The sequence below is a fragment of the Dermacentor variabilis genome, chromosome 9 (genome assembly GCF_050947875.1).
Source record: "Dermacentor variabilis isolate Ectoservices chromosome 9, ASM5094787v1, whole genome shotgun sequence".
Classification (NCBI taxonomy): domain Eukaryota; kingdom Metazoa; phylum Arthropoda; class Arachnida; order Ixodida; family Ixodidae; genus Dermacentor; species Dermacentor variabilis.
Window position 1 is genome coordinate 136389794 of NC_134576.1, and position 72089 is coordinate 136461882.

Here is a 72089-nt window from a genome sequence, read left to right on the forward strand (position 1 = left end):
CTGTCGGAGCAGCGCAAGGATCCCTGGCTCAGTGCTCTCATCAGCATCCTTTCTGATCCATCCACCTCTTCACCATCTCGCGCTCTTCGCCGCCAGGCTACCCACTTCTGCATTCGCGACGGCCTTCTTTATCGTCGTAATTACCTCTCTGACGGTCGCAAGTGGCTTCTCGTGATACCCCGCCATCTCCGTGACCTTATCTGCGACGCTTTCCACACAGACCCTCAGTGCGCACATGCCGGCCTCTTCAAGACCTATGCTCGGCTACGCATCCGATTTTATTGGCGCGGCATGTATAACTACGTCAGAAAGTTCATTCGCTCCTGTGCTCAGTGCCAACGCCGAAAATTACCTCCCGGACAAGTCTACCCATCACAACCCCTTCCCTGCCCTCGTCGGCCCTTTGATCGTGTTGGTATAGACATCTACGGACCGCTACCCTCCACTCCAGCAGGCAACCGCTGGATTATTGTTGCAGTGGATCACTTGACCCGCTATGCTGAAACAGCTGCTCTGCCGACTGCCACCGCCCGCGACGTTGCATCGTTTCTGTTACGACATTTCGTTCTTCGCCACGGTGCCCCTCGCGAACTTCTGAGCGATAGAGGCCGCTCCTTTCTTTCCGAGGCTTTGAAGGCACTACTCGACGAATGCCGAATCGTTCACCGCACCAGTACAGCGTACCATCCGCAAACTAATGGCATGACCGAGCGCTTCAACCGTACTCTTGGCGATATGCTCTCCATGTACGTCGCCTCTGATCATTCAAATTGGGACCAAGTTCTCCCTTTCGTGACGTATGCGTACAATACTGCGACCCAAGCAACTACTGGTTTTTCACCTTACTTTCTCCTATACGGACGAGAACCTTCTACTACTCTCGATACCATTCTGTCATATACACCTGACGCCTCCGAAAGTACTCCGCTATCTGAAGCTGCTCGCCATGCCGAGGAATGCCGCCAGCTTGCCCGCTCTTTTTCCACCGAGGACCAGTGGCAGCAGCAATCCCGTCAACCTGCCGGCCGTTCTGCACCAAATTTTTTGCCTGGCTCTCTCGTATGGCTTCGGGTACCCGCTACTACACCCGGCCTCTCCTCAAAACTTGTCGCAAAGTACCCAGGACCCTACCGCGTTCTTGAGCAAACGTCCTCCGTCAATTACATCGTAGAGCCCCTCACGCCATCGACGGACCTACGCCATCGTGGCCGCGAACTTGTCCACGTCTCTCGCATTAAGCCGTACTACGACCCAATAGTAGTCTCTTCGCCTTAAGCCGCCAGGATGGCGCCTTTTTCTGCGGAGGGCGATTGTAACGAAGAAGAGTAGCCGCCTGCGCCACAGCACCATCGCCACCGGCATGAGCTCGTGGTTGCTGTCTTTCGCCGGACGCTTGTGACAGCTACCCGTTCGCGCCCGTTGCTAATAAATCTCTTAGCACATATTACATAATTAGACACGCGTGCACCCGCCGTCTCTAGCTGTCACAGTACGAGCACCGATATGCCTAATAAGTGTACTGGCAGGCCATCAGATGTTTTTCGGACGGGCAGTAAAAGACGCATTCATTTTTTCGGACTGCCCGATTTGGTTTTTCGAATGTTTTCGTGGCCCCTAGAGAGCACGGAAAATCGGACGTTGACTGTACAACTGACCAACCGGATGCTTCAAATGGTCGGTCGGGCGAACGCACGGCGGAACGAGGACAAGAACAGAAATGACCGTCGCATTGAGAAATGGTCGGGAAATTAAGGAACTGTGCCGCCTCTTCTTTGAAGGAGCTTTAGTTCAAAAAGCAAAGTGGCGGCTGACGCAAACTAGGACCTTCCGAAGGGCGTGATTAGCCCCTGCAGCTGCGCTGTCCTTTTTTTTGTAATAATTTTGTCATAGTTTGTCATAATTTTTTTGTCATATTGCGCTTCACAATTTCAACAAGCTGGTGCGATAACTCTAGGTAGACCCAATCATAACCACAGCCTCATCAAGGCTAGAGCGAGAAAAACGCCTCTTTAAAAGCACTTTAATTGGTGTCTCACGAGACTTTCCTATCGTGTCTAATTCATTTGATCGCTGACAGGCTACTTTGGGTATGAAGGATAGGAAAAACGATGATTATGTTGACGATGATTTTCCTATTATGGCACATACCCACAGCAAGGGGGGGGGGGGGGGGGGAGGTGTTGCCAAGAAATAGGTGATAGATGTAAAATAAAAAAAAAGATTAAATGAATAAATTAAAGGCAACGAAACCGTTAAAGACAATAAACATAAATTAAGTTACGCAGGGTTGCTTGACGATGAACGAAATTAAACTCGGAATTTTCTTGATGAATCTCAAGAAATAATAATAATAATAATAATAATAATAATAATGTAAAGTAAGCGCAGTAATCTCTTTGTGTTGGAAATGAGGTTGCGCATTGCAAGACATCCGAGGGGGAAACCAAAAATAACTGGAATTTCCTGGTAAAAAGCATGGACACTATTATTTTTTTAATACAATGTTAATAACCCTCAAAGCAGTCTCCATTAGTACTAATGCACTTGTCCAGACGTTCATTCCATTGTTGGAAGCACCTTGCGAATTCGGCCTCTTTTATACCTGCTAGCGCAGTCGTGACATTGCGTTTGACCACGTCGACATAGACGAAACGAAGTCCCGTTGCATCCGACCGAACAGGAAGGAGTCCGCGCAGGAGCCAAATCTGACGAATAGGGCGCGTGGGTCAAAGTAGTCGTCTGCGTCGGGGCCGAAAACCGCCGAACATTGAGAGCCGTGTAGGTGGGCGGGAGCGTGTGCGCGGTGCAGGACACCACTTGCTGGAATTCTACAAGCGTTTTCGCGCCGCACTTGTGTGCCTGGCCGAAGCCCGGAGCGGAGGCCCCGATAGAAAGGATAATTGCGGAAATCAGTGGAAGCTTCCAAGCTGGTTAAACGGAGCCTCGAGAAGTCTTTTTCTTTGTAACGAGAATCGACGACAGAAGGAAAAGAAATCATCAATTGTCTCTGGTTCTCATTCCTAGCGGAATTCCTAGCTGTTGTTCTAGCTTTGCTTAAGCTACAAGCTTCCAGGAGAAATGCGGTAATAATCATAGACTCTTTATGGGTGCACCTCACTTACTGCTCCCGGCGAGTCGCATACATTAAAAACTTTGTACTCACTGGCTCCAAGTCATTTGCGGAGTTTACGATTAATATGGGTACCTGGGCACAAAGTCATATTTATGAATGAAGCGGCAGACAGCTTGCCCAAGGCTTCTATCAGTGGCCCTGTGCTTACCCTTCTTCCAACGACTGGTTTTATCACGTCTGTCAGGTTTAGAAGATACATACTTTGAACATTAAAATCAAATCTTGCGTCATCCTCGGAACTACACCACTTACCATTCCCTTGAAGCAGGAAATTTTGCAAAACCAGACAGACGGAAGTGACATTAACGAGACTGCGTTGTCGAGTCCCACCCCTAAATGTATATATGCACCGATTTGGTCTGGCAATTTCCCCTTTGTGCCATTTTTGCAACTCATTAGAAACGATTGAACACTTCTTATTGGAATGCCGGCGTATCTCCTCCCTGAGAAAAATGACATTGGAAATTACAGGGCGACAGCTCGGCCCGCCATTGAACACTCCAGTACTGCTGTCCTTCGGAGCGTCTCTGCTTGGGCATTCACACAGGAATGTATGCATGCATCGCCTTAAAGAAATTCATCATTGAACCAAACCGATTTCATTGTTGATCGTATTATTCATTTCATTCCTCCTTTATTACCTCACTTATATTATATATACTTTCTTTCTTCTTCATTGAATGACTGTCTACTGAATCGTTTTCTTTCCTCGCTTTCATTTATTCATCAAAATTATACATTTATAAATTTATTACTTGAACACGTATGTAATGACTGCCCGACTCTTGGCCAATCCCCGTGAGTGGGTATGCGCCAAACACATCAATGTCGTCGTCGTCGTCGTCGTCGTCGTCGTCGTCGTCGTCGTCGTCATCATCATCATCATCATCATCATCATCATCATCATCATCATCAAATAACAGAGAGTGCTCTGCATCAGATCAGCCGAAGATAAAGATTTCATTGTGGAATGTGGCATCACAATATTGCAAATGCAGCTTCATGCTGCCAGAATGTACAACACTGAAAAAATTCCAGTGGAACGTACTACAGCTTCTCAAAGCCAGAATTCAATAATATTGCTTAAGACATGTTTACGTGCATTTCGCAAGGCACAATGATGGTCTAGATTGCTTAAGCGCATCGAACGACAAGGGCAAGCAAGTGGACACGTACGCGCAAGGCTTGCTTGTCCTCGTTGTTCGAGGCGCTTAAACAATCAAAAGTACATCTTGACAACAAGGCCGAACGTCTACGCTTGAACACGACGGGTGAGGCCAAATCTACACACCGCCATCGCGATGCGCGCTGTATCTGCGCGCGCACAGCTTCACGGCACGCCGAGAGGAGAAGAAAAAGAAGAAGCTACGCAACCATGGAGCGGTCCTGGTGCGAGTCCTACTCCGCGGCGCCGCGGCCCGCCGAGCCAGTCGCGGGCATCCTCAAACCTAGACCGGGCCTGTTCGACCCGCCGAGGGCGCAGCCGGCCAAGACGCTCAGGTTCCGGTCAGAGCCGGAGCACATCGAGGCGCCGCAGAGAGAACAGGGCTCCACCGGCAACAACGCCGAGCTCTCGGACAGCAGCGACGCGAGTGCCAACAGCTCGTCGTCGTCGTCGTCGTCAAACTCGGAAGAGACCGGCGGCGAAACGCTGAGCCGGGCACGACCGGCCGCGCAGTCGCGACCACGCGACCGCACGCTCTCGCTACCCTCGTGGTTCTCCGGGTACGTGAAACGCTACTTGGCCGCTTTCGCGACGCGCGCCGAACCGGTTGGCCGCGGCCGAGACGGGACCACGTCGTCGAGCGACCGGGACCGACGGGCGTCCGACAGCGATCCCGGCGACAGTCGTCCCAGCCGCCGGAGACGCCGCCGCGCTGCCTCCGAGAGGTTCAACCCGCCGTCGCAGGACGACATGCGCTGGCGCGTGGCGCTGTCCCGCTACGCGCTCCTCACGGTGCTCGGCGTCCTGACGCTCCTGTTTGTCGTCGCCGCCGCGCTGCATGTGACGCGGCGAGGCGACGCGCGCAGTCTTGTCGAGCAGCAACGTGCAGCTGTGACCGTGGAGGAAGGCGAGGACGACGGATGGCCCGGACGGCGCGCGCTGAAGACGAGTGCGGGAGACGACGACTTCCGGCCGGGCCGCGACCTAACTATGTCGGAGACGGGCTCCGAAACGTACCTCGCCACTACGGAAGGAGCCCCGACTACTGTTGAGCCGCCCACGTCCGGCGTGGCGGAGCAGATCACGGTGGACCTCGTCGGCGCCAGAAGGGCAAAGGGCAGCTCAGTCCCGGCGCCTGGGCAAAGGACGTAGAGAAGCTGCCACCTGCGCGTTGCGAACAGTTGCACAATGCGAGCAGCTTTCGCTATAAAGACGCGTTTTAATGCGCCCATTGAAAACGCTGCTTTCAACCGCGCTTTGTGGGCGGATGCATCTGCAAACCTGAAGCGCGGCCTCAACCATCGCACTCGAGAATTGTGTCATACGACTTCGACACGCACTTCTTCTCGACTAACAAAGAAGTCATAGTAAGCAGACTTTTCGCGGTCCAGCAGTATTTCGCAGGCGACGATTGTGATGGCAACGTTATTCCGTATAAACTTAAAATGCTTCTCCGTCTACGTAATTCTATACTGCCCACTTTCTCTGTTGTAAATGGTCAGCGCTTATCTTTAGAAAGGGTCCGGTTAATGGATGCCGTCGCCTCTCAGCACACATAGATTTCTGGAAAGTGGGCGAAGGAAAAGGCATTTTGTCCACGTATGTTTGCTTTCGAAGCCGTTACGCCCGCCCGTCACCTCGTCCTATTTAATATATTGCTGAAGTGCCCTGGACCTTACTGCCGCACACGCATCACCAGCGAAGCGGACTTCTCCACATAAAGCCTCCTACTGCGGGGAAGCCCACGTTTAAAAGCGTTAAAGCTCTCAAGATAAAGAGCGCGATGTCTGCTTTCCTCACACCCTCTCAACACGACGTTTCCTCTCAGCAGGGGCGGCTCCGGTAGCAATGCCCTGTCGATATTGCTCCTTTCTTACCATTTTTTTTGTTTTATCTTCCTCAGCGCGCTTATGATAACCATAACGTCTGACACAGTGTCCTAAAACATTACGAAGGAAAAAAAGTCTGACACTGCGATCGCTCAGCCACCGTGGGAATGGTGGATAGTAATACATGAATTAGTCTGGTCTTCGTGCTAGTGGCTTTCTTTACGCGCTTTATATTTCTAAATTTCCAAGCAATCATATTGGTAGCAAAAGCATGAATGCAATAACTAATTCTCTGCGTGCATGTGTAATCATGATTGGGAATTGCCGCATTTATAACGCAATCTTTTGTCGGAAATGGTCATATTAAGTCATGAAGCGGTTTCAAGGCAGAACGGCTAACTGGGGTCCGTAACCGGGCTGATTGGTGCGGCGACATTTTAAGGCAGGTAAGGCGGAAAAAAAAAAATTAACAGCGGAAAGAAGCTATCTGTATGTCCTCCTCCTTTCCGTTGTCCGTGTTTTGTTCAGGCTTTACATGCCTTGAGAATGACGAAGTTTAGGAAAAAACCGTGTACTACTGATCGTTCGCACCGACTGAACCGCCACACTTGCCGCTCTCGTAGACACTAGCGCCGCGGTTACCTCTGGTAATTTTTGTGGGGAGCTATGATCCCGACGGCGGCCTCCGCAATTGTAACGGCGCACCTTTTCTGCGATCTCGGAGGTCACGGCCCCCACAAAGGTGCCGCATGGCGACAAAGAAGCGGTTACCGGACACGCGGGTTCTCCATTTGCTTTCCTACAGCCGCTACATGAGAGGTAGAAGATGTACTCCACAACCCCAGCATAACCCTCGGACGTCCAGGAGCTCTTGCGTGACATAATAGTTGGCGTTCGGCAACTCGGTTGTGCGAGAGCACGAGTCCTTTGCATCGGCGGTGAAAATACAGTGTGGCTCAGTTCGCTGGCCACTTCACTGTTGTGAAAGTCCGACCGACACGAAACCGGGCGAAAGATCAAAATAATGTTTTGGCTTTAAAATGAGAACGATGTTTCGGCCGTCTTGTTCATTATGGTGAACAACGCTCCCGCGTGGAGGCCGAGACGCACCTAATGATGATGACGATGCTGGTTTATTGACATTACCTTTGGAACGGGCCGATGATGAAGTCACTCAGAAAAGTTTTAAAGCGAATAGCTTTCTTTAGACTTTTTTCTACGTCCTCGTTGAGTCACGCCTACACATTCTATCATTGTTGATTTAGTTAGTAAGCGAATGTTTAGACGTTTATGCGGCCGATAAAACTACTATCCTTACTTTTTCTTTTTATACGCCGAATATGGTACCTCAAAGTCTTAGTGCGGAAACGCATAGCAGCGTTTGCGACAGCAATTCAATTAGTTCGCGCCCTCGTGCTGCCACGGTATTGGCGGCGCATTGACGGCCTGCGCATGAGGGCTTCAAAGACGCGTAGTGCGTTTGACTGCGAAAATGCCGCCGCTAAGTGGAAGCGCCGTCGCGCTCTGCTCAGTTAGCTCTGCAGGGCAGTATTCTGCCTGCCACTACCTACATGAGCACAGGCGTTCCTGCCGAGCAGCTGTATGCATACCACACCACAGTGCACGCAGCATGTCCTGCGGTTCTTTTACGTGGACCCAATGCATGCTACACAGGCGTTTTTGCACTCCGCCACATATCGAAACGTGGCAACAACTGTGGCCGGGATTTCATCCTGTGCGCCAGCGCAACGCATAGCCACTACGCCACCACAGCGAGACCCTCTATGTGTTAGGGTGTCCATACACCCTCCCATTGCAAAGGGCAAAGCAGCATCTTATATATTATAAATGAACACTACCTCACGTCAGTGTTGCGAGACGCCTGGCAGCTGCCATGGCGCTGTTGCTACTGCGTAGCAGTACTTCCTTCGCATGCTGCGTTGCGCCAACATGTCAACCCTGCATATTCAGGAGCCCGAGCACAATGCTAGATCTTGCTATCGCTTTTACTGCTTTGCCCTTCGGATGAAACTGCCCATTCTTCTTTACACGCTCAAGAAGTTTCAATTGTGAATAGGACAGCAAACCAATTACAAAAAAACTATAGCAATTATAAGTCAAACAAAATTTTTTTTGTGTGTGGGTACGTGTGAGTGCACTGTCCACGATCAGAACTAAAAGTGAACTAGTGTTGAATAGTGTTTGGGTCTTGTGGGGTCAACAAACCAAACATGTACAAATGTCACAACATCGCCATTCTACCATTAAGCACACGGCTGCTTGATTGCAACTGGTTAAAACAGGCAATCTCGTGGTTGTTTTCAGAAACTGGCTGTGTGACAGATCATCACGACTTTGGCAAAATCGAAATCACATGTGGATTTGTGAACAGCGATGCTCCCATTACAACAGGCTATACAGAGGGGTGCACACAGCATGTTTGTTCATTGAACACCCAGAGCATGGCTATGCCACAACGCCCCAAACCAGCCAGATGCCTATGCCCAAACTGCATTGGGTAATTCTGTTTAACATAGCTAGCACATAATCCTCTCACCATATAGTGCCACAGCCAGACATTATTAAAGAGCTTTAGTTGTACAGCTTCCTCATCTACAGCAAACAAGAACTGAAGCTGTGTAAATTCTGCTATCGAAAGAACCTTCTATTCAGCCAATCACTATTACAAAGCTTTAGCTGAAATGTTGCCTTATCTACAAAAAATGAACTGCACCTGCATAAATTTTGCTCTGAAAGGAATCTTTATTATTCAGTGGAAACATTTAAGTTATGTCCTATCACTGCTTTGTAGGACATTCATCATTGCACCCGATATTGGGACATTTGACAGCTGAGGTCATCAAAATTTGTATTCCACAGTCCGAGTTCAGATAGTTCTTAAGGGGTGTCAAGATTTTAGGTTTTCTTGTTGAACATTACAATAGTCTAGCCTGCTTTCAGCTTCCACATGCAATAAGTTCAATCATGTGGTCGTGCTGGCAGCCAGATGAGGATTGGTCTTTTCACTTGACCTAAAAGTGCCCACCAAGGCTCAAAAAAGCACGGGCTGGCCTGATATGCCTGCCTGCCAGACAGACAATATGTAAAGCAAGCATACATTGTTCCTGCTCACAATGTGGACAATTATGTCATGATATCACTGGAAAACAGGAGCAGAGGAAAGCTTCCCCATGTAAGCACAGTCGACAAAGACAGGACATGCCAACAGAAACATCATTTATTGGAGCACTGCAAGGCACCACAAAAGGAGAAAATGTCAAAGAAAATGAGTGCACAGCCGCTGAACCCTGCTCCATCGGCAAGCACGTGGCCAAAAGAAGCCAGGTCAACTAGACTGCACGAAGTGATGCTTGCATGGCATGCTCCTGCTGTGCAAGGTTTGGCCACAGGGTTGATAACACACCTCTCCTCAACCTCAGCACTGGCGTCAACGTGGCTTTTCTTGGTCCCCAACACCCCCTAAAACCACAGCTCTTATATTTTTCGCTGCGCCAAGCATGGCCGCTGTGTGTCAGATCGTCCCATGAAACAATGTGCATGAGGGCCATCACACACAGCACACTGCAGAGTCCCTCAGAGTGCCACCAGTGCGGTGCAATGGCAGCAGCCTCCATTGGCAGCTTGTCAGGTAAAGTACCCCAATAGCTTGTGCCCATAATGTGCACGTGCTAGGGGACACCAAGTTCCAGGAACGTCAAGGGGAGCAGCAAGGGTGCTGGGGTCACTGGGCCGAGCCAAGCCGATCCCAAAGCCAGTGGAGTGCCACCTGAGCTTGATTCTGTGCGGCTGATACTAACTCCACCGCCTGACTTTGCAATTTTTCCAGCGACCAAGGTCCCCTGCACAGTTGGTCCGACAAAAAATTACTACAGGAATAAACACCAAGAAGGCACTTGAAGTCAAGCAATTATACAGGCATTTCTCGACATTATGGCGAGATCACACTGCACAGATTGTTCTGGCCTTAGCTGCACATTGATGAACCTGACCAAAACTACACCACAAGCGCACACGGAAACCTTACAGAAGCCATTGATACCCTCTTCAGCAAAATCTCAGGAATTGACCTTTTGCTAATTTTCCCAGAATATACACAGAACTAGCATAATATTTGAAGCAAATGAGCAAGACACAAATAGACCTCATATTCGAAGTAGGCACTATAACATTACATATACCTACAAGTTTTAATCACCAAAAACTAAAATAAAAAGTAAATATTTTTTTTAATATTTAGACTATGATCACACTCCTGCCATAAAACATTTTCTTATGGACTGTCCTTTTGCCTCAGCATAAACCAGTGATAAGCAGACCTCAGTATGGATTGTATGCAACAATCAGATTTGTGACAATTTCCTACAAGGCAAACATAGTACAGCTGAACTTAGCTTTACTGAAATGAGTTTTCTGCATTACACAGACATGTCTTTATGCACTGCAACTGGGTTTCTTTTTTTTTTTAGGTTACTTCATTCATTGCAACTCTATTCACATTGTCCCCTTTCACACTGCTTCAGTGCTATTCCACAACCACTTCTTTAAAGGGACACTAAAGGCAATTATTAAGCTGAGCTAGATTGAAAGGTTATGCTTATGCAATAAGGAAGTCAAGTCTTTGTTTGTAATGAAGAAGAAAAGCTTTTGTATGCGAGAAAATGGCGAAAATAGCAAATCGGATTGGTACTACGGTACTTCTTATGTGTAGCGTCAGGACCTCAGCACAGAGAGCAGACAGCATCTCTTTTTTCTGTTTACAACAGCCTGCAGCCCAGGGCTCTGGCAGTGGAGGCTCAAATGACTGTAACTGGTAACCTTAACCCAAGCAGTGCCACAGAGTGACTCAGGTCACCTGAACACCTACACCCGCCGAGCAGTATGCTTCCTATATAGAGCTAAATAAAGAGTCTACAAAAGACATAACAATGGCATAGAGGGCAGTCACAACGATGTCAAGTCCTCTGCTTTGGCGCAGGTGGTTCAAATTGAAAAGCAGCAGCGGGACCTTTGACGGGACCTTCGACGGCAATTTCCTGGGCAAAATATTGAGATGTTGCATGAAGAAAACAATGATAGACTTCTACATGAATACCGTACCCTGTCGATCTAACTCAACCTGATACTTTCCTTTAGTGTCCCTTTAACTATGCAGCCATTGGCAGTCCAGCACATTTAGTAGGTGTATTTCATGCCTTTGTAGTCCTCAGTGGACACCAACAGACGTGAAAACCTTTGGACGTGTATGTCACACTCAAGACACAACTCACGTGAGCAAATTGTCGGTGAGCCACATGGCTGAGATGCGGGCACCATGGACCACATGCTCTAGCAGCCAGCCCCCGGCACTGCCCACCACTCTCCATGTCTCGTGTGCTGCTCCCAGCACACTTGCCATGCACACTGGGACCCAGTCATTGCCCTGCGAGTGTGTTAGCACATTGCACATCACCATTTGCAGTTGCCTACACAACACGCAAATTACTTGACAGTTAAGTACGCAACAGACTGCGGCAACCACAGCACACAAACATGTTAAAGAGGCGCTAAATGAGAGCTTTATTAGTATCAGTAAATTACTCTCCTAAAACGCCAAGAAAGCCACTTTTACTGTGAGAAGAGGCTTGGTAAGCCAGAAAAGACGCAAATACGAAAGATGAGCAGCAACGATGCCTTGCAAGCTCTCGAATCAGCTCACCGTGATGTTATGGATTTTGACCATGTCTGCTAGGGTGTAGTTCATTTTTCAATGATCAAATATACACTGCAGTGTATTCTAAAAAAGCCAAAGACTGAACTTAGCAAGTTTTAACTTTTACTGAGCCTCAACGGTGCAAATAGAAAAATAAGAAAAGAAAATTTATATCTGTGACTTAACTGCCCTACCAGTGCAAAAGTTTGGGCAAGAAATTAAAGAAAACAGTAGTAACTTTCACCCTTACTTTATCTTCTAATAATCAGCCTGTTACTGCAAAGTTAACGAAAACAAAGTTTTGAATGAACAATTTATCAGTCAAAAGTGATTTAGTGTGTGTCTATAGCGCCCATTTAATCTATGCATACCCTTGCACCATAAAATGTCAAATTCATCACCGTCAGTCTATGCATGACAATAAGTGGCTGTGTTCAGTATTGCTTCCATGCAGCATAGCACCATACTAATGAAAAAGTAGTAAAGAATCACATTGGCAGGTAATTATAAAGCACTGTTAATTGCTATCACTAGTGTAAACAGTAACATTGAAAGCCCAGTCTGCATATGTGTACACAGGTGAGCTGGTAGCGAAAACAGAAAATTTCCCTGTTACAAAACAAGACCACATAGCAAAGAAGGAAAAGAGCATTAAATAAGGAAATAAGCATGAAAAAAGAACCCGAAGTGTGTTCAGGCATCCACTTTCAGTAGCATCTTTTCTACAGATTTTCCACATCTCTTCAGCAAATCATAGAGAAAAGGTTCTGTACAATGCTACACTATATTTGACTAGTGCAAAACAGGAGATGAAAGCATGTCTGTAACAAAGCATTCCTATAATGAAGCAGCAAATTTGCCTTTCGTGCACCCTATGAGAAAGTTAATCTCTTTTCTCCATACTATCTGATTTTCTAAGGGCGGCTACAGACTAAAAGCAACGTCTGCTAATTGTGTGTTCTCATACTGTTCCTTTTAAAACCACAGCTCTTTCAGGTACGTGCATGGCATGCATCACTGAATATATGCACAAAAAGAGCAAAGCGCATACAGTGAAGCCCCTGACTTGAGTGAGTGCACAAAGTTTATTGTTAGTGCAGGCTTTATGAGGCTGGGTATTCAGCAATCTATGACTCCTTTAAGGAAGCAGGACCCTCTTTCTAAAATCTGTGCGTTACAGAACCTTCCTTCCTGGGCAAACTTCCTGGTACAACCTAAAACATCTCTTCACTACCAGTGTCAAGTATCAGTCCTGCCTTGGGAATAGCTCGACTTCCCAAATTATGATTCCTGCTGTACTCAATATGCCTAGAGCCCAGCACAGTCAAATCTCATTACAATGAGTTCGTGCATGACCGCGCTGTCGGGGACGACAGAACACAAGGTGGGGTGATGAAATTAGGAAATTCACAGGCGCAAGTTGGAATCGGTTGGAGCATGACAAGGGTAATTGGAGATCGCAGGGAGAGGCCTTCGTGCTGCAGTGGACATAAAATAGGCTGACGATGATGGTGATATAAATATTCGTTACAAGCATGTACTTATTACGTGCTGATATTGACAAGAGATATTTTAGAGTTTTGTTATTGAAGCTATTTCATTTTATCAATTATTATTATATCAAAATTTGACTGTATAATGATTCGCTGTTTTTACCTGGTGCAAAGCTTTCCTATGATCATGAATGTAGAGACTTCTCATAGCACTGTGTCCGTCATCACCAGTGCATTCATCATTGCTCCACAGTGAAGTGCTCACGATGGTCAAAGAAAACCAAATGTAATGCAATTACAATTTAACATACACATAAAAGCTGTCCATGAGATGCACATGCTCAGCTATCCAGGGAAAACACGGGGAAGGCGGGAGATGGATATTCAAGACGATGAGCAAAACGAGAACAAGGTAAAAGCAGGAGCCAATGTTTCGACAAGCGGATTTGTCTTTTTCATGGAGACATATGCTTTCCTCAGCACAGTATATATAGGTAGGGCTCTTCTAAAGGGGAGAGGGGGTAAGGTGGGTGGACTCAGCTATCACAACACAAGCTTGTGTGGCCAGTCACTGCAACGCAAACACAAGAGCAACAACAGCAGCACTCACCCAGAGTAGCAGGCTATGCGTGTGGACAAGCAGTTGCGAGCGGAGGGGTTCACTAGCCGTCCAAACCGTCACGGTCAGCTCTGCAAGCTGCTCCCATGCAGCCTCCAGGGGGGGACCGAGCCGGCGGCTCGCCTCCGCATACCACACTGGCAGCTTCTCGGCAGCCCACCTGCAAAAAGACACACGGTCATTTTCCCTTTCACAGTATGAACAGGCACGAATTGCAAAAGACTGCTAACTAGGGCTGATTAGTACATGTCACTGCTAAATAGAGTAACAGCGCAGGGGACAGGGTAAGCGCAATTCTTCACTGAATTCCTGAAGAACTCTCAACAGGGACGTCGAATATGAGAACACTAATTATTCCCTATCTAGAATGCTTGGTAGAAGGCACCTATCCAGCCACTTGAAAAATAAGCCTAATGTAAAACATTGTGAGCAACAATTAAGCAAGTGCACCCGCTAACATGATGATAAACTGACACTGAGAGCAAACAGCCAGCCGTCCACCTTTCAGCGCACTTTACTAATAGTAAGGTTCGTTACTGCGCAACACAAGACAAGGACAACAGAATGCATAAAACAATGAGACGGTGCTTTTATACCTTCTTTTGTCCTTCTCTTGTGTTGCGCTGTAACGAACCTTACTATGATTCCCAACCAAATGGCACAACTTGCCGCCTTGATGCACATTATTAAAATGCTTTGCACCTATTATTCAAGTTTGCAGCACATATTCGATTTAGAAGTGTTCCAAGTTGCATGTGACACTAGTATTTAAAATATCATTTTCAATGGTGGTCTTGCTATTCATGCGCTATCTTGGCATGCACAATTGCACACACAGCACCTGAAAAAGGTAAACTTCACAACAAACATCCTCAGCTTTCTGTGTAGTCTGGCCTCACACCAGTGTCGCTCTGCAAGACGATGGCAATACACTCACATAGAGCCCTGGTGCAAGTAGATGGCCGCCTCTTTGGAGCCCTTTTGCCAAGCCAACAGCAGGCCAGTGTCTTTAAGCAGGGCGTGTGTGCCAGAACCTGAACAGAACACACACTCACATTTTGCTGCACTCTTTTACATGCAGCCACAGTATTCACAAGCTACGGTGTCCACTTTTTCAGGATCCTTCAGTTGTGTCAGTGCTCATTCAGTCACATTAAAAAAGATGCCGTTGAGACAGTTAAAAAAATGTTTGTTTCAGCTTTCATATGACATAAAGCTTCCACATAAAAACCAAAACACCTTACTAACTTCACTAAGAAACCTCAATTCCTCCCGCCTATATCAGGTTAGTTCACAGTGAAAATTTTTGAAGTACAAAGCAAGGAACATGATTGGCAAATGTTTACAAATCCAGTATTAGCTGCCAATTACAGTCATTAATGTATATGATCTCAGCTTTGCAAAGCAATGAAATGGGTACTTCATTGAAAGGACCTTCGGAGCAATCTCATGGCATTGCACAAATAAAATTTGCATGTCTCTTTTCATTGCTTCTTTGTTGTGTGCATACCTGAGTGACTACATGACCTTCTTTTTTAAACATTTTTGCTGCATAGCTCTTTCCTTCTTCATGTATTCTTCTACGCTAATCTCTGCTCAGTTAACCAAGCCTCAGTACACATTTATTTCTACAGCAATGTCCCACAGTCAACAAAGCTTCCACGCACACTCAAGTTACGAGCAATAACTACCCCCTAAGTGTCTAGCTAGGCATTTATTCGAGATGAAAATGTTCAATTCCTGAAATCGTTACAGGAAAAAAAAAAAAGCATCTGCACCAGGTTTAAATCTTCTGCAGCCTTGCATATGAGGTCCTCTGTGAGACTACTTGTAATAAAAAGTTGGCCCTAATTGTTGTAACATGCCTCTGAAACAACAGCCATACTATCTTTCTTTTGCCCTACTACTGTCGCACTCAATATTCCATGCCACTGTTTAATGAAATATACGCATTTTGTTAAATGGACCGCCACTATATGCGATGGTTATAGGATACAATAATATGTTGTGTACGTGAAGTGAATTTTTTTACAGAAATAAACAAATGGAAAATAAATCAGAGATATTACCACAAAATGTACTGCAATTATCATCGGAGTTCAAAATGTGCTTCATGTATTGCACACTGCATTGTGATGCATTGCACCATCCAAAAACTGTTCGAATCATTTGGAGTAGCTGCACTACGGTGGCCACTCACAATTCTATCCTCTCCCTCTAAATTTTCAATAACTATACTCCTATTCCATTCGTTGCTGTTGTTTAACCTCACCACTTAAACTCACGAGTGTGCAAATGTTTTAATATTGTTTGTAAGCAGGTACTTCGCAATAGCTGTCCCAGCATTTCCATTGGCATTAAATTACAAGCAGACTTATACCCCTGTCACACGGCAAATCTAATGTCATTTACAATTAATGACATTCGCTGATTATGCCATTTGTTTGCTGTCACACAGTAAAACGTAATGACATTCATCAAAGATGACATTTACACACAAATGAATTTGCCAAACTCATTCGCATTCGTTTTGGAACCGAATGCTATCCTCAACACCACGAGTGCACTGGTGTTTCGCAAACAGTACATGCTTCTTTTTATATTTAACAAAAAATAACTATTACTTGATCAATTTTATTACCTAATTATTACTTTGACGACATTGAAGTCCATCATGCGCATAATTACAGAATATTACTCTCAATGAAGGGACTAGACAGCCATCTTAGCTTTCGCTGCAGCACTCGTGTTGGTTCACACCAGAGCATCGCCGCGGCCACTTCGATTGAGTTGACGTAAAAGCATGCGCGTATTTTCCTGAGGCACGCACCAAGAATGAGGATATTAAGAGCCTGCATGCACATCAGAACAGCGATGACATGCAACTGCCGTTCTCGTTGCATTTTATCAGATGTATTGGACACGCCCATCGCGCTTTTTGCCCTGTTGCTTGCTTTATGTTTGGCTTGACTCGACTTTGTTGACAATGTCGACAATTAGTAATTGAACACTACGTACAGTGTGAAAGGGACGATCACATATTCCACTGGAATTTAGCATATTGGAAAATAATTATTGGAGAGAGAATAAATTTTATTGTATGAAGGAACTCCGTGGGGTTAATCTCGGGTGGAATTATTGGATAAAAGTGGGTTTTAGGCTATTTTTGCGTCTTTTTTTTTTTACTATCATCATTGTGATCATTTTCAAATGACATTAGTTTTCACCATGTGACAGCGCACTGTGATAATGACAATAATTGCCACAAATATCATTTGTTGGAAATGATATTAGATCTGCCGTGTGACAGGGGTATTATTTGCAATCAAAATCATGTCAGATCTCTGGTCAAATAGTGGAGTGACAAGCATTCCAATTAACACAGCCCAGATTATAACTGCATATTTGCAACAAGAGCTATTTTATTTACTCACTATATTAAAGACTATGCAGCCACATCTACCACAGAAAACAATGTCATTGTTGCTCCAAGAGAATCAATCCTCTATACTAACAGCCAATGAAAAAACACTTACCCTCGAAGCGTCCACCGTGCTGTAGCCGGACATCCCAGAAGATGACGCCACCAACACCCAACGTAAGGGTGGCTAGTAGTAGCCGAACCCACGGGAAGCCCTGGCCACCCATCTTGCGCTCAAGTGCCTGCATACCAATCAGTGCAATTCTCAAGTAACATTGGAGCAACACTGGAGCAGCACTGGGACAACAGGGGAATACCATTTAAGCATAGCATGAAGTGCTTACTGGCAATGCCAACTAAGCTTCATCTACACTTTTGTGGAACCTTGCCAAAAATGATGTATTATATAGACCAAATAATTGGGGAAAAATTATGAGAGATCTCTACTGCTCATTGAACTTTCGATTGACCTTTCAACGTGCTCTCACACACAAGAAAAAGTTACTTATACACTAAAATACACTTATTTCCATACCAATGGATCCTTGAAACCAGTGGTGCAACACTTTGCCACCATGTACTTGAAGAATGGCATGTGTGCTAAATTCAGTCTTTCAGGTAAATCTGGACTCGCAGGCACTTTACTGGTGGCTGTATTTTGCATCTAGTATTTACGAAGAAGTGAGGACCTGGCTGTTACTGGCTCTCCACACGGGCACACAGATCAGCAGGAACGCAGCAGAATATTCAACACGTACCTCTCGACCCAGTACTACCACCAAACTGACAGAAATCTGAAAGCGAGCCTCTATATCCTGTTTGACAGTGACAACTGCTAATCACATTTCGCGGAAATTTGTCACATAAAGGAAAAAAAAACATAGTAGCTTTCTCGACACCTAATAATGACGTCACGAGCGAAAAAAGAAATCTGGTAAACAAAGTTATTCACACGGACATGAGGATAGAGGGAAGACTAAAACCCAACAGGTAATGCAAACATGCCTTGCAGAGCAGACAAAACCGACTTTTCCTGGTACAGGCACACAATGAATGTCTTTTTTTCACGCTCAAAACGGCAGAGAATGAGTCCACCAAACGTTAAAAAAAAAAGTAAAGCAAAAGGACATGGCGAAACAACGTCACAACGAAGGCTATGCGCGCACCGCTTGGCTTGCTGCCACATAACAACTGCACGGACATCACCGAGGTGCGACAGGAAAGAAACGCAGCAGAACATTTGCGTGCGCCACGGGAGTCGCATTTATATATATTATGCCCCTCACTGCTACCCTATGAAATACAAGTGCATTAAGGTGAAGCAGCACCGCGCTTTCATAGAGAACCGGCGCTATCACAGGGATCGCGTAGGCACTTAGTTCGATCGACGCAGGCAAGGGCACCGATATCGGTTGGGCGACGACGACTGCGAAAACCCGCGCCGCTGCGGCCACGAACACACCGCCAACACTGACCTTTTCTTATTTTTCTCGGGGCATGCGGCAGCTGCTTTCGGTAGTCATCGGTGCCCGGGGCTGCGACACAACTGCGGCGATCTCTGCCAACCCGGTTCTGTCGAACAATTAAACACACGCACACGCTTCGCGGAGCGCGACTTCGAACGCCTACCGCGATCAGACCCCACGGCGCCTGCTGGCCCGCTATCGACCACAGCGGTAGACCCGCAGCAGCAGCCGGCGCACGGCATCCGTCGACCCCGAAAACGCGCCGAGACGGTGCTGCCATCTGCGCGCGCTCGTTTGTTTACATTCGCAACGCCATACTCCACATCCCTTTCCGCATGGGTCCACCGGTAGTCAGTCAAGCACTGCTGGGTGCTAGTACCGTGCTACATCCAGCTTCAGAATTTACCGTATCGCCCGAACAATCTTCGCAAGCTAGCTGACTTTGACGCCACCTATCAGCGCAACATAAAACTTGTCTAACCGCAGCCACGAGGAGCATAGCCTCTGGGATTGGCATCAGACTTCTTAGTTCATTCAATCAAGGCAGGTGCCACCACAATCGGTAGACTCCGCACCCCAATATTCAAAGCGTGACCGGCGCGGAAAGCCTGTTTATGCTTTACAGGAGAGTAGATGGTTCTTTATTATACGACTAGGAGAGGAAACGAGACTTGGTGCTGCTGCGGGCTCTACGCAACCTCTCGGCCTTTCTCTACGACTGCCTCGCGCAAAAATTTCGGAGGTCACACTCAGAACTACGCGTCTCGTTCATAACTTCAGTTAAATTTGGATAAAGTTTGGATGAGTACCGTCTCGATGGGGCTGCCAACTGCCGCCGCGGAGGCGCTGGGTGTCAGCGGTATCGCAGCGTAAATGCAATGGAGGGTAAGAAAAGAGATAGCAAAACGTGAAGACCAGGAAAAGCCTCCGACAGACGGCTCGGGTCAGTGAACCTGCCCCGTCCTCGCTTCTTCGGTGCGATCCGCGTGGAGGAGAAAGCGTAAATATCAGGACGGCGAACCGATGTAGCTCGATCTACGCTTTCAGTCGCCCGTATGGTCAGCGGCGAGAAACGGTGGAAAAGAGATCAACCGTGACTAAAAGCGCGACGAAACGGTCCTGTACTTCTTCCTTATCCCCCCCCCCCTTTTTTTTTTAACGCGGGCAGCTCTTAATTGCCCGCTTCTGCGGCGAGCATCGGCATAACCGAGCGAACGAGTGCTGAGAAGAATGAAAGCGAACGCGGAACGCAGGGGTAGACGAAATAAAGGCAATAGTACTAAGTGATGTGAGGAGAAGGAAGGTGCAGCGGAACCATGAGGCGGAAAGCGGAGGGAGCCTGCGCATGCGCTCAGCTGCCGGCGGCCAAGGCATCCACAGCGGCGTGGGCTATCTCTGCGCTTCCCAGGGGTGTAGCGGTGGAGGAAAGTAGGTTGGGGAGGGCTACCTACGCTCGTCCGAGGTACGTGTGTGTGGCAGGGATCACTACTCCTGCAAAGGGCGATGGCGGGCAGCTACGAAGGCTCGATGTGAAGCTCCCTTGCGTGTTGACACTGGTGGCACTACTGCCTCGCGACGAATGGGGTTACTGTCCACTTTTGTGCAGTGAAGCCACTTCTCGTTTGTGCAGGGGCTACGTTCAAGGCCGTTCTCTTGTCAATCTTATTTATTGCTACTTTTTTGAGCGCAGCTCTTATACTCTCACAAGCTGGTTGCAGCACTGCCAAAGGTAGGAGGCATACACAAGCGATATTCTTGCCCAGCGGCACATAGTTCCGGGCGTAACTGGCTTATACTTATAAACAACAATGCATTTATTGCAACCATTACAAACCTGGGGCAAGAATACGGTCGAGGCAGGAAAGGTACAAAAATGCTTAATTTATCGTTTTAAATAAATACTCTTGGTCTTAAACAGCATAAAATTAATTTTTTGTGTGTGTTTTCACAAACTTATTTTCAAGAATGTGATAGGCTTTTGCCCCTTGTGACATGTTTTTTTTTCTTTTTCTCTTTTTTTTTTGCAAGGTGATCAACATTTGTTTTGTGCAAGTTGGTTAATCACATTGCAGCAAGAACATATGAAGCAAGGACAGAAAACACAGCGATCGGGCAGATTGAGAAGACGAGGTAGACCAGTGAGGAAGGCTTTAACGAGATGGAAGAGCAGTGACCCCTGTAAGCAGCAGGTGACCCTGCTGGACCCTACAGGAGTTATTGCTTTGAGTGAGATGAGTTAATGAATATGTGTAAAACGACTCTGCTGAAAGAAGACTTACAAAAACAAATGCTAATATAAAATAAAAGGACAGAAATATGAGTAAGCACAAACACACATGGAAGCAGGCACATATTCACACACAAAAACTAAGAAAATCTCAAATATAAACAAATGGGGGAAATAAGACTAATGCAAGACAACGCGCACACGCGTTTACAAACAGACATAGGTACAGGTATTAGGAGCAGGCTCACAAGCTGCTGTGCCTACCTTCTCGTATGTTTTGTTTTCCCTTTTTGCCGTTCTCTTAACATTGTCTTAGGAATTTTTCATAGCAACACATCACAAGAATCGAAAAGCAGCGCGGAGCCGCGTTGTGGGAAAGCATATAGAGCGTTGGCAGCACACCTTATGCGTGATTGTGTCACAGCACGCATTCTACAGCTTGCGCATGGTGGGCAGCAATCAATCGACGGTGCTATACAACGCTCAAACACTGCTGCTAGACGCTCGGCTACCTCGCTGCTGACAACAATCATTCATGCTAAATTGACCGCAACAAATCTTTGCGTTGGAGGCTGCTTTTGCAAATATTTTCTTTTGAGACACTTGTAGGTTTGTTTCATGTGTACATGCTTTTCTCATTTCTCCTGATAATGGTCTTGCTCCATGACTTCACCCCGTCTGACGAAACACACAGCGACACAGTACACGAGCACACCTGCCACTAACAGTAGGCACCAGACCTTGGCAAACTTTCCTCATCGTCAAGAAAGCAACATGGAACAAACATGCAGGATGTGTGTTTCCAGCGGTGTATCGCCGCGGGATCCTGTTTTCAGGCAAAGCGTAGTGCAGCATCAGCGATGCTAGCTGCAATGTTTCTTCACCGGATCACAGCTCAGAATAAACGCATGTGGCACAAATGGTGTAGTATTGTAAGCTCGCAGTAATATTTCCGGTATGACGGACCATCACAAACAGTTCGGGAATTCATTCTGACGAGGGGCTGACGCGACTTGGCTCAATTCGAAGTGCGGCCATCTTCTCCGTTGGCGGGATCACCGGTCATCCGGCTCATGACGTCAGTCCAGTGTGCGCGCCCATTGGTGGATGCTCGTGTGCATCCGCGTCAGAGGAGTAAACGTGACTTTTTTCTAAAATTGTACCCGACTATAGAGAGCTTTATTTTTGCTCGCTACATGATACAGTACAGCAATGCATGACATCTTTGGACTTTTGCGCATGCATGTCATATACCAAGAATTGCTGTGGCAGCTACTGCTGGTAACCGTAATAGCCACCTTAACCATAGCAACATGGCAGTGCCCATACAGCGCCGACCACCCACTTCAATCCAAATTCATGCTTGTTACTGGCTCTCCACCTTGTCAGCAAGAAACAAGTGGCAAAACCTCTTCAAAAGGACAGACTGGTGGGCTAGTTGGTATGGCATTATTTACACAGTAACGCAGAAGCGCATGGACGACGAAAGAAAAAGATGGGACACAGCGCTACATAATACGGCAAAACCCGTCATCGCTAAGTCTCATCTGAAGCTGAGGTCAGATCATTAGGTATGTATTGTCACAATTATTGAGATTGGCTGTTTGTTTTCACGCTGCTAGGGCTACAGACACTGCACCAAGCCATAAAACTGGTTTGATTTCTAGTTAGTAGATGGAACCGCAACGTTAGCATTAGTGATGCACTAACGATCCGGAATGCTTTAAAAGCCTAATTGTTCACTGCATTATTAATTTACTACCTCACTCTAGCATGGTATGTGATGACGGCAGCGAGCAAACGCCAAGTAGATGGCAAGCAGGCGCTGTGGCACAGGTGAACATTTGTGAGGGCGTTCACCTATACTACTCGCTAAGGAGGCTGCAAGGTAACTGCAGGGAAAGCGAAGCTCTGCTGTCACATGCATGCAAACGCCGCTTATGGTTAAGGCATCAAAATATTTTTTGCGTGAATCCACCAACCATGGAGCATGTAACAGGATGGCAAGCAGACGGTGAGCAGACGACACGGCGCAGATGTGCACATCTTGAGGAGCATTCAGCTTTCCTATTGGCTAAGAATTTGTGTGGCTCCCACAATTCTGCGACAAGCTTGCGAAATTTGAGTGTCGGTGTAGCCAAGCAGACGAGCCAGAGAAAGGTCAAAAAGAGAACACGGCGCAGGAGATGAAAGACGCAAGCTGCAAACGGTGGAGACCAATGAGAGCGGCCCCTTCAGTGACGTGAGCATGGGAGACTGGTTTCATGCGGACCCGCCTGACCGCTTGATGCATACTCGTATCTGGTCTCAGCTAGACTGCTCGTTTTGTACTATCATCTGCTTGCATCAGCTCTTGCTCATGCTTGTTTTGTCTCATTTGCGCTTGTTTCGACTGTCATAGTTTGCCTTGCGCCAGCCAATATATTGAGAAATGAAAACACATCTAGAGTTGTGCACAGAAAAGTAATGCATCTGTGCAAAAGCTTCCGCGTGTGTCAGACACAACAAAATGCTCTGCACTGATGGTGATGGTGCTGGAATTGACGAGGCCAAAAGGAGGAATGGCGTCGCGGTAGGGAGGCTTCTCTGCTGCAATATGGAGTACCACGTTACTGTACTTGGGAAATGCCAATGAAGCAACACATGGAAAACAGAATCCCAACTCTGGCTTCCTACGGGAGTCATATACAGTAACTCTAGTGACAAAGGGCCACTCTCGTCATTGGTGGAACGAAAGCATGAGAAAAAAACTGTAGTGCTGCGCAAGACGGGCTGTGCGGTAAGAATGGCTACAATATGGCACCAGAGAAGCGCACGTCGTCTGTATGGAAACAAAGCACTGCATGAGCGGAGGTGTGCCTGTGGCAGCTGCTGTGGATGACACCCACCCATCACCCACACACTGCCTCTCGTGATCTCTCGGTTAGTGAGGCAGATGCGGCACATTTTGCTCCGTTTGGAAAGTGCCACACGAGACAGATTGTGTGCGCCAGCTAACATATTGCAAAATGAAAACGCCCACAGAGCTGCGCTCAAATTTCAAATTAGGGGGTATTGTAATTGTCAGTGAATTTTCTTCTTTTTTTTTTGTTGTTGTTGCATCTGCTAAAATGGAGGCACACTTTCGGTCGCTCCACATTTATTGGGTTGCCAACTACAACAGCGACATCATGTTCCGTGACAAACTTAGTGCAAAAATTACACTACCTCTAGTGCGAGCACCAATAGAAATTTGATGCCATATCTAGCAGAAAATGAAATGGACACATGCAGGAGCAAGCTTTAAATTGCATGTTTGTGACGGCAAATGGAACTTTTGGAAGCAGAAAAAGGGTCGATTGGTAATGGCGCACCAGCTGGGTAACCACTCTCACCACAAGAATGCACTTGGCATGCTAGAAATAAAGCAAGAAAGAAAGACGGGCGGTGACACCGGCTTAATATTCCTGCACCAACTTGCTGCGACATCATGGACCTTGACGCCATCTTCTGAGGCCTAGTTAATTTTTTATCACTAAAGAAGGATTGCATCATATTCTAAAAGAGCAAAAGACTGAACTTGGAAACTTTTACTGAACCAGAATGGTAAAAAAAAAAGAAGAGAAATGCTTTGCAACCTGTGAAGTCACACTGACGTACCATCTATGTCAGTGTTTTGCTACATGGATTTTGCATGGTTTGTGTGGCTAGCATGACAAAATGGTGCATACCAGTCATTAAGACAACACAAAATTAAGCCAGGGAAAGCACAGGCCAAATTAAATGTACCTTTTATTGAAATGTAAAAATTGTAACGAGAACGGAAATGAAAGTGGATGAAAAGACAACCTGCCACAACTAGGGGCCAAACACATTTGTTCAGCTTGCCATGCATTTTGCTGTATTCCTTTAGTTCACTTCAAGTAAGTATTGTGCAAACAGATGCCAAACACACCTTAGCACCAAGATGAAGAGTCTGTGAATGAACCGAACCAGTGCCACGCACCCGCTAGCATGCGAGGCAAGGGAAATTCACTTTCTTGTTTACCTTCTTCAAGTTCACGTTTCATACTGGTGCAATAGTACCCAAAATGTTCCAGAAGCTCGTAGCTCTCCTGCTGATAATTACCTGGCACTGGGTGAGGGCGTCCCTGAGGCCAGCCTCCGATGTCGGTGTGGTAGAGCGCCAGGAGATCAGGGTGGCCTGCAGACGACGCTGTGTCAGGCGAGGCAAGCGGCGCCAGGCGTCCTTTGTCTCCAGGTGCTGCAGCAGCCGCATGGACTGAGGCGCTTGGCGCTCAAAGAGCTGCCGCCACACCGATAGGCACTCGGGGTCCCGGCAGAGGCACTCCTCCAGACTGGTCAAGAGCTGCACGGCACACCAAGCAACCAAGGTTGTCATTTGGGCTTGGAACGTCATCATGAAGCCGTTCAGTTTAGCACAACTAGTACATAGACACAGTGGAAGAGCAGGATGCACACTCTTCTGTGACTATGTACTATACACCCTGTTACCAACTCCACACGGAGTAGTGAAAGCTATAGGTAGCGTAATCTAACCTGAAAAGAGAACTAGAGAAAAATGCTCCTCCATTGTCCTCCTCTAACCACCTATCATTGGCTGAATGGAAGAGCCAGTGGGCACATTGGGTGTGCCCTCCTCCTTACAGCTGGCTCTCGTTACTGTGCAGCTAACATGAGACCTAGCTTTCACTGCACTGGACAAAGTTGGTGAGTATAACTGCACTATGCTGAATGCGTTCATGACCAGGCAGAGGTTACATGATGGGAGTGAGGTCAGTCTTGGTCATGGTAGGTGCAGAACAGTGGTTTCTAAGTTGGCAAGGGAGCACATTTTTAGGATCACCAAAGTCCTCCCTCTCTTTTAAGGAACCCACTGTCAGAATTTGCCACTTCCACCTAAAAAAAGTGTTCTATAGTTGAGCCAACTTATATGCATTGAACCTTGGTATTTGAACTTAGCATGTATCAGCCAGTGTCAATAAACCGTTTAAAATGCAATGCAGTTCAAGCACCCATATTGTGTTAATACAGTCTGAATACAAGTAACACACTTCCTTTATGATGGCAACAAGACCCTAGGATATATACACAAACGGCTCAACCGTTTGTCACAGTATAATTACTTAAAGGGACACTAAAGCGAAAGAATAAATCAGTTTAGACTAATGAAGCATTGTTTGAGAACCCTGCAGGCAGTCATTTAAAAAAAAAATAGTTTGGTTATTAGATGAGAAAATGAAGGTCCAAGTATCAGTATTTCAATTTCGCGCCGAAACCCCAGTGCCGCTACATCAGCGTGACGTCGGGAATTCCAAAGTATGTTTTCGCATTTGGGCCGCATTGGCTGAATAAAGGTTCCCGAAACTTGCCATGTTTAATATTTGGTTCCTTTAGAACACAATGTAGTCAATCTGCACCGCTATATATAATTACTAGACTCTAGAAGATGCCATCAAAATCCCAGACGTCACAGCCCCCAGGTGTGGGAACTTAAGTAGGCGTTGCCACCCCTATTTCGTTCTTGCGCTTTTTCTGGCTTACCAAACGTCTTATCGTTATAAGAGTGGTGTTTTTGGTTTTGTAGAACCGTAATTTACTGATGCAGAAGAAATCACTTTTCACTTTAGTGTCCCTTTAAAGCACATTACGTGCACTTTTCCATCATTACAACTTGTTCCTATTCTAAAATTGTTTATTTGCCTTTGTGTCAAGCTTTTACTGCAAAATGATATAGCAGATGGGAAAGTGTTGAAAGGCCTCAGTTAGACTGAAGAAAACAAACAAACAAGACAGATACATAGAACAAAAGGAAGATTACAATATGTCCACAAAATGCCAACTATCGGCAGTTATCACTTGGAGTATTGCACCACTGCTCAAGGCTCGGGATGTCTTAGATAACATGTTGGAGGTCAAACAAGACAGAGGGTGATAGACCTGTTTGCCAGCTGAGGGAGGTTATCCCCAAAGTGCTGCACAGAATCTGTCCTTGCCTTCTGTTCACAAAAGCTTTTACAAAACAGAAACAAAGCAGGATAACACTAATGCAAGAAAATAACAGTATTGCATCAATAGAGGCGCCATGCTATATTATTATGAACCTATGAGAGTGCACATGCCCTCATGCAGCACGTGCAAAGTAGCATGTGCGATGTATCGCAATCCTTGCCTTAAAGCAGTAAAGTAGCAGTAACATTTCTATATTATTAGATTACCCCTGTACAATACCAAAAAAGCCACTCTTACTCTAAAGAGAGGTTTGGTAAGTCAGAAAAGGTGCAAGAAAGCATGGGTGGTGATGCCTCACACCTCACACAGGTGTGAGTTCTCACACCTGCTCGCCTTGATGTCATGAATTTTCATGGTATTTGCTTAGGCCTAGTTAATTTTTATCACCAAAGGTGAACTGCTTTGTATTGTAAAAAAAGCCAAACACTTAACTTGGCAAGCTTCAAAAGCTTTTACTGAGCCACAATGACCAAAACATGATGAAATACTTTGAAATTTTTTTAATATCTAACTTTTACCTTTATTTTCCCTTCTAATAATCAAGCTATTGCCACAAAATTAATGAAGAGAGTTTTCAAATTAAAGAGTGCTTTATCACTCTAAACTCATTCAGTGGTTCTCTTCAGCAAAAAGAAAAACTGAAAGCTAGGTGAGTTGGTAATTATTCATGGTAGAACTGTAGTGCTCATACAGGACAACGGACACAGGAAGGTCAAGTGTTTGACCTGGGCTTTGTCGGATATTCATAGGCGTCTTGAACTAGGAGGCCAACATGCACATCAATGCAGTCTTTGTGAGAAACCTGTATCAATCGCAACACATTTGTCCACTTAAGCATGCCTACCTACTATAGGAGCAGAATGACAGTACAGAGCATTGCGTTATGCTGGTTTGGAGGCACCATGCAAGAAAAAGTCAAACCTCTTCATAACGAAATGGGATATAATGAAATAATGGATGTAAAGAAGTAAGTGAAATTCCCCTTGAAATAGAGATTCACAGTGCTGTGTATGCAATAATCAATATAACGAAGTAATGGATATAACAAGGTAATTCTGGCTCTTCCTTTAACTTTATTATAATGGAGTTTTACTGTATGTATGTTTCATTTTGCTGCCATATAATAATACTCTCGTTGTCACTAGGTGCACTAGAATTAGGCTAGTGGTCCTCAAACTCTCACCAGCTGCAGCTTCAAGCTGGTGGCACATTTTCGCTTTCAAAAATAGTGACTGATAGTTTGAGTGGTTTCTCACGTCTTTTGTTTCAATTTTCACATATTTGCCACTGTACAATACACACTGTACCGAACTGATGTACTATTTCCAGTGAAGAAGTTTAGTATATGCAGGCAGCTGCAACGACCATTCTGAGATCACTATGTGGTGCAATAATGAAAGATAAAGTCTAGAACAACAAGACCCAAGGAACAGCGTATGATACAGACGTTGCACCCAAGGTCCAAGAAGGAACACTAAGTTCGGTATTGTAACAGGAAGGGATAAGTGTTATGACAGCCAGAAGAAGGTGACAACTACAGTTGCCACAGGAAATAAGGTTTGTCTGTGAAGGGCAGTAAGTAGGACAACAGTGAGAAGCCCAGTAAACGTTGGATATACAGGTACGTACTTGCACATATATTCTAGCAACCTTAAAAGAAGGTTGTGTGATTTGTGCTCACACAAATTTTGCATCAAGGTTGCTTTATTCAGTCTGCAGCATTAAATAAAACGTTTTGCATCACTGCCTCCTTAGATTGTCTGGACTTGTCGAAAAATGCCAAACTAGTTTTACGTAACAGCGGCAGCTCACTTCTGCAATAGAGGGGTGTGCTTACAACCGTAGTTTTTATTTTTTTTTTCTGGATGAACCGGGCAAGCAACAATGTCAAGTTAAAATAACGAAGTATTGCAGGCCAAGAATTGCAATCTTTATGAAAAATTTGAGTGAAAGCCACGCATCAGCAAGTGTAAAATTCGATTTAAGGTTTTTAAAATGAAAAAGATAGGTCACAGTACTTCAAAACAGCAATTGTTAACAGTGCAGCAGTGTGCACTCACCTCAGCATTGAGCTGAGCCGTGCCACTACCGAGCCGGCGCAGGTACGAAGGGAAGTAGGCACTGCGGCTAGGTTCAGCCGCATAACACAGATCACGTATCCGCGGATACAACTGGTCGCGCAGGGCACGCTCTCTCTCCGGCGATAGCGGCAGGCGGCCCCCAACGCCATACACCGCATCCAGCAACGGGAAGAGAGATCGCACGCCAAGATTACAGGCACGGCCAGCGTTTTCATCACCATTCTTTGAAGCTGGGTGGCGAGAGAGCAGCTCCGACAAGATGTCAATGACATACGGCGCGTACGCCCGCGTCCCCACCACCGGCATCAGCAGTTCCAGCCACACTGCATGTTAGAAAGCTTCATAAGGAAACAAATAACTCCCAGGCTCCTTGCGAGTGCTAAACAAGAAAGGTTGAAGACAAAAACCTCCTATGTGAAATGTCACGCATCCAAACATAGCAACTTGCAACTTTCGAGGCTGCGAATCCAGTGCTGAATTCACATTGTCAGTTACACCATTCATGGCAACCTCTCGGACACCAATTAACGAGGAAACTGAGAGAAAGGGCCACACTATATTCAATAAATTTAAGCAATCAAAGAAGCTTAGGTTAGTTTCCAACTTTCCAACCAACTAGCTGAACTTTCTGTCATGTAAGATTAGTTTGTTTTGAATTGGTGCATGCTGCAAAGAATTTACTGAAGTGCAGATGCTACAAAAGGGCAAACAAGTGCCAAGTGTGCCCATTCAACTGTTTGCTATGTCCATGTTTTTAGCAAAGTCTCAGTAACTTGTTGATGTCATTGCAATGTTCAAGTTTTTAGGAAAGTCTTTGCTGATCATCTCCACACCAACCAAGGCTTGCTGTTGGGCAGACGTCATAGAAGAAAGCTACATAATGACTGACCGGCCAGTCCTGCACCAAGGCTGGACAGTCCTGCCTGGGAGGCAGCCCACAGCAGGGCCAGGCATGCCATGGGACGTCCCTGGTGTTGAGATCGCAGGTTCCGCAGCTGCAAGGACGAAAAACAGACAGTCAAGTAGAACACCAAGTTAGTTTTTTGGGTCTCATTACAGCTCAGTTTTGGCACAGAGGCCTTGGCAACACTTTTTTACCAGTACAGATTACCTAACACGTCAGTCATATCCACCAGCACATTTTTCCTATGAAGTTGATGATACATTCAAGTTTCGTTGAATACTAGTATTTAGGTGTTCCCTTTAAGAATCAGCCATACTGTATGTGCACCCAATAGCAAAGAAAACATTAATAGCTATATAGCCAAACCCCATTATAATGAAGTTGCATACTACACTAAAATGGCACATTTGTTATACCTATAGCTGCTGCATGCTAATATCAGCGAGAAACATCTTTATTTACTTTGTTTTATCCGAGTTCGCAACATCGAGGTACGTGTGAATGCAACTTGGCACAGCAAAGTGGCGGCAGCAATTTCACGAGCCGAACTGATACTGCAAGCACTAAGGCAGAGCCATTGCAGTAGGTGAACACTAACACAAAGGCACTAGTGCTGTCCGTGCTACAGATGCAGCTGCAGTCAGTGCACCTTTGCTCAGCACTAAAATTCCACATAATGCTGCTCGGTAAATTGCAGGTAGCACAACCAGCATGTGGAAGGCACAAATCAGCTCCCTCAGAAGGTATACAGGAAACCGAACACCACAGATTTCCTAGGGCTACCTTGTGGAAACAGCTGTAACTAAAGCAAGCTGGTAAGTGATGTGTCATGCTTGTCAGCAGTTAATGTCAACCCAGACAGATCGAAGCTGAAGAATTGCTATAACCACAGACTGGATAGAGCAAGGGCAAAACACAGCGAAAAGTTGGCATGTAAAACACCGCCAACTTAGTGCCGTACTATACAGGAACACAACACAAAATGAGCTCGCAGTGCCATCATGTGTGAATAGCTGCAGCTAGGAAGAAACTGGCAAGTCATCACTGCATGGAGGAAGGAACGAAATTAGGAGGGAGCGTGACATCACACATCCAGCCCTTGCAAGCGAACTTTCCATAAAGCCTTCACCTTTCTTCTCTCCTGTGCCACCAAAATTCGACCCACCACCATGGGACATTAAGAGTCTCAGCTGAGCTCAACAGACTCAAACCAGTATGTTTGGTTTCCAGTAGGCTTTAATAGTGCATATTTGTTCGAGTGCTTTGCCAACCACTCTGTGAGCATTTCATCCCAATATGCTAGTGTAACTTTGATTATTTTTTGTAACATATGCATTTATCTTTGTCGCAACGTGCAAGTGTAGCGGCCACATGTTAAAGTTGCACTTGCCGTATTTATGGAAGAGCATGTGCCGAGCCCCCAGTGGTGGAAGACACCAAAACATACTATAGAGAACATACTCTACAGCATGTACAACAGTTCAGTATGTACAATACATGTATACTGAAGATACTGTAAAGAACACATTAATACTTGACATGTAACATGCCAATGAGACAACAGCATTGATCGTCACCTTTGGTAAGGCATTTGTGACTATGTGTGGGTGTCTCGAAGCGAGCAGCTGCAGGCAGACCAGGAAGCCAACTACACTGCTGCTGCCGGTATTTTGGCCACCAGAGGGGGCCGCCAGTGCCTGCAGGGCACCATTTAGGCAGTGGTCCCAGAGGAGGGAGCGAGCATCGTCTGTGGTTCCAGCTACCACGTCCTCCAGTTGGCGTCGTACCTCTGCAGCCAGCTCATTAAGGGGGAACCCTGCACATGAATGCATGGCGTTTTATAAGAAACACACGCAGACTGGGATTCAGGAAAACCGTGAGGAACAAGCCCAATGCAGAATGACAAACAAAATGTCAAGTGCCCTAGAAAGCAAGAAATGAATGTTTCAGTGAAAACAAGGCATGACAGGGAGGTTACCAAAATGTGCATCCAATTGACATAAGTCCAAATTTTCAGTTGGACTGAAAATAATTCCCATTGTACCAGAGAGCATTCAAGGAAGGCTGATATAGCATTTCTGACTTTTAATAATCTTTAGTTAAAAAGAAAATAAAGCCCTTTAAGCCCTAGCACAAAATTGTGGCAAGTGTCAAAATGGCCTAAATAATTAATTATAATACTTGTTTCCATGAGCAAGTCTTGGTTTTGGTATCTAGAACAAGGATGCATCATAATAACATTATACACAGGCTCTGTCCATTCCTGTGATCACTAAGGATACCACACGCCAACGCAAGCAGAAGAAATGCATGCAGCACTACTGCTTATCTAGGAGCAATGTTATCATGACATCAGCAAATTTTGCTCTGTGTTTTGATGTCACAATAATGCCACTGACTCCAGGCACAGCCTTTCAAGAACAATGTCAGTATCAAACTGAAATACTATCTTGTAAGCATTTCCCAATCTTCAAAATTGTTAAAGATCATCCTTCGAAAATAAATATGCATATATCAGTACTCTTTCAAGATAGTGCTTCAACATGGTTACTGTTCACAGACGCGACAGCATTTTGTGACTTTCAGATCGCTTATGGAAAGGGGATACACAAAGCCCTAAATTTTAAACAAAATATTTACTTCTCAGAATGCAGGTATCAATACAATCTATATCAGGAAACCAGAAAAGGCTTCAGAATGTACAGCATGAACTAGCCCAATCCTTTATTTAGAATATTTATTGTTCTCAGAGGCATCAACATAAACCAATGATTGAAAATAGATGAATCTGTCTAGCAAAGTTCACCTGAAAGCAATGCATAGGTTTTAGCCCAGCATCTCATTCTGGACAATGCTCCCGTGCAAGACCAAGGTATCAAACAAGCTATATTTTGCTTGTGGCTTGCAGAGTAATTAGGTGCCACGTAATGTCTTTTCCCAGTCAGGCAAGTTGCCACCAACCTCCTGGCCTACAGGTTTCTTTACTTGCACTGCGAGCCCATAGCGTGTACTGTAATGGAACTACTTAAAAACCTCAAACAACAGGTCAAAGCACAAGCAGAGACAAAAGTAAACAGATTGAGTGCAGACAACTGCATCAACATGCAACTACCAGAAGTAATAAGAGCACAAAGAAAGACATGCAGGTCAAGCACCAGCATCGAATAAAAGGAATCCCAGATCTCACAACAAAGAGGTCCAGGATACGATATCTAGGCAATGCCATAACAAAGGGTCAATGCCCACATTATTAATGTCCATGTTGTTCACATGGCCATGTGTTCTAGGCATCATGCCTTTTGTTATAAACTAGAGAACTATGCAGGATTCAAAGCTGCATCCCTTTTCATGTAAACCCGAACAGCACCACAAGTAAGAAAAGACATACCAGCTGGTCGTCCTTCAAAGGGGGGCTGTGACTCAGCAGCAGGTGCCCCTTCTAGCTGGCTGTTCAGGTAGAACACCAGGTCCTTGGCCCACAAAAGAGGATTTGTTGGGAAGCGCAACCGGTCCTCTAACACCAGCTGAGAGACCTCAGAAGCCGACACCTGAGAATGTAGCAGTGCACAGGTTGTAGGATACGGCAAACTGACTGAATCCGTGCAATCAATCTAGTATGTCCCCATCTACAGGCTGCTTTAGCTTCAGTCTATAGAAACTGAAACTTTATAAATTCTGAGCTGTTAGAAAGACTTTAAATACTAACTAGTCCAAGTACTTTGTGCTTTTCATGCAAATCGATTGTTGTCGTTTTAAGTTCAAGATTCCCAAAACATTTATAAAACATCATAAAAAATAAAATTTTATGGCAGCAAGAATATGACAACAGTGCTCACTTTGTAACTTTCTCCTACTCATTTTGAGTTAAAACTTGTCCTGTGATCATGCAACACTAACAGACAATGTGGCAATTTCAATTTCCTACTTCATGCCTAAATCATGATGCAAGATGACGCAAACTAGCCAGTCACATCTGCTTGCAGTTTAACAGACAGTATACGAAAAAAAAATGTCACAATGCAACATTCAGAACCTCAAGCTGCTACATAGCCTCTTCTTAGCTAAGTAAGCTGCAAGATCGATGACAAATGCAGCAACATTTCACATGCATCCACACTATACTTCATTGAAGTAGAAGCTACAGGTATGCTCTGTTGCTCAAAACAGCCAGACACGTGACACCAAGGGAGATGAGGTTGAATCTTAAGTCTGCAAGTTTATGAAGGCGATCATGGGAGAGCCAACCGAAATTTATTTTAGCACTCCCCGGTTGATGCCTTTGGGCAATGCTTCAACAAGCTCAAGCTAGCTTCTCGTTCTCTTTGGCTGTCGTACTTCGTTCATTACACCTCTGAGGAGGACAAAATGAACTCAATTTGGTTGAAGCTACTGTGATCACTTCAAAAAATATTAGCAACTGTACATTCACATAATTGTGCTCTTGGTTGGAAAGCATGTGCTCCTATGCTAAAGTATGTGAAAGATTGTACATGGCTCGTAACCCATTACTGATGAAACCCTTGACAAGGTATAACATAGCTAGATTAGTCTTCAGAAAATTAGTCAGCAGGAGTTGCAATGTAGGCTTGCTAGTGTGGAATAGTACTTTATTTCTGTGGCACAAGCAGGAACATAAATGCAAGCAGACACAAAAAAGACAGAACTTGCCACGTGCGCGTATTTGCGTTTTCATGTGTCTGTGCTATTACTTGCACTACTAGAACACCTTATGAAGCCTTCACAAGCTCTGAGCACCTGTTTCAGCAGGACACTGAGGCTCGTGGCCCGCTGTGCACCGGCTTCCTTTGTCTTCTTCTTTGGTGGCTTCTTAGCCGGCTTGGGAGGAGGGGCAGCGGGCTTCTTCTGCTCCTCCTTCTCTTGAAGGGCTTCGTATTGGGTGGTGCTCTCCTTCAGCGGGGCTGCACGTGCACAACAGGGAGCAGGTGTTGAATTAGACAGTGCCTTACATCATCATGTCATGTTGGCCAAACACTGTCATTGACAGTCAGCTGATGCCAAAGGAAAGCACAGGGGAATAGCACGGCTTCCAAGTGCAGCAGACAAGTCACTTCCATTACTTCTTTAGTTACCACACTCCAAAAAAAAAAAGAAAAAAAGATATTTGCACCAACTGGGGCTTATCTTGTCCCCAAATAATGATTGTCATCTACCATGTGTGTTTTTCTTTTCTTTAACGCTGCGTATTAAACGCAAGCATCGAGTGTTAAACAAAGGAAATGCACACAAGACAAAATTTATTAAATTCTGGGGTTTTATGTGCTATAACCACAATCTGGTTACGAGGTATGCCATGGTGGGAGACTCTAAATTGATTTGGCCACTTGTGGTTCTTTAAGGCGCACCCAATGCAGACCGTATGAGTGTTTTTGCATTCCACCCTTATTGGAAAGCGGCCAAAAGAGCCGGGATTGAACCCGCAACCACAGCCACACAACACCATAGCCACTGTACTACTGCAACAGGTCGCACACAAGACAGATGGCGATTACTGTTTCAGGACAAGATAAGCCCCAAAGTTATAAAGAGAGTTTTTGGAGTGAGGAAAAGTTGGAGAGAATACGGCACAGAATTACTGTACCACCATGCCACAGTGTAGGAGGTGGGATCAACGTGAAGTCATCAGGTGCTGCTCTCTTTACCTCCTCCTCAAAGACGTACAGTGTCATCCATTAAAGGGAATGCCCGAGTGCAGAGCATGCATGAATTTTCCTTTCTGGCAAGTGTACAGATGCCAAGCTTTGCAGCAGATGACTTGCGGTTGGTGGTGCTGGCACTGATATGGCAGCACCACCATGCAGCCAAAGCCCTAGCAGATTGAGAGCAGCATATAAGAATGTTCCCTTCAACAGTGAGCTTCACTGTACATGTTTGGAACGATTAATAAACTTCCAACTTCCAAAAGAGGAAATGATTCCAAGACTGTCGAAAAAGACTTACCACAGCCCCTGATAAGGCACTGATGCTATAACACCTTGGCATTTTTCAATAGCACAGTGTATACAATACACCACAGAGTGTCTTATGTGTTTTGCAGAAATTTGAACGTCAAACATTAATTACTCATTTCTAATGAATGCCCCCTAATCAGCTGTTATAGGCCATGATGCTATGCTCTTGGAAGCCGAAAAGATTGGATTAACCAGAATTCCTCTTCAAATTGTGCAGCTTCAATATGGATTAAGACACAGAGGACCAAGAAAAAGCTTAACATTTGTTTAAGTTAACCAGTGTCTTTAACAGTCAAAATTACAAGTATCAAGTCAACTGCATCATCCGTGGGTATTAGACTGTGTTATGTGCTCACGAATATAAATATTAAACTGAGCTTTCACTGTGTTCGACAGCTCCACTCTTCACCAGTGCAGAAGAATTGGAATGCCTCCCATCAGACTTCATATAACAAATGCAATGTGATGAAAGTTGACAGCAGATGACAAGTCAGTGTGCCTCTATATATCCCTGACACCAAGATTGCCAGAACTGAATTCCTCGCGTTTCATGGTTTCTGTGACCATTGGTTCTTTTCACCTATCCACAAATATGTTCATCGCTTGCTTTAGCTCTTTTCAGCTCATGCCATACAAACTAACACTGAGCATCAGTTTTTTAAACTGAAGATTTCTTTTTATTTCCCCAGCCCCCTTCCCTTTGTGTGGGCAGCTGTATGGCCGAGTAAACTGGGTTAATGCCACACACATTCCAATTAAATGTAGCGGCTTGGAGGGCTGATCCTAATACCACTGCAAGCGTACGTTGTTGCAAGGCTCTTAATGTGGATTGTAACCTGAGCGGATCATAGCGGCAGTGCATTTTCACTGCACCCACATGCCTTATAGCATTACGCAATAGGGCTAACCAATAAGTGTCCCCTGCAGCACACCTCAGAGGGTCTACCAGAAAGCTATTGCCTGTATTTGACAATCATGCTCCAGTGGATTTTCCTCACATTTTTTGTCTCTCAAATAAAGATCTAATACAGACGTCAAAACAAACAAATTCTACCTCTGTAGTAGTACCTCACTGGTTACTAATAGAAATTTGCTCAATTGTTTCAGGCCTTGTGTGGAGATCCCATATGGCAGTCAGAACTGTCGAAGTATTATGTGAAGAAGCTGGAAGACGAAACAAGTTCACTGCTTCATCACCTACCAGGTGCCAACATAATAAGATTCGGTCACGGCAAACTGTACTGGAGTGGCTGGAGGGTTGGCTATGTTGGCATAGGCAACACAGCGCTCCGGCAACCACATGGGACAGCACCGTTATTGCTATTGTTTCATTTGTAGTATTATTTAGCAATATTTTGATTCTGCAGTGCCTGCGAACCTTCAACAAAGTCACTACACATAGAAAGGGATGAACAAAATTTAAGTGTCTCAGACAGGCCGGCCAACGTCTTTGTATACAAACATGTATTTGTAGAATGCGACCCTGGCCTCCTTTGCATGTTAATCTTGTCCGGTGAGTGGTGTGACAGCAAGCGGTGTCGCTTGCTGTGGTGGGAACTTAAAAGCGATAATGGTACATTTTAGTTTCATACTTTTAAGATTGCCACAGCGTCTGATTTGAGTAGCTCAGAGGCAGGATTTTTCAATTAATGCAAATGGTGTCTGCAAGTGCTTTATTTTGTTCTTTAGAGTAGTGCAGACATCCTGACACCAAGAAATTGAGCACTTGTGCATCAGAAAAGCCAGAATATAGGTCAAAGCAGAAATAGGGCAAGTTCACGCTACTACCACCAAGGGAGGAAACTGACAGGGATATGGTCCTTTCTGAAAAGTTCAAGCAACATACCACTGAACTCTATCCTTTTCAAATACTTGTCACGACACTTTTTGTGTGCTCACGGCCTTCAGAAGTACACTCGTACACAAATATAAACGATTAAACCAAAAGAAATAAAGTGAAGTGAAGGAATAGGGAGAGAAGGGGTAGGTGACATTTCATATTATTCTTCACACGTTGTTCTTTCTTTAATTGTATTAACCGTTCACTTTTTCGTGATATACTGTAATGACGAAACGTTTCGTTACGTGATCCCTTTGACGTACATCGTCGGGTCTGTAATGACGACACGCTTCGTTACGTGATCCCTTTGACGTACACAGTCGAGTTTGTCGCCCGAAATGTCATGACAATTAACTTGTAAACAACATTGACTGTCAAAGCACATGTCTGTCGTCCAGTCGAAAACCTGATTACTGCAATGGGGTCGCGCTATATACGAGATCTGTCATCGTTCACTACATGCAAGGCGCTGCAGAAAAATATCGCATCCACAATTATGAAGTTCATCAACGTGTTTACCGCGTTTCTGAAGTATGTTTCTCCCATAAATATATATATTCTTTTCGCAGAAGCATATGTCATTCGCAGCGGACACAGATCGCATCTGTCATCGCGCTGTTGAGTTGGTTTAGGAAATCTGCGACTACATCGATCATCGCGGCAAGCCATAGAAATCGTCGCAGCTCTGAGTGACCGACCCCACAGGAAGTCGCAGCATGCAGTGTTCTACTACGCTATGCATAAGCGACCTGCCGGTGCGCTGATTGAATTTGTGCGCAGCGCTCAGCAGGAGGTCACCGCGGCACCGGCCAGCGCGGCCGTCGCGTGGAAGTCGTCGACACACACGTGGGTGACGTGGACTCACCTAGAGGCTCAATTCGCGGCATGTTCTCGGCCAGCTTCTTCTTCTGGGCTTTGGACATCTTGCCGTCGCCGGCACCAACGCCGGTCGCCGCCGACTTGTTCTTGCTAGACTTGCCGCTTACGAGCTGCCACTGGCCCGCTGACGAGGACATTTTTCCGCGACGAGCTCTTTCAGGAACACACGGAGAATCAAAACCAGAAGAGCTACACCGCCGAACCGAAGACGAGCGGCGGTGGCCAGATAAACATGTTGCCAGCAGAAGCTGCAAAACCGGCAGTCGAGCTGAGTTCTCTTTGGTTTCTTTAGCCTCCGACAGCTGGCGCAAGGGTCGATGCACGCGTTGCACGCGTTCAAGCGAGCGCGCGTTGGTGAAAAGTGAACCGTTCGATTGCCCTCCTGTCATTGGTCATAAATGCGCTCGATGAAAACGGAATTCTGACCAATCACGCGAGAACAAGCGAACGGTTCACTTTCCGATCGGATATAAGATCGCGCTACATATTTCCCTCTTTCGCGGCTGCATGATAAGACGACCCCTGTTAATTGGACTCAAGCAAGATTTGGTCGAATTATCCGAAAGGTATAATTAACGGCAGCAAAATGAACGAATCCAAATATTTTTCATTACGTACTCGAGGCACTCTGCAATGTCTTTTTGGTTAGTGCTCTAGAAGCGCGGCTCGACCGGTGCGATGACGAGCGCCGACATATTTAAACGCTGCCTCAGCGTTGATCTGAAAGTAAAACTAAAGTTATGAAAATCTGAAAATAACAGTAAAGAAAAAGTAGTGTAAGATAACTTCACTCCTAAGAAAGCAGTAGCGCCATCTGCAAAATTTCTCGTTTTTCAAGCGTTATAGTGACCGCTTCGCGCATATGGAGACGCTGGTGGATGTTGAAGAAACCGAACGGCATGCTTTCGCCTTCGAACTAAACGAGTGTTTTTTCCATGGTTTCTCGCAAGGTCTTTCTAGTGCATTCGAATTATGCGAAAGTCGTATTAAAGAGAGTCGATGTAGAGGACGCCGTGAAGAAGGGGACGGGGAACTGCAGATGCTGGAATATTGTTTCTTTTGTGTGAAGATTGACGAACTCATAAGTTCGAGTACTTCGCTGGAGAGACGTACACACTTGGACTTGTTCCGTATAACATAACGGCGACGACTTCGGCGGAAATTCGCTGGAGTACCCACATAGTTGCTATCACAATAACAACAACAAAAGCAACAAAATTGCGTGACGCTGGTCGTTCTTGACTATTCGCGCGTTCAAGCTGTTAGCACACGCATATACACGCTTCTAATCTTCTGTAAAACGGTGTAGGGGTGGTTGTTAGCACATCCCGGAAGTCCCTGACGCCGGTCCCTTTTTGGGACTCTCGGGCCGCTTTGTTGGAGGCCCCCTTCGAGAGGTATTGTATACGTACGTAGCGCCTCTGGACTTTTCTTTCATTCTTTTTTCTCTAGTTTACCTATCAACACTGCCATGCCATCGTTTCACTTCATGGGCGTCCGCAAGGGGGGAGCAAGGAGTGGGTGCATTGCACCACTATTTTGGGATTTTCAAGTCATGCGGGGCCAAACAGCATCAGCTGGTTTTCAAGATCGAATCTTCGAGACATGAAAGTTCGGAACGAACACCGTACTTACGTTGCAGAACATGTTCTATGGTATAAATTACACCAGAAGTTTGATCTTCTGGAATTGTTCAAGATAACAAACAAAGGCAATCACAAAGTAACGATAATCGAACAGCAAGCCTAGCTTTTCTTTCTTTTTTTGTTACCGACGACGCCAGGAGAAATAGGAGCATCATCAAATTCTTTTTGAAAAACGCATGCGCAAGTGAATACGACGAAATCGCAGTGGCGCCAGTAAAAGCATGCTCCGGTTTTAAATCTAATATTTGTAACATATGTACAACATTACAGCGTTCCCGAAAAACAGTCGCAATTTCGCCCAAAAGGCGAATCACTGGTTGTGATAGCAAAATAGTAGATATATCTATACCATGTAAGGATAGTGGTTTTATCGGCCGTATAAACTTGTGAATATTCACCTACTAACTAAATTAACAAGCATGGTGTGACGCGCGCACAGGCAAACATAAACACCTCTCACTCGATGACGACGGACATTCGCAGTCAAAACGCTGGCTTGAGGAAGAGCGGCATGCAGCAGCAGCGAGCGAATTGACCTTCGCGCTCCATCTCGCTTCGATGCGAACTAAGCGGCGAGAACACAGCGCACACGAAGCTACCAGCCCTCGGCGCGCCTATAAAAAAACAAGTTTTATAGTCTCTGTACTGTTACTTCTCAAACCAGCGATGTCATTCCTTGGGCGCTTCCCACGAGGCAGTTCTTTGATAAGCGCGCGCCCAGACGACGACGGGACCCGAAAACAAAGGAGCTCACTTCGAGGCGACAAGATACGCCGCCCTCCGTGGAGGCGGTAATCACCACGAAAACCCCTCTACCAACCTAACCCCGGCAACTTGAACTAATTGATGAAAGGGGCCAATGTCGAAGGCTACCATGGGAACAGCGTCGACCTCGGATTGCCAGTTTGCCACACGCTTGCGCCATATATGCGGGAGCGAAGGTAAAACATAGGAGGTTGAGTCTGGCGGAACGGAGCGACGTAATGGGAGGGATATTGCGACCGATTCGACGTCTGTGACTGGCCGAGGTACATTCATCAGCGTCTCTTATTTTAAAAGCGGAGACCGTTGGTGCAGTGAGAGCTAATTAAAGGGACCCTGAAACGCTTTTGACGATTTTCTACAAACGTACTGAGTCGTTAGAGTAGGTCCTTCTGATCAGTAATTGACACATCTAAGTGCTCTGCGTAAAGCGTGTAATTTATTATAAGGTTTTGAAAATGCACATCGCTGCCGATCGCAGCGCAGTGCTCGGCGGAATTTTAAGCCGCCCCTACCCATATGACCGAAATCACCCGTATGACGTCAGTGGGGCGAGCTATCCGATTGGCTGACCAGGGCGCGTGATCGATAATTTTTCCAACTTTATGGTAAACAAATGATCTTCGTAATAGTTGGAATGTTAGTTAATTTGTTTTTATAAAAAGAAAGTAGCATAAAGAGAATGCACAAGAACAATTTTTCAGTACACTTAAGCACTTCCGGCACACAGCAAGTGTCGTCTGCTTGTGTTACAACGTACTCCATTTTGACGAGAGCTCCGCGGTCAGAGTTGGTCTCAGTCTTTTCGCGAGCACTATGATTCGACTTTGTTGCCTTGTGGACTGCAAACGTAGCGACTGGCAATATGTCAACCTGCGACATCGTGTCCCTCTGCAAGGCAGCGTACGAGCGAACTGGCTGCTGCGCATCGGACTGCCGCTTTACGATCGGCACCAGGATTTGCGCGTTTGTGGCCGTCACTTTACACGGGAAGATTACTAACGCGATAGCGTTTCGCGAGTCCCGTATTAGGGCAAACTTAAGCGCAAGGGGACAAGGTCTGGCCGCTTGACTGTGCCGTAACGGGATGAGCCGAGATGAGCAGAAGGGCAAATGTGTATGGTCTGCACGGTGCAGCCACCTGGTAGCAGAGAGCTCAACCATACACAGTAGCAGCAACGAAGCGTATTCTTCTTTGCTGCTGGTGCGTATTTTTCGCAGGAGTGTAATCATCAACACGTTATTTTTATAAATGTTTAAAATGTTTTGCTCTTGGTTAGAGCAATATTAGCGCTTTGTTTGGCTGGTTAAGCGCTGCGCCAACAAGTGTCTGGACCGTGCAGACCGATCAGGCCGATCACGTACGTCTGCGCCAAAGTTCCTTCATCAGCTTGAGTTTATGCCTCCAGTCATTTGCCGAAATGACCAGCTTGCCTGTGGTTAACGGAATACCAGACACGTTCGGCGCTACGACAGAATGCTCGCAACGCACGCTGCTTCGATAGCTCTCGCTTGAGGTAGACAGCCAAGCGGCTAGCGGAGAAGTTTCGCGCGGGCGGGGGCGGGCTCCAAAACAACCGGAAGTGGACGATGTGACGTCGCATCGTGACGCAGGACCAGTGAAGGCGGAGCTTAGCCTCGCTCGCTCGGCGAACGAGTTGAGGAGGAAAAGCGTGGCTGGGGAGGAGGGTAACTTCTAATCGCTTGTAGCTCCATTAATACGTAACGCTTCACTTAAATTGTGGTGCGAATGTTCTACTTAAGCTGTACCCTACGCGTCTACAAAATTTGTCCGAACCGTTTCAGGGGCCCTTTAAGTGTGTGCTGACGTGTCCCGACGTCTGCTGACATGTGCGTCCTGACGTATCCTCTGATGTGTGCTCAGACATTTAAAGTGCTCCTACATGGAGGGGGCTTCCATATCTGGAGCGTATAAACAATGTAAAATAAACCCTTTATCTTTCACTCATACACACCCGGACGTATTCATCCCTGTGCCTGAATGATGTTTGGCCTAAACGCTACCCCGAGTACCGGCGGTACCCATCGCCGACCGCTTTCAAGGTAGGGCCCGCGCGGCCGCGCTACAGCCTCTCCACACGCAGTCGCCTTCAGAGTTTAACGAAATCGAGCCACCATTCCTGGCCTCACTCTAGCACGCTTTCACTCGTATTCACAGCATACAGCGCGCGGCCACGATGCATGTTCTCACATTTGTACTTATATACGGAACATCAGAGCGACGGCGGAAATGCACCTAGAGTGTCCATATAATTGCAATAGAAAAGCAAACAACGACGTTAGCTAAGTAAATAGAACATAGATTGAACCTTTTGGCATGACATCCCAGCGACCCAAGTTGGTGGGAAAACGGTTAGAGACATACACAGACAGACGACAGACAGACATTGCGACTACGGAAAATGGGTGGAGTGTCTTAAGAACACTAATCGCATTAAAAAGAAATGTGTCGCAGGGAAGGCATTACTACGGGCGCCGCCCCTGCAGAGGGGAACCGATGAGTCGAGGGGAAACTGCGAAAGTAAACATTGAATGAGCGCGCGCCAATGTCATGCTTGCACGCATATTCAGGGACTCCCTCTCTTCAGTGCACGCGTGCAATTGCTGTCTAATGGCACTGAGACAGTTAACATCACTTCCTGCTAAACTAAATAAGTTTCGACGTGTAGGTCCGGCTGAAGTCCCTAGATATTAAAAAAAAAATTTTCTTAAGGGGCTCTGAATCACCCCTCGGGCTTGGTGAAATAACACAGTCCGCGGATAGCAATATATACTGCTGTGAACATCTCAGCCAAGCTTTGCTGTCGTAAGCGGTGCGTGGAGCTCGTAAGCGGAGCGCAGTCGCCTTTCCTTCAAACGCTCTTCTTTCAACAGAAGCCTGCTCCTTAGTCTCTTCTGGACCCTTTGTTTCGTAATAAAGCGGACTCCAATATGCGGCTGCTATTGGCAGCTGCGGTCCGCTACGTAGCGTAGATACTGCGACCGCCGCGGTGTGCCGCGACGAGTCTACTGGCAAAGCGCACTGCGGCTGGCTGAGGGGACCCACATTTGGCTTCCGTTTAGCGCGTCTTAGGTATGAGTGTGCGAATCAGTGGCGTAGCAACAGAGGGGGCCGGGGGGCCGTGGGCCCCGGGTGCAAGGGGCCAGGGGGGGGAGGGGGGTGTCATATACGTCTGAAGACACCCGGAACTTGTTGATATCCTCGCCTTCCTCGACTACAGCCGGGGGAGGGGGGGGGGTGCAGAAGACCTATGGGCCCCGGGTGCCAGACGACCTAGCTACGCCACTGGTGCGAATGTTCGAAACTTTCGAATAACGAATCCAATAGTGTCATATTCGATTCGATCTTTGAATCAAATAGTCCCTATTCGTACACTCTTAAAACGGTTGCACCCTTTGGGGTGTATATTTGTCCCACAACAATAATCGTCATCTGCCTTGCTTGCGTTTCCTTTTTTGAAAGCTCGGCGCTCGCTACTTTCCTGTCGAGAAGCTGCGTCACACTGATAACGCGCATGCCGTTCGTGACTGGAAGTACCAGGCTCGCAGCGTTAAAGAAAGGAAACGCGGGCAAGACAGATGGCGATTATTGTTGTGGGACAAGATAAGCCCCAAAGGGTGTAAATTTGTCTAAGAGTGTAAATGCGAATATTATAGCCATAACACGCGAGAACTTGTGTAGTGGGGCAGGCTACGCCTCTTAAGTACTCATTAGTTAAAGGCTATACAGCGATCACTCGCATTCTCTGAAGAGGCATGTGCATGCGAAGAAACTACTTGTTTGCTCCTAATTCTCCACTTTTATTTTAGTGCGCAAGCATTCTTTGGCGAGTACTCCAGCAAAATGTATTTCACGCGAAATATGTAATGCCTTGTATTATTTCTGGACCTTAGAAGTTCTGGACCTTTAATCGTTATAGTAGTGTAAATGTAGGGATTGGTAGCTTATGAGCGATAACGAACAATTGAAACAAAAAAAAAACGAAAAACTAATCAGAGAGAATTTTGTTAGCAAAATAGTCTCCGTAACGCGAAAATCGCTTGATACCCTACCCATAAGGATACATAGGGCTCCATAGAAAATGCATGGGGAAGCCTGTTGTAGGGGTAGGCCAAATGAAATTTGGGGATCCAACTTAAATTTGGGACTGGGTCAACAGGAACTTTGTGCATGGGCAAATTTTGGGTGGGATGGCCCAACTTCAAATTTGGGAGTGGGCTAACTTACATTTGGTGCTGGGCCGACTTGAAAGTTAGGGGTGGGCCAACTCAAAATGGAGTTGGGTCAACTTGAAAGTTGGAGTTATGCCAACTGAAATTTGGGAAACAAAATAAAGAGTAGCAGCCGAGCCAAAGAATGCTTACGCATTTGTAGACAATTCTCAGAATTTCTGTGTAATTTTTTCGTAATCCATGCTCCATAACGTACTATGTAATGTCAGAAACTTGCTAACGTTAAGAATACTAGGATGCGAACAACGTTTTATAATTACTGTGTTAATGGCTGTTCGCTATTATAAAACTATTCGATTCAATTCGTTTCTGGCACCATTGGATTCCTATTTATTTATAGTCGTAGGCATTCCATCGGAAGTAGTGGCGTCTACGTGAACGTCCAAAATGAAATTTGAACTGCGCGCCAAAGTGACATTTAGAAGGCGGAGCGTTGTGGGCACGCCCCGCTCCGCCGTAGTTTTAGCAGTGCAAGACATTGAACGTTGCATTCAAGAGGTAGCGGAATGTGGTGGTGAAAAACTTTTATTGCTCTCAGACGAGAAGCACATGGAGGCACACACATGGGCTGGTCCTTAAGAGGAAGCTTTAGCTCGGGCCCAACTCCGACGCGGCCTATTCAAATACATGTAAAACGCAAAAACGTTTTTATGAGATAACCCCTGGACCGATTTTGATGAAATTTGTTGCATTTGAAAGAGAAAGTTAAATTCTAGTGACTGTTGGAAGCGGAATTTCGATTTAGGGCTTGAATTTTCCTAAAACGATTTTCAAATATTTGACCGTTTGAAAAAAATAGAAGCACAAAGTTTACAAATTGATAGCTATGCATCAAGAACTGATATCGCGGTTCTGTAAACGGCATCCATTAGATCATTCAAAGCGGACAAATTCAATGTGTGATCTTACATCTTACATGAATTTGTTACGTTGGTTACAACGGTTTTACAAAAGTTGTATTTCCCTACGATTAAATTTTTTTATATTCATGTGTAACATATCAATTTTGTCCGCTATGGATGTACTTTTATATGCAATTCACAGAATTGTATTATCATTCTTACTGGTTGAGTTACAGAGTTGTAAACTCGATAGTTTCGTTTTTTAAAAATTTTTGATTTTCGCCAATTTTTATCAAAAGATTGACGACCTAACTCAAAAATTCGAAACCAACAGTCACTAGATTTTAAGTTTTTCTTTTAAATGCAACAAACCTCGTCAAATTTGGCGCAGTGGTTGCTGAGAAAAACGAATTCTCCTTTTACATGTATTTAGATAGGAGCACTCGAGCTAAAGCTTCCTCTTAAGGGCCCTGCCCTTAAAGTACCGGGTGGAATCCCTAGTACGGGACCCCAGTGGCGTCGGCCGCTGCCCAGGCGCGCTCGACCAAGGCCCTTTGGCCTGCAGGTACCGTGGAGGCTGTGTTTGATAGCCAATAACTCGGCTTTTGCTGAACGCATTGAGGTAGTTCTTACGGCAAAATATTCTTGAAATAGCCTATTTTAACTGCAGATGCATTTCTCCTCTTCAATAAAAAGTGGTTCGTGGCCCCCCTCCTTTATTATTTATAAAAATGCAGAAAATCTAGGGACTTTAGGTCCGGCAGTTGGTTATATATATGGGTACGGGAATCTGTACAGTCTGCACCAACGTTTCTCTGCACCTACAGCGCAATTTACAGCGCAAGCGCCTGTAGCGCCCTCTCGCCGCTATCGTTGCCGGCAGCTGGCGCGCCCTGCCGGTTTTGGTGGGCGGCGACTGCTGGGTTTCGTTGCGGTGTGTGTCATCGCCGCTCCCGCTTCTGATCTGGGCGTCTGTGGCTTGTTGCACCGCTCGCCGCCAAGATGATGTCCCTCATCAACCGCATCCTGGACTGGTTCAAGAGCCTCTTCTGGAAGGAGGAGATGGAGCTCACGCTTGTCGGCCTCCAGTACTCGGGCAAGACCACCTTCGTGAACGTCATTGCCGTAAGCTGACTGCCGCCATGGCCGTAGTCAGGGGAGGTGCTCCCCCACTCTCGGTGAGCCACCTGATCCGACGCTTTACCTTTGCAGTCGGGCCAGTTTTGCGAGGACATGATCCCCACCGTGGGCTTCAACATGCGCAAGGTGACCAAGGGGAACGTCACAATCAAGGTAGGGCCGCCTGGCTGCTAGCTTATCTTAAGCAAGCACGAAAGCTCATGCATTGTCTACCTGCCCTACTCTGCTTTTATCGCGACCGATGTTGCCATCAGGCGTACCCCGAATATGCTAGTATTACAGCATTCGGGTTTTTGTATCTCATTATTAAATACGCCTGCTGCTTGGTCTCTACCGCGGAAGTGGAGCGAGGTAGAATGTGATTCGTCCCGACTCCGCTGCTGTGACACATGACGTCGATCGTGACTGTGCACTGCGTTGAACAACGCATTTTCTAGGCGACACAGAAAGAAATGAGCAGGTTCCTGTTCCCATGTGTTTTTCTTAGAGTTGCCCATCTGTTCCACCATCAGGAGTGCGAAACGAAAGAATTTGACAGGCATTGTGTGGTAGACAAAACACAGAACAAAAACAAATGCTTGGTCGGCGAGGTATCCCGTCGCTTCGCGTGGCATATTTTGAGCAGCGCATGTCAAAGGCTGCCGTGACCCGCCGCCAACTAGCACACGGAAGAAGTCGTGGCTGTAACACTGTCGTTTCCGCCAGGCCGCATCGCCGAAAAAAAAAAAGTGGCATCGTTGGGGCCATTGCTCCGACACAACTAGGCTGAGGTGCTGCAGGCTTCTGCGTTGCGCACTTTGTTTACGTTACCTTCGGACAAACGACATGTAAGTATAACAGCGAGGCAAGCGTGAAAAAGGCGAGCCAAAAACAAAGCCCACCCATTCAACTGCTACAGCTGACTCTTTGTTCCCCTATGTACTATCAGAACACGATCTGATAAGACGGCACCGGATAAGGACTCGCGGGCCCCAGAACCGTCGCACCAGCTTTGTTGATACGCAGTAAAGGTACTAGTGAACCGTGCAATCTTCTACTGCGAGGTATGCTCTCAAGTACGAGCCATCTTTGTGTTATCTAAGGACGTCACGTGGACACTATGAATGATCTCCTCGCTGTTATTATCCTGTTCTGTAAGATTTACAGCCGGCAGCAATTTCGTGTTGTACTGTCCAATATGCCTGCCGTGAATGCATGGGATTGCATTAAGAAGCTTCAGTAACATGATATCGTGAGAGACGGTAAAGTGTACAGACACGGACACGTGAGTTGATAGTCTGCGTTTGTGTTGTGTGGCTCTTTTCTCTTTTGATCTTCTTACACATTCACATCCCTACGAACAAGCTCAACTTTTTGCAGCTATTAGATGGTGCATTTTCTGATGAAGTTTAATATCAGTGGCATGAGCAACTTAGCATGAGCAACTTAGCAGGTTTGAGATGCTTATGATTACTTCAGTGTTGCAGGTGTACTCTAGTTTTGCTCATGCATTGTAGCTACAGCAGGAACCATTCACATATAATGCATGTCAGATAGATATATTGTTCTCCAATTGCCTTCCAATGAATTGACAGTTGGCCTTGACAAGGGCTTCTTTTGTTTTCATTGCGCCTTCTACTTTGTGTTTTTCCACCATGAAACTTATAGCAGTTGGGTTTACTCAAGCCATTGTGGGTACAGATGGATGCCCAAGTGAGAGGAACTGTGCAGTTTTGTTAAATATACAATTTCATTAAATATTGGTATGATCAAATATGATTAGATGGCCTCTCCTTGCGTAGAGATTAATCATCTGATGTTTTCCTTGAGCACAAGATTTGTGATACAGGCATTATTTAATTCAGAACTTTGTCGCCGAACGTTTCTAGACTTAACTCGCGAAACATCTACAGACTTATTTATTAAATTAATTGTTTGCAAAACTGTGCTCGACAACAGTGTTGAGCAAGTTTGCTGAATAGCATGCTATGTTGGGCTGTCAATTCAGGTCATCGGGTTTAAAAGCAAATGGACAGTTCGTTATTTGTACAACTTGGAACCTTCACTCTACGGCATTTTGAACATTTTAGTATTCTTTATACTGCAGGTATAACAGATCAGGGTGTGGAGCACAATGGCTGTGTTTAGATTTTTTTATGGTGCACAACATCTAAATGACTCCAAGGTCATGTTACAGCATTAGAATAGTCTTAGTGTCCATGCCAACCAGTTGTTTTGGCAAACACGTAGTGGTGTGCTTGTGGTCTTTCATTCAGAAATAATGCACACATTTTTCTTGTTAAAAGGAATGCTACTGCAACATCCAATTCTGATGTGACACATGCTACATGCAGAATATAGACTTTTAGGAAGCTTGGGAATATGCTCTGTGCCAGCTTTGTTATACTTTATTTAACCAGTCTATTTGGCAACTAAAAGGGCTGTTGAAAGGCTAGGACAGGAGAGGCAAAATTGGGCCTGCTTTAAATCAAGCTTGTGGAGCAGAACTGAAAATGTGCTATAAGATGCTTGCATTTGCGATAGGTTGCTGTTCTGCCCCCCCCCCCTTTCTTTTTTATGTTATGAAAGGCTTTATAAAGCATGAACTACTAACACATAAGGGGGGCATCAATGGCACCAATAACATTAGGTGTAAGATGAAGAGATGCGAAGAAAGCAGTATAGGCTAGACAGCAAATAGTATGCGACTGATATTCTACTTAAAAGAAAGGTTTATTGGGGTTGGTCGTGTAATGTGTAGCGCAGATAAGTGGTGTTCTGTTTAGAGTAGTAGAATGGGTGCCAATGGGAAGGTGAGCACTGTTGAGGACCACAGAGAATTGGACGGTGCACCAAGATTTGGAAATTTAATGCCGTAAGACAAAGATAAGTGCAGATCACTGGGAGAGACCATCTTTGACATGAAAGGATGATTATTGTTACCTTATAGTTGAATGGTAGGGAAGAGTGTTGGACTGCAGGCAAACAAGCAACTTGAAAGGACGCTCTTAATTGGGTGATAGTGTGCCCTCTGTATCAAAGTACAACTCAGCAGTGGCAACAGCTACAAGCATGACAAAAAAATGTCCAATTTAATGACGCGGCTGTCACGCAGTCTCCTATGTATAAGGATGTCATTATGCCTTCGAGATAGCCTTGGGGTGACTGTGCAAGTTCCAGAATGTGCCATGATAATCGGTGCTCTCTGATAGGACAGGCCTGTCTTTCTACATGTGGCTACAACTTCGAGATACATGAACACTGATATGGTGAGCGTATCTTGCACAACTTTTGTGCTGCGTTCATAATTATTATAACATTGTGCACCTTGCACCTATGTTTGCTTTTGAGTTTTGTCCTGTACAATACTTCCTTTTTTGCCTTGTATGCTGCATTGTATTTTGTTTTCTTACTATACCACTTTTTGTCCCCCTTACTCAATCCTCTATTCGGCCCTGTAAGGTCCGGTTTAATCTGACAAAATGTACATGGCGGTATGCTTGCATGACACAGATCTGGGACATTGGCGGCCAACCGCGGTTCCGAAGCATGTGGGAGCGGTACTGTCGCGGCGTGAATGCTATTGTGTACATGGTGGACGCACATGATCGAGAGAAGATGGAAGCGAGCCGTAATGAGCTGCATCAGCTGTTGGACAAACCCCAGCTGGCAGGTATTCCCGTGCTCGTCCTCGGCAACAAGCGTGATCTGCAGGGAGCCCTGGATGAGCGTGAACTCATCGACCAGATGTGAGCATGCCGATGGTTTCACTCATTTTCCTTACCCCATTATAAGAGGGTTGTGGCTTCCAGACTAGTTTTTCATTCTCATAGCATTTTTTTCTCCACGTGGTGGCACACCATTTGCCAGTTTCCTGTTATTCCTACATTGGCCATTATGAGCAGTGTCTCAAACGATTTGTCAGGTCTCGTACACAGTAGACAACTGAGTTGTTGCACAGTTATTCATTACTAATTACCTAACTTTCCTTAATTCCCCAAGGTTATCTATTTGTTGTCATCTAGACTTCCATGTATTACTGTGTTGTTCATAGACCATGAATATGTGTTGTGAGTAAATTTGCAGCCATAGCATGAAGATCTTAAGTGTACCAAATTCCATATGAAGCCTTTCAATAAATTTTAATCATGCAGAGCTTGTTCATTTATGGCTACTTAATTTTTTTGTTCTTTTTCTGCATTTTTGTATACAGTTTGTTTTTGGCTGATATGATGAAATTTGGATTGGACCTTTTTTGTTGCTTTTGTTTTCTAGACTTTCTGTGGACAGCTCTAAGTAAATGGGTTGGAAAAATAAGTAGATACTCGCTAACCAATATTTCTGGGGCCATATACTCACTGACACTTAGGTCTACTCACACTCAATGGCAGGCACTCGCACTAACGCATGCTTGCCAGCACCACTCACATTCATACTTGCTTTCATTCACACTTGCTGTCATTTACACTTACCAGCACTCACTCATACTCATACTCACGTCCACTTATACCCACTGTCACTGACTCATTGATACTAACGTTAACTGGCACTCGCTCCTTTTCATACTCACATTCACTCACTCTTCAGCACTAATTCTCGTACGTATACTGATGTACGATCACTCCTTTCATCACTCGCTCATACTTTATCCCACACCTGAAACCAGTGTGAAGCAAGTATGATTCAGTGTACTCATGAGTGATTATGCTGACCTATGTTGAAATGTGACATTGTGCATGGATTTCTAACAATCCTGTAGGCCTACTGAAGCAACAGTCCTGTCAGAAATGTAAGAGACCGCTTTTGATTGACTTGTTGATGAGGAGGAGCTTTTGTGTTTCAGGAACCTGTCGGCCATCCAAGACCGAGAGATCTGCTGCTATTCGATTTCTTGCAAGGAGCGTGACAACATTGGTGAGCTTTGCTGCCTTCTTGGGTTTCTGTGCTCACCTGTCAGCATTGCTTTATTACCCTCGGAATTACCGGAATTACCCTCGTCTCTTACTACATTAGCTGTACAAAGTAAGGATATGTCGTAGTTTTATCGGCCGTATAAACTTGTAAACATTTGCTGACTAACTAATTTAACAATGACAGAATGTGTAAGCGTGACTCAACTAGGATGTAGAAAGCAACAGACACACAGGCAGCGCTGTCTTTGTGTGTCTGCTTCTTTCTGCATCCTTGTTCAGTCGCACTTACCCATTCTATCATGGATTCGAACCAACTAGCCCGTCAGCATGTTTTAACTGAATTAACCAGCACGGTGTCACACGCGCACAGGTAAACATGAACATGAAACTGTCTGTGAAAACGCTGGATTTGGGAATTGCGGTGGTAGCCGCGAGCCAATTGACCTCACCCGTCTGCTTTGCGCGCCACAGGAGAGGCCATGCATCTGGGCCACGTTCCTCGCTCGCCACACGAGATTGAACCGCGTTTGCTGGCTCACCCTTGCACGCTTTCACTCATACGGAACCTCACAGTGACGGTGACATCGACGGCAGAAATCCACCTGGAGTGTCCATATAATTGCTATCTCAATAATAAAAATATGTGCACACTTTAGTGCCATTTATTGGAGGTACCTAATGTTGAGTGTCTGCAATCCTTGATAAATAGTTGTTCCAGGGAGATGGGGCACATGTGGAAGTCTGTTATCCTCTTACTTTTGAAGCAACACAATGGTACAAAGCTCTGCTAGAAAAATGTTTCTTTCTCTGAACAGCGAACTAAATCTTGTAGCCACGTTGAATACTCTTATAATAAAATATGAACTGTTTCATTAATGTAATTCCTATTAACATTAAATCTTGCCCTGTGCATGTTCGGGAAAGCTGTCCAAGTATTATGCTGCTTGACAACTGAAGCAGCCATTAGAAATTATAGTAACCTTTACAAGCTGTGGAAGTGAGGATGTTACTATATCTGCTAGCAAGTGCCTCTTTTTTGTGGGGAGAAACAGCCTTAAGTGGCTTGTTGCAATGGCTCATACCTAAAAAATGCGGCATCCAGTCGAGTGGCACAAAAAATGTTATCAGCAATGGCCCATACCCTGTAAGCAAGCAAAGTTGCAATGGCTCATACCCCCCTTAAAGGCAGAGGCTACAAGCGCTCAGCAAAGTAAACAGTGCATGCATTCATTGAAATTACCTGTGCAACACACATAACAGCATACATTTCAATAAAAAACAAGCTCAAAACAAGCATCCAAACCATCAATAAAGCATTGCATACCCTGCTTGGAAGTACGCTATGGCTGAGGATGCCCGCCAAGCGAGAAACGAGGTGCGACGTGCAAGGTGGCGGGAGCAAAGTGTTCGACTGCGAGCGCTGGTTTACCCTGCTGAGAGGATGTAAAGTCAAGAAATGCTGTTGGCGCGAATCTGACCCCGCTATACGAGTTCGCGAAGCTGCAGCTAAGCACCGAAAACAAGCCAAAGAAACCAAACTGCGAGAGCAGTAACACGACAGTGTGAGACGGCAAGGTAGAGCTCACAGACAACGGCTTCCCACAAGTCTACTTCACACTGCAGCTTGTTAAGTCATAGAATAAGTCTGACCCCTCTGATAGTATAACCTAATGCATTACCAGTTGTGTAACAGGCTTTCACCTTCATGTGTTACAGGAGTGTAACATGCTGCCGAACTTTTATTTTTGTGGTTGTTGAAGCTGTTGAAAACCATAGGAGTGCATTTCTGCTTGCGTTGGAAGCAAACAAACAGCAGTGCCTATGTCAAATCGAGTGGAATACTATAGCCTAACAGTTGACGTTTGGACAGGGAAAGCTCTTCATGCATGCACTGGCCCTAGCTGATTTTGCAGGCCTACAGCATGACTGCAGAAGAGTGAACAGCTAATTGGTAGATTTTCATAGTATTGAAGTGCAAACAAAGATGCACAGTGAGAGCAAGGTACAACAGGCGCATCTCCATGGCATGGAGCTAACCTTCATGCTGGTCAAGGCCCCCCAGAGATTATTATTAATAGAGAGATTGGAGGGCTGCGCATAAGAAAAGATTATAACATAATTTAGAAGGAACACTAGAGTTTATAAAATTTATTTTTGCATTTGAGACTTTCTGTGAATTGTTTGCAAAAGTGAAGTATGCCCCTCCCCCCCCCCCATGAAAAAGAGGGGGGCTTTTATTGAGGTAATTGCTAATGTAACCCAAGGACACCCAAATTATGAAATGGTCTTTGGACAAAAGATTAATTTTTTTTTCATATTTATAAACTCTTACAACAGCCGCCAATTTTTCCACCCCAAATTTTGAAAAGGAAAACCTGAAAACGGCAGTCCCTAAGTATCAGTTATACATCACTTTTGCAGCCAGTGCCTTCACTTGTGTAGTGTGCTTCCATTACATGCAAGAGTAAAAAACCAAACTGCATTCACACAGTTCTGTTTTTGTTGTTGCATATAATCATCTCTCTGAAATGGAGCTAAAGTGTTATGTCCACAATGCACAAGCAAATGAGCTGCTTCATTTCTTCTAATAAATACTTAGAAAATGTGACCTCCGGTTGTCCAAATTAATGTAGGTTGTTTAAATCTGTGCATGTCATTCCTTGTTTTGCACGCTTCTCGCATGTGGATGCGCTGGTCTGTCATTAGGAAGCTGCGAGTTGTTGCTGGTACCATTATATATGTTGCTTCTCCTCTTTGTAAATGAGAGAAGGGGAATGAGGGACTCTATTTTGTAAATTATGACCACATAAAGCGAACAGACAATGAAGCCAAAGAAAGCATCAGGGAAATTATCTGGGGTTGAAATTGGAATGTTGAAGATAATGACGAAAATGGAAATGAAAGTGGACAAAAATGTAACTTCCCACTGGCAAAAAGTTGTCGTTTCGTCCACTTTCATTTTCTTTGTCTTCATTATTTTCTACTTTCTAATTGAATTAAGTGGGAAATAAGACAACCACCCAATCGTAGCAATTCCTACAAAGGAAGTCCATATGGGTTCCTTGAAAGAAAAAGCCTTGCAGTTGAAGAAAAAATTCGTCCTGGTCTGTGACTTCAACCCGAGACCACCGCCTTTCCGAGGCAGTCGCTCTACCATCTGAGCTAACCAGGCGGCTGGCAGAAAACATGGCAAAGTCTAATTTGTCAACTCGAAGCAAAGACAAGAGTTTGATGTAATAGTTGTACAGAAACCCACAAGGTGTAGAGAAGTAATTAATAAAATTAGTAAATAACTTCTCTCCACCTTTCATGTTTCCGCAGAACTATTCCAATTGAAGTTACATTTTAATCTACTTTCATTTCCATTTTCTTCATTACTTTCTACATTATTTTCTGAGCTTTAGCTTTCGGTGCTCTCTGGTTAAGCTCAGTGTCATAAGACGCTGCTACCAGTGTTGTTGCTTCCATACATTTCTTTCCTGACCTGGTATTCCGCAAACACTCAGTTTCATCGACAAGCTGAAACAATGACGTGCATTCCCCCCTCTACTTTTGGTCTTGTTTCTTATGCAATACGTGCACCGAATCACTCCTTGGGCATATTTGCAATCTGTGCACATGTCTCTTTTGCAGACATCACGCTGCAGTGGCTCATCTCGCACTCCAAGTCATCCAGTCACTGACGTACCGGGGCCCACGATGGCCCCCCTTCTGTACATAGACCTGCCTGTGTTTAATAATGAGCGGCACCTCGCTGCAGTTGAGGTGCCCATTTCCCCCGCTATGCCATCTGTCGTCTGGCGCAAATAAATATTCCGAAATTTTTTCTGTTCTTGTATGGCTGAGGACAGCACATTTCATAGTTCTTGTGCTTGCCTACACCGGTTGCCATAATGTTCTGTAGCTAGCATGCTGCATAAAGTGCAGTAGAACCTCGTTATAATAAATTTGTGTCTGACATAAAATATAAAATACCTTTGTTATATCCAATGTCCATTCTAAGCATATATTTATCACATGCTAATATCGGCAAGAAACGTTTGAGATTTACTTGGCTATATCCAATAATTCTTATATGCATGTTTATTATCTAGCGAGGTTCAACTGTACAAGGTGCACTGTGTAGCGATGCTGTATTAAAATGCCAAGTTACATAAGTGCTCAGCTGGAGCTTCAAGAGGCCATCCCATGGATGAATGGACTAGAGGCTAAAAGCTTTGCATAGATCAGTCTTTAGAGGAAGCTTTAGCTTGGGTGCTCCTATCTAAATGCATGTAAAGGAGAATTTTTTTTGCGGCAACCACTGCATCAAATTTGGTGGTTTGCTGCATTTAAAAGAAAAACTTAAAATCTAATGACCGTTAATTTAGATTTTTTTATTTATTGATAAAGAATTGGCAAAAATCAAATGTTTTGAAAACGAAACCATTAAGTTTACTACGACTCTAACTCAACAATAAAAAATGATACCACAATTCTGTGAATTGAATCTAATAGTACATCTAAAGCGGACAAAATTGATCTTACACATCAATCTCGAAAAATTTAGTAATATGGAAATACAGCTTTTGCAGAACCCTTGTACGCAACATAACAAATTCACCTAAGATATAAAATGCCATATCAAAATTTGTCCGCTTTCAATGATCTAATGGATGCTGTTTACAGCACAGCGATATCTGTTCTCGATGCAGAGCTATTAATTTATAAACTTCATGCTTTTATTTTTTTTTCAAACTTTAGAATTTTTGGGAGTCTTTATAGCACTATTCAGAGCCTAAATCGAGTTTCTGCTTCCGACAGTCGCTAGAATTTAACTTTCTGTCTCAAATGCCACAAATTTCATCAAAATCTGTCCAGGGGTTATCTCAGAAAAACGTTCCTGCATTTTACATGTACTTGAATAGGCCGCATCGGAGTTGGGCCCGAGCTGAAGCTTCCTCTTAAATTGCTGCATAGCAACGTTGTTGGTGACAAAACAAAATTGTGCTAGTTTAACTTCTTTACTACTTGACAATGTGATGTGAGGCAACCTAATGTCACATGCTCAAAACTCTCTGTTCATGAGTAAGTATACCCATGGGAAACATTCTTCATGCATACAAGCTTTGGCCTATGCTGCGAGCACTGCAAAAGCAAGATATAATCATGAATAGATTAGCTTGAATTATTGGTGGGACAAGTATGTCATATGATAGCAGGCAGTGCAAGATAATTGAATAGTACATACTCTCGGATGTTCACCATTTCGTTTATTGCTGTAAGCTGGACGTAGCCTTAAGTTTGTGGCCCAGAAAAATCTGCCTGCGAGACAACTAGCAGTGTGTAAATAGTCGAGTGCTTCTACAACAGAATGGCCTCTAATAACAAATGAATAATTCTCTCCCGGTTCTATTGTGAGCTGTGCGGTGGGCTACCTTTACAATAAAGTGACCTGTATAACAAATGGTTTCGGAGGCCCCAAGCACCTATCATACAGGCTGTAGCGAAGAAGAGGAACACTACTTGTAAAGGTGTTTATTAGCCACCAGCGGTTGGGCTGACCGTCAGCGCAGGGCACGAACTCTCGACATGAGTGGCATTCCCCCGAGAACACGCTGGAGAGGATGGCCTACTATGGTGATCTTTGCTACAAGACATGCAACTGTAGTTTTGAGGCCCAATCGAATAAGACTCGAATAGTGTAAGAAACTAATCGAATACAAATTGGATAGTATATTTTTAATAGTTTGCAAATTATGTGCAGCATTCTCAACATTGATGTCCATTTTCACATTCTTGTATTCGCAACATTAGAGTGTGTTTGTCATTACACAGGACAATATAAAGCCCTCTTTATTAAATGGACAAAAGGAGCATTAGGAACAACTCGGGACTCTTCGTAGCTACTGGGTCATGCAGTATCATATGAAGTTTAGAAAGGCAGACTTGTGGGCCAATTAACATCTGCATGTACCTTTGTGACCAAACCAGAAGTGCACATTGTTTGCAGCAATAGCAGAGCAGGGGAGAAAAGCTTTTTTTAGTTCGGCTTGTCTCGGCAAATGGTGCGTCTGTCGTATGAAGTGCTTTCCGATGAAATGTGTTCGGATTGCAATTTGCAATGAAATAATTGTGATTGATCGTGCTTTCAATGAAAAAGTGTCGTTCCCTGAGCAAAGCAGCGTGTCTGGTTCATGATGTCCAGTGTGAACGGGGTTGAATTTATTACACTTTTGTTGATGGCATAAAGCATTAAAAAAACTGAGAAAAACGTTCTGATTTTTGAGCAGTGACCATTTGATTTGACAGCCATATCGTATAAGACAGTATTTTTTTTTTTGTTATTCGAAAGTTTTGAATATTCTTACACCCCTAAAAAACTGCAAGGCAATATTGCCTGAACAGAAGGCTTCATTTCTATTCTAGGAGAATAGTGCAGTGGTGAGTATTTTAGTGCCACTCGGGGGAGTGGTGGCCGAACAGGTTTGAGGTCGCGGTATCGAATCCCGGCCACGGCGGCCGCATTTCAATGGGGGCAAAATGCGAAAACACCCGTGGTACTTAGGTTTAGGGGCACGTACGTTAAAGAACCCCATTTGGCCAAAATTATTCCGGAGTCCCCCACTACAGCGTGCCTCGTACTCGGATCGTGGTTTTGGCATGTAAAACCCCATAATCTTTGTGGCCGAACAGGAGTGGTCGTCTTTTGGGCAGTTTGATTTCCAGCTGCATTTCGCTTGGAGCGAAACCATGCGTCGTTCCAAGTATGCGAACCCAGCAAACACCCCTGAGCAACGTCGAAACCAAGGACGAAGAATGCCAGAAGAATGGAAAATGAAGTGCACCTTTGGGGAAGTACACACCCGCCGTGGTTGCTCAGTAGCTATGGTGTTGGGCTGCTGAGCACGAGGTCGCGGGATCGAATCCCGGCCACGGCGGCCGCATTTCGATGGGGGCGAAATGCGAAAACACCCGTGTGCTTAGATTTTAGGTGCACGTTAAAGAACCCCAGGTGGTCGAAATTTCCGGAGTCCTCCACTACGGCGTGCCTCGTAATCAGAAAGTGGTTTTGGCACGTAAAACCCCAAATATTATTATTTGGGGAAGCACACGACCCCCCGCACACGCGGCCATAAGAACGGGACGCATTGCATGTCGGCGCCCACAAGCAAGCGCATGCGGTGGAGCGTACCCGTCAAAACACAAAGCAAGCGAGAAAATTGCAGTAATCAGTTGTTAGATCGCTAGACATGATTCTGTCAATTCTCGTGCGTATCGCTGAGAGGCGCACGCGCAGCTGTGTCGCCGCTTTGCGTGCGCCGGCCTACGGGAGAGCCATGCCGGCGAGCGTGTCGCTGTAAATTTTTGATTGATAAAAAAAAAAGAAAGAAAACGCCCGTGCGGTAAGAACTGCCAGCGTTAGTTTGAGTTGCTAAATTCGTCACCCCATTGGAGAAACCACACAATCCTCGTAACCCTCGCGGTGCGAACGATTGGGGTCACTATATATCTGGCCTTGCTCCTTCTGGCATATGCTGTGTGTAAAATTCGTGGAGATTGGCACATCGCCCGAGTGTAATCGCGAAAAAATTTTTTTACTATACACAATATCCAAGCTTCAAGAAGATCCGCCACACGAGCCTCCTCTGTCGGCTTGACGATCGACGAAACACGCTTTCAGCCCCTGCGGCGCAGGCTTCTCCTGCCGGAGCCCGGCGGTTCCGGCAGCCTCACAACGACGCTCGATGTGTCGCTCATGTGAGGCGTGGCGTTGTTGGAGCTCTGGTGGCCGAAGTTGCCTGCGAATAGACCGTTTCATCAACTCCCGGCTAGTAAAGAGGAATGACCGTAACTGCTGGTCCTCTACACGGCCACTGCTAATCTTGCCACGCAAGACACCGGTTGAACGGTAGGATTAACGGATGTATTAGCGGCGCGCAATGTATGATATTGCGACCACTTCTCTATAGTTTCTGAACAGGCGACGTTACACGAATTTTCCGCTGCAAATTGTCAAGAAACCATCTTGAGAACGATGGCTGAACGGTAGTAAACGTCTTCGAATTCCTGGCCGTGATGGCAAGAATACAGTACGTTGCGAGACACAAAATGCAGTATCAGGAGACGCTGGTCATTATCGTTGGTAAAGCTCTGGAAACTAGCGAATTAAAGGAACAAAATAGGAAACTACAGAGTAGGCGTACACGACAGTTCACAGGTGTGACAGACGTCTGTGGGAACGTATAAAAAATTTTCCTTTGTCGGTCTGTTGCTCGCGGTATGGTGAGTATTTATATTGGGAGCCATATGCCAACGAAGTGTGCAACTAATCCAAGACAGAGAAAAAAGAGAGAAAGAAACAAATATTGCACTCTCAGACCAAATATACTTTGAGTATACGCCTCAAACTCCACCCTTCCAGTACCTTCTCGATTTCTCTTTATAGATGGTAACCACCAAAAGGGTATCAAGGGTAGTACTTTATAACTGGCACTCAATAAAAACACTTTCGGCATCATCATAATAATCAGGTGACGCTTGCTAGTTGCTTCCCGGCTACGATGCAATCTGAGGTTCACAACGGTATCTTAGAGCTCTAAATGAATAGTAGCCGCATGAAATTGCGCAACAAAGGCCCGCCTTTTAAGAGGCAAGTGCGGCGTCCTTGTTAAAAAAGAAAACGTATTAGGATAGTCGAACCCAGATATATTCAGACTGAAGGGGATCACAAAAAGTTTGATGTATACATACTTGGATACATCAAATAAAAATTTTATAAATTTTTTTCAATTAGATTTTAGAGTTGTTCGTTCTACACAATAATTCGTTATATCCGAGTTCGACTAGTTATTTTCAAATGACATTGACAGTCCTGTCACCAGTAGCGCGGTTCAATTTGCTTGGAAACTCGTCAATAATTTTAAGTTATCAATAAACGAGGTACCGAAACGGGCAGCTGCTTCGTGTGATGTAACAATGAGTCAATGACGTCAGATTCTGCGCTACCGTAAATACAGTAATGTAAAAACACAGTACGCGTAGCGCTAACTCCAAGAAAATGAAGCTGATGATGTCTCCTGACGACACAGGGAGCTTTTACAACTCTTTCTAACTAGACAGTGGCGATTTCAGCGAATGCGCACTGAGGGATCGCCGTTTGCCTTTGAGCAGCCGCCGTCGGAGGCAGCCGGCGTGCTCAAGGTCAACGCATTGCGCTGCGGCTTAAGACTTAAGCGAAGCCTCTGTTATCGCATCTGTCAAAACGATGATTGTCCGCCGTCGTCTCGTAGAAAAAAAGACACCGACGATTGCGATACTCCTGATGCGAAATTTGAGTGAAGCTGTATGCATGTTTTCATTTCGCGATATATTGAGGCATCGGACCAATCACCGCGCACCAATTGGCAGAGCCACGACGCGCGGCGCTATATATAGGCCGGCCACACACTCGCCGCTTCCCGGCAACTGCAGCTTATGCAACCGTAATCTTTGCCGGCAAACGCTTGCAGTGAACGCTATACGCGAGAGAGAGAGACAGAGGAGGAACTTTCATTTAGCCGGATAGTTATGTAGGGCCGGGGTACATTGTACTACTAGATGGCCAGCAGGTCAAGCCTACTGGCGACTTCATAGGCGCGCTTGAGGATCCGGTCTTGGACGTTCGGGTCCGAGCTGCGCAGCAGAGTCTCCCAGTCATCTGGAAGCAGGATTTTCCCGTAATTCTAGAGGTGGGGGATCTTCCTTGCATCCCCAGAGTATATGACTGAGCGTAGCTCTCTCATCGCAGAGTATGCAATCAGGAGAAAATTTTGATGGAAACATATGGGAGAGAACTACCGGGTTAGGGAAGGAAGGTGAGCTTTCTTGTTTTTTTTTCTTTCCCCCACACGGCCGGTGCCGCGGACGTGAGCGCCATCTGGTGTTGCTTCAAGGTGGCTTCCTCCGCTTTCCTCCTCGCGCTCTCTTCGCTTTCGCCGTATTTCATCCCCCGCTGCGCTCTGCGTTCACCGTTTCATCTTTCGCTGTTGTCGTTCGCTCGGTTACGCCGCCTAGGCACGCCGACGCTTAACGAAGGAACGAGTTGCGTTTTAAAAAGAAACAAGCTTCGTCGTTTCTGGGCGTAGTTGGTGTGTAGTCTTTGACGTCACAAACACAGGGTGGCCATTAGTGGGCATAAGTCGGGAACGCGCAACCTTTCCTTAAAATTCATTTCAGGAAAACTAAATGACTTGCAGCCACATCGTTTGGCACAGATAATCAGAGTGCGAAATTGTCGGCGGTGCAGTCATTCTTGCCTGACAGTGCAGTAGTGGGCACAGGACCGCTTAGTTAAAAATCACTGATGGTCGGAAAGACGAAAAGCGATTGAGAAGAGCTCAAGACTGATCATATATGCAGACATTTCAACTCCTGCGCGGAAGGAGCTGAGAAACTCACACTGGCGTGTCTGGCACTTTAGCACGCAGATAGTAATTACTGAATCTATAGCTTAAAAAAGGGGGGTAGGAAATACGTAACCTAATAAAATCCTCGAAGCAAAGCACCGGAAAAAAATATATACGCAATTAAAGGAATACCTAGCATATTGCTCGGACTAACTGGTTTTAGCAAAAACACCCAACAAAAATGGGATACAAACATGACTGAAACTCCACGAGCGAGTACACTATATAGGCGCGCCAGCTCACTCACCGTCGCGCCTGCTAGCATTCGGAGTAGCGTGGAGATGCCCGTAATTGTAGACTTGAAGGCTTCGCAAGTCTGGATAAGGCAGTGAAACGAGATAGATAGATAGATAGATAGATAGATAGATAGATAGATAGATAGATAGATAGATAGATAGATAGATAGATAGATAGATAGATAGATAGATAGATAGATAGATAGATGAGCCATTCCACTGTGTAAAAGCGGATGACCAGCGAAGTGTAGCACGTTACACAGTGTTAGACAAGGATACACATATTTATTTTCATCATTTGGTAATGATATACAGTGCGATAGTTTTGTGATTACAGTGACATACACTGATTGGTTAGGTTACAACCTCAGAGAGAATCTTGGCTAAAGTTAAATATTTACTCGACCGTTGTTCAGTAGTTGAGTGACTTCAATTAATGGGGCACTTCAAACCAAACTCTTTTCTCACAAACTGAGTAAACCATTTCTTGTCTGGTTTGGAAATGTCTGCATTTAAAGGGACCCTGAAACGCTTTTGACGATTTTCTACAAACGTACTGAGTCGTTAGAGTAGGTGCTTCTGATCATTGATTGACACATCTAAGTGCTCTGCGTAAAGCGTGTAATTTATTATAAGGTTTTGAAAATGCACATCGCTGCCGATCGCAGCGCAGTGCTCGGCGGAATTTTAAGCCGCCCCTACCCATATGACCGAAATCACCCATATGATGTCAGTGGGGCGAGCTATCCGATTGGCTGACCAGGGCGCGTGATCGATAATTTTTCCAACTTTATGGTAAACAAATGATCTTCGTAATAGTTGGAATGTTAGTTAATTTGTTTTTATAAAAAGAAAGTAGCATAAAGAGAATGCACAAGAACAATTTTTCAGTACACTTAAGCACTTCCGGCACACAGCGTGTGTCGTCTGCTTGTGTTACAACGTACTCCATTTTGAAGAGAGCTCCGCGGTCAGAGTCGGTCTCAGTCTTTTCGCGAGCACTATGATTCGACTTTGTTGCCTTGTGGACTGCAAACGTAGCGACTGGCAATATGTCAAGCTGCGACATCGTGTCCCTCTGCAAGGCAGCGTACGAGCGAACTGGCTGCTGCGCATCGGACTGCCGCTATCCGATCGGCGCCAGGATTTGCGCGTTTGTGGCCGTCACTTTACACCGGAAGATTACTAACGCAATAGCGTTTCGCGAGTCCCGTATTAGGGCAAACTTAAGCGCAAGGGGACAGGGTCTGGCCGCTTGACTGTGCCGTAACGGGATGAGCCGAGATGATCAGAAGGGCAAATGTGTATGGTCTGCACGGTGCAGCCACCTGGTGGCAGAGAGCTCAACCATACACAGTAGCAGCAACGAAGCGTATTCGTCTTTGCTGCTGGTGCGTATTTTTCGCAGGAGTGTAATCATCAACACGTTGTTTTTATAAATGTTTAAAATGTTTTACACTTGGTTAGAGCAATATTATCGCTTTGTTTGGCTGGTTAAGCGCTGCGCCAACAAGTGTCTGGACCGTGCAGACCGATCAGGCCGCTCACGTACGTCTACGCCAAAGTTCCTTCATCAGCTTGAGTTTATGCCTCCAGTCATTTGCCGAAATGACCAGCTTGCCTGTGGTTAACGGAATACCAGACACGTTCGGCGCTACGACAGAATGCTCGCAACGCACGCTGCTTCGATAGCTCTCGCTTGAGGTCGACAGCCAAGCGGCTAGCGGAGAAGTTTCGCGCGGGCGGGGGCGGGCTCCAAAACAACCGGAAGTGGACGATGTGACGTCGCATCGTGACGCAGGACCAGCGAAGGCGGAGCTTAGCCCCGCTCGCTCGGCGAACGAGTTGAGGGGGGAAAGCGTGGCTGGGGAGGAGGGTAACTTCTAATCGCTTGTAGCTCCATTAATACGTAACGCTTCACTTAAATTGTGGTGCGAATGTTCTACTTAAGCTGTACCCTACGCGTCTACAAAATTTGTCCGAACCGTTTCAGGGGCCCTTTAAGTCTCCGACGATGATCAAATGGGTAGTGTCATCACGGCTAGCCCATGCAAAGTGCGTGGTCACGAACTTCTCGATATCACACTCGGGCGTGCCAGGAGGTATATATATACACATTGGATATCGCAATTCCATCTTTCGTTCGTACGGTACAGACGTCCCCACAGTCGGTGGCATAGTTCTCTTGAGAGTCAAGGGTGTATGGTTGTACATACATTTTGTCCTTTGCGTATATGGCAATGCCTCCTGCTGGTGAGTCCATGTGCAGTTCACAAACGACTTCAATATACCCCTCGACTTGAAACAATGCATCTTCATTTATTTATTTCATTTATTACTATTTATTTTTATTATTGTTGGGGGGGAAGTGGCTTGAAGCATGCTTCACATCCGCCGCTGGTAGGCTTGGTATAGCACTACCTCCATGACCGGCCTACATTTTTGCTCACGGACACGAGAGATGCATTGGGGGGTAGAGGCGTACAGTTGGAAAAAAAGCGCTATACTAAAAACGGAGGATTGGCAAGAACACAGGAAGCGCGGTGTTCTTGCTATGTCTCCGTTTTTAGTAGCGCTTTTTACCATCATGAACGCTTACCAACACGCGCAACTGACAGCTATTCTAGAGGTACACAGCTTCGCTGTAAAAAGTCAAGAAAAGCAGCTTCAGGGACTATTCCTTGATAACACGCAACGGCAAACGGGAATTTATCACCAAACGGGAGTCAAATTATGCGTGCTCCGCGTCAGAGAAACCCATCCCGCACCCCATATTTCCAAACCTGATAACTTGGCAGACCGGTGTCGACCATCTTTTATGTACATTACATGACACGTCCGATCCCACGGCACCTGGTAATCTCGATAACAGTGTCATCCACATTCGTTTGATTGTAGGGTCTGCTGCCCTTTCTGTATAAACGTTATACGCTTACAATTTTCCTTTCCGCTGCTCGCTGCATGTGCAGTTCTTCCTTCAGTACAAGTTTTGGGGCCTACAGGTGAGCATTGGTAACTACCTCTGAAACTGAGCATGCTGCAAAGCAGCTGGACAGCCGTGCTGTTACATGTCCACGGCATGAGGTGAGCGCATGAAAAGTTGATAACCCTGTATACCTGCCTGATTTCTTAATTATTGCGATAGCAATTATACAGACACTCCCGACGAGTTGTTGCCGTTGCCGTGATGGTCCCTGTAAAGTACAAGTGCGATAACATCGCGGCGGCTTGCTGTATGCTATAGGTACGAGCGAAAGCGTGCGAGGGTGAGCCGAGAGGGATGGTGGCTTGATTCGGCGGTGTCTCCTCGCGCTCGCAAGGAAGGGAAGTGGGGAGGTTTCGCGCGTCTTCTCACGCGCGCAAGAGGGAGGGGAGGATCAGGTTGGTGCGCATCTCTCTATTCCATTTGCGGCTGCTGAGCGCGGCCGCGCGCGTCCGATCATGGAGGCAATCTGCGCTGGGTTCGAAGGCCAGCGGACCTGAGTTAGCTGATGGCTTCGTGTGCGCTGTGTCATCGCCGCTTAGTTCGCTTTGAAACGAGAGGCAGCACGAAGGAAACTTCGCTCGCCTTTACTGCCGTTCTTCATCAAGCCAGCGTTCTTACGGCGAGTGTCCGCGGTCATAGAGTGATGTGTGTTCGTGTTTGCCTGTGCGCGCGTGACAACGTGCCTGCTAATTTAATTAGTAAAGGAATCTTTGCAGCAGTTTACGCAGCTGATAAAACGACTAACCTTGCTTCATGTAGTTGTCCAATAATTTTCTATCGCAATCAGTGAATAGCCTTTTGGGCGAAACTGGGGAATACTTATTTATTTATTTATTTGGTTTAACGTTCCAAAGTAATACACAGGCAATGAGCCGCACCGTAGTGGAGGGCTCCGGTGTAATCCTAATCAGCTGTGATTCTCAAACGTGCACTCGAAGCGCAGTACACGTGTGTTTTTTCTATTGCATAATTCTCACCAAAATGTGGCTGGGTATCGAACTCGCGACCTCATCTCATTAGCAGAACGCCACGGCCAATGACACACCGCAGCGGGCTTTGTACGGTCGTAGTTTCCATCGAATCGGCTGGTCATAATACACTATTCAGATAACTGGAGCGCTGGCAACTCCTTTTGTGGGGTTAACGGATTATCGCATACAGTAAGCCCTCGTTATTTTAAAAAATCGCTTTATCTGAATATTGCTTTATTCGAAGTTTTCTTAAAACATCCAGATCAGAGTGCATGTATTTTAAACCTGATTGCTCGAAGTGCAGTGGCACCGAACTCAGCTTAGTACGGCGCGGGAAACCGCACCTGACCTCGCGGTGAGGAATTTACACGGTACATATTGCATTTCGTCGTGGAAACCTGGAGACGCAAAAATTTATTCTAACGTCACTCCATGGCGTAGCCGCATTCCTCTGGCCTAATTATATAACCTGATAGCACGGGCGTCGGCAGGATTTATTCGCTGTCATACGACAGTGGAGAAATTCTGTGTATCTCTACCATCGAGCGCGTGTTGCTTTTACCACACGTTTTAAGAGTTCCCACGCTGTTGGAGTGCACGTTCGGCCCTATACATACTGCTGGTATATTTGAGCCTCTTCGCTTTTAAAGAGACATCGCTTACAGCGGAGTACATTTCCTGCTCCGATGACTTCGTTATAACGAGGATTTACTGCATTTGACTTCGTTTTTAAAAGCTTTTGTATATCCACAGCTATATTTTATTTACATTGAAAGCTTGTCCCCACTTCAGAAATGTATACTATCTCTACAGCCCAGCGTGAGATTACGTTGTTTCTACTGGGAATCGCATACTGGCTCCACACGTCACCTGGTTTCTAGTGCTACTTGGACAAGCATTGGTAATGCTTTGGGTTAAAGCTCGTATACCAGCAGAGTTTGTCGTCACCGCGCTTATTACGTAAGCGTGTTCATTCTCGCATGTGAAGCGCTCGTACATTTGGCGACATGCACACCTCGCAGTTTGCCTGTGCATGCAACTCACTCACCGCCGGTCTGGAGCATCAGGTAGGCGACGATGAGCAGGTAGAGGGACGTGTTTATCAAGGAGAACACCACCGACAGCTGCATGCTGCGCCATCGAAACAGCGCCTCAAGTGTAACTATCGGCACGCATTCAAACGCGAACGGAGTCCGACTGAAGCGCACGTGCTTTTATGATAATGCACTAGCGGGCGCTTACATGCAAATTTGTTTTCCTCTTGGTTGTTTATAAGAGGAACGTAGGGCTCCGGAGCTCCTATCCAAACAGTGCATGGGGATGGAGAAATCATTTTTCTCGGCAATCACTCAGCCGATTTTGATGACGTTTGTTGCATTTAAAAGCAGGGATGTTCGAGTAGTGATTTAGGAGACCGAATCGAATATATACGAACCGAATAGTGCCAGAAGCGATTCGAATCGAATAGTTTTCGAATGATGAACAGTCGTTATCACTATCAGTATAAAACGGTGTTCACACCCTAGTATTCTTAAAGTTAGCTAGTTTTTGTCATTATATACTACGTTATGAAGTGTTGTTTATTAAAAGCACAAATGGAGCACTAGAAGCAAACAATTGCATGCACGGGGCTCTTCAGAGAGTACGAATGATCGCAATACAGCCTGTAAAGTGTGGCTACCTAAGTGACGTAGCCTGCTCCAATACGCAGGTTCTAGCGTTTCATTTATACATGCTGTACCCACGGAGGAGAACATTTACTGTATTTTTGCTGCAATTTTATGTTTATTTGGGCGCAGTTGACGTTCTGAGGTATTTGAAAGGTATTGGAAAAAAATATTGGCATTTACGAATAGTGAATGTTCGATTCGAAGACCGAACTGAATTGGGCACTATTCGATTTGTTATTCGAACGTGTCGAACATTCGCACATACCTATTTAAAAAGAAGAAAGTGGAATCTAGTTGGGCCACCAAATAAAAAAAAAAATCTTGAAGATTAAAAAAAAAAGCTCGAGTATCAAGTTTATAACACTATAAGTCAGAGATTAAAAAAACGATACCTCAATTCTGTAAACTTCACCTAATAGAATATCTAAAGCGGACAAAATCGACGCATTATACACCGTTCTAAATTATGTGGCTAATTCGCGGAGAGGGAATGGACTATCCTCATAGCATACCTTATTTTTCATTGTCATGTTTTTAGTACATAAATACAGCGACTGACCTCAGGCCCTTTTACAGCCGTGTTACATCTTTGGCATCACGTACTATTGTGAACTCATTTCACCATGTGCTTAGCGCTCTTTGGCCAGAACTGGCCCTTGCGCCAACAAACCCCATTAATCAATCAATCGGATTTCGAACTGCATGCGTCTATGGGCCTCATATTTCGTTCTTGACCAGCGAGCGCAGAGTGATAAAGAAATGAAACGCGTGCAAGACAGTCGACGATAATTGCTCGGCGACATGATAAGTCTCACAAGACGTACATTTATTTTTAGAGTGGTGTCACATCAATGGCACACGTCGCTGCGCTCCGCCACTTTCAAATAAGAGTATTGACAATGAAGCAACACGTTAGGCTAGCAGTTAGTGGATAGGCATGCCTGCAATACGAAATAGCAAACCTTCACCAGGATCGAGGAGAGGCAACGGTATGTGGCGATCGATGCGAACGCAGCGTCAAATACATCATTATTATGTTACTCAGTTTATATTTTATATTTGTACACTTTTCTACAGTGTCCTCATGGGCGTTACAGTAAGGAAAAACACAGATCAGGTACACCAAGTACAGAGATAACAAAAAGCACTGTATAGCTAGGTGCTTGGCATGTAATAGACCAGAAAGACCGTATGGCAATGAAGCAAACAAAGAGTCACTTCAATAATTGTCGGAGCCGCAATTATGTGCTCGCAATAAAGAAAGAAAAGATGAAGCAGTTTATATTTGTACACTGCAGGACAAAGGTATCCCCCGTCGGACTACAGTTATACCCCTGTGTTGTAATTACGTTCGTCGCCTTACTCTGTGTTTCCCCTAGATTCGTTCGTTGACTAGCCAATAACAACATTCGCAGCGACCATTGGCCTGGTTACGATGAAGAAAATTAAAGACTGGGGAAATTGGGCGAGAGAGGGATAGTGACGGTTGGCGCTATCGCCACCAGGTAACACTCTGTAGCGTGACCTCCGCATGCCGCCCAGTCTCGGAGACACTTTAAATATATATAGAGAGAGCGTTTCTGCCGCAAAAAAAAAAAAAAAAAAGAAAGTGCGTTCTTAAACATTGCAGCACGCCGATCTGGAGAACCGGAACTCACAAGTTGCCAGGGAAGGTGTCCTCCGCGGTCCTCGACATAAACCCGAACTGCAAAGATAATAACGAGTAAAATGGGTTCGGACGCGCTCTGCAACAATGCGGTGCTGACGACACATTTGCCCGTTGGCTCCAAACTGCAGGATTCCTTTGTTCAGAGGAATCGTTACCTAAATCGTTATCTAAATACATGGGAACGTTTGGCTCGGCACTCGCTGCTCCGAATTTGATGTTTGGAGCATCAAAAAAAAAAAAAAAAGAACAGTTAAGATCTGCCGACTACAGGAAGCAGAATGTTTCAAAAACCAGATTTGTGAAACATGCAAAAACGAAAAAAAAAGAGAAGTTGCAGAGGCATGCTACACATCTAAAGCAGGGGATAAGTGTGTCAGCGCGGTGCCACTTAGCTTATCAAAGCTAGAAATGTTTCCTTTTTTTGTCTGTGTGGATGAACAGCTGTACTTGTAGTTCCCCTGTGCGCATATACCTGTCAATCTCGATGGTTCTTGTTTTTTCGACGGATTGTAAATGGCTGGTGATTTCTCGAATGAATTTCACTTGCCAGTCAGCGCCTTGTCCTGTTGTGCTTGTTTTCTTGTTTAATTGTCTGGTTTCTCGTTTGATTGCCCTGGTCCCTTCGCGCCGCTTCAAGTTAAGTTCAAGTTATATTCGGAATCTTTTATTTGGGCAGTCAATTTAATTTTAAGAGTTCTCGATAATTGCAAAACTTCAGTAATCTCGAGTATCGACCTTAGAACTCTAACTCAGCAGCGAAATACGATATCGTCATTGTACCTATTGAGGCGTCTGGAGGAGGCAAAAGTTATGTGTTATACAGCGATCTGAAATATGTCACTAATCTGTAAACAGGACCTTTGCGAAACCCCCTAAGTTTTTTAAACGACTTCAAGTAATCTGTAAACATCTGTATCGCATTTTCCCGATTTATATGCTCTAACAGACCGTATCTGTTAGAGCATATAAATCGGGAAAATGCAGAACTGCGACATGTGGTTTCGGTACCGGTACGGAGTTACAGATTTGCAAGCTTTTTGCTTTTTTTTTCAATTTGCTAATTCCAGGCAATTTTTGTAAAACCAAGTTGATGCCTTAAATAATAATCTGCTTTCTGTAGTCGATAGAATTTAGCTTTAATTCTTAGGTGCAACAAATTTTATTCAAATCGGTTCAGTAACCCATCCAACGAGAGCATTTCTGCGTATCACATGTATTTGAATAGGGAAAATGGGAGTGGCCCCGAGATAAAGCTTCAGTTGATTTATTCATCTGTTATGTTCATCTCTACCTACCTGTGACGCCGCTGTCATGTTTCCTTTACGTCTTCGTGCATCCAAATGTATTACGTTTACTCTGCCTTTGCCAAATCATAGCGAACCTAACCAATCGAGTTCTAGAAAGCGGAGTTAAATGCGAGACAAATAGTGTACCAGCACTCTCTTTGTTATTAGAGCGAAGTGTACATGCGCAGGAAGATTTTCTTCTTTTTTAAAAATCCGATTAGCATTTCTAGCCTACTTGCCCGCCTTGTGGTTTGTATCATGTTTCTATAACTTCTTTACTCATGCGGTATTTCTAATAAAAAGAAAAAAACTTAACATTCTAGCAGAATACATATCACGACATGGGCTAATTTTACTTGAAACACTCGTTCTCTTTTATTTTTTTTTCTCTCGGAGTGCACGTAAAGATGTACACATTCTGTTTGTTGGGTTGGAAAAGTGACGTAAAAGTGAAAAGTGGAAAAGTGCTGACGTAATCCACTGGGTTTTGCGAGTGCTCCAACGTTTTTGCGCATTATAAGCATACTTTAGCACTGGATTTGGCAATTCAACAATGGAAC

General features: G+C 45.3%; 2 protein-coding genes across 3 annotated transcripts; one reads left to right on the forward strand and one right to left on the reverse strand.

Moving 5' to 3' along the window:
• Positions 1-9347: 9347 nt before the first annotated feature.
• Positions 9348-38992, reverse strand: Tmem214 (Transmembrane protein 214). Its single transcript, XM_075669594.1, has 12 exons — positions 38735-38992; positions 34816-34979; positions 33449-33608; positions 31638-31876; positions 30046-30151; positions 29136-29479; positions 25172-25411; positions 17486-17612; positions 14887-14983; positions 13941-14109; positions 11416-11567; positions 9348-9987 (listed from the first exon to the last, which is right to left on the reverse strand). Exons 1-12 carry the CDS (start codon positions 38883-38885, stop codon positions 9870-9872), a joined length of 2067 nt encoding a protein of 688 aa, XP_075525709.1. The 5' UTR covers positions 38886-38992; the 3' UTR covers positions 9348-9869.
• An 8146-nt stretch (positions 38993-47138) lies between these two features.
• Positions 47139-56112, forward strand: Arl8 (ADP-ribosylation factor-like protein 8). 2 transcript variants are annotated; one of them, XM_075669596.1, is made up of 5 exons: positions 47139-47377; positions 47465-47545; positions 50885-51120; positions 52215-52285; positions 52756-52955. In XM_075669596.1, exons 1-5 carry the CDS (start codon positions 47255-47257, stop codon positions 52938-52940), a joined length of 696 nt encoding a protein of 231 aa, XP_075525711.1. In that variant the 5' UTR covers positions 47139-47254; the 3' UTR covers positions 52941-52955. The 2 variants fall into 2 exon arrangements, with proteins under 2 accessions (XP_075525711.1, XP_075525712.1); XM_075669597.1 differs by lacking the exon at positions 52756-52955 and adding an exon at positions 55918-56112 and having other exon boundaries at positions 47141-47377.
• The last annotated feature ends 15977 nt before the right edge of the window (positions 56113-72089 follow it).

What these genes read in the sequence shown, in the direction of transcription:
- Tmem214 (XM_075669594.1), bottom strand. Translation starts at nt 38,885, where the DNA reads ATGTCCTCGTCAGCGGGCCAGTGGCAGCTCGTAAGCGGCAAGTCTAGC. An exon ending in TCAGTGTCCTGCTGAAACAG is followed by an intron (nt 33,609 to 34,815) that starts GTGCTCAGAGCT and finishes CTACATTCTCAG; the next exon opens with GTGTCGGCTTCTGAGGTCTC. An exon ending in CTTTGAAGGACGACCAGCTG is followed by an intron (nt 31,877 to 33,448) that starts GTATGTCTTTTC and finishes ATTCATGTGCAG; the next exon opens with GGTTCCCCCTTAATGAGCTG.
- Arl8 (XM_075669596.1), top strand. Translation starts at nt 47,255, where the DNA reads ATGATGTCCCTCATCAACCGCATCCTGGACTGGTTCAAGAGCCTCTTC. An exon ending in AGGGGAACGTCACAATCAAG is followed by an intron (nt 47,546 to 50,884) that starts GTAGGGCCGCCT and finishes TGCATGACACAG; the next exon opens with ATCTGGGACATTGGCGGCCA. An exon ending in CAAGGAGCGTGACAACATTG is followed by an intron (nt 52,286 to 52,755) that starts GTGAGCTTTGCT and finishes TGCGCGCCACAG; the next exon opens with GAGAGGCCATGCATCTGGGC.